Source organism: Harpegnathos saltator, unplaced genomic scaffold, assembly GCF_003227715.2.
Source record: "Harpegnathos saltator strain DR-91 unplaced genomic scaffold, Hsal_v8.6 scaffold456, whole genome shotgun sequence".
Classification (NCBI taxonomy): Eukaryota; Metazoa; Arthropoda; class Insecta; order Hymenoptera; family Formicidae; genus Harpegnathos; species Harpegnathos saltator.
Window position 1 is genome coordinate 4,905 of NW_020230268.1, and position 72,089 is coordinate 76,993.

Below are 72,089 nucleotides of genomic sequence, written 5' to 3' on the forward strand. Positions count from 1 at the left end.
AAAAAAAGAGTATTTACGGGGAATTTTACTGCATTACTTTTTTGAAAAAAATCTGCAGCTGAAGCACATACAATTCTTGTGAAGACTTACGGCAACCATACTCTGTCGGAAACAACATGCAGAGATTGGTTTGGACGCTTTAAAAATAATGATTTTGTTGTTGAAGATAAAGGACGCTCTGGCGCACCGAAAAAGTTTGAAGACGAAGAATTGGAAGCATTACTCGATGAAGACCCATGTCAGACACAAATTGAACTTACAGAATCTACTTACAGAAAATATTAGAAGTTGATCACACAACAGTTGCCAAACGTTTAAAAGCATTAGGAATGATTCAAAAGCAAGGAAATTGGGTGCCGTACGAATTGAAGCCATAAGACGTTGAACGGCGTTTTTTCACGTGTGAGCAGCTGCTCTAACGGCAGAAAAGGAAAGGTTTTTTGCATCGTATCGTGACTGGCAATGAAAAGTGGATACACTACGATAACCCGAAGCGTAGAAAATCGTGGGGTAAGCCCGGCCATGCATCAACATCGACGGCAAAGCCGAATATCCATAGTTCCAAGCTCATGCTCTGTATTTGGTGGGATCAGCTGGGTATAGTATATTATGAGCTCCTTAAACCCAACGAAACCATCACGGGAGATCGCTATCGACTACAATTGATGCGTTTGAGCCGAGCATTGAAGGAAAAACGGCCGCAATATGAGGAGAGACACGACGAAGTAATTTTGCAGCATGACAACGCACGGTCACATGTTGCAAAACCGGTCAAAACCTACTTGGAAACGCTCAAATGGGAAGTCCTACCTCACCCGCCGTATTCACCGGACATTGCTCCTTCCGATTACCACTTGTTCCGATCGATGACTCATGGCCTGGCTGAGCAGCACTTCCATTCTTATGAAGATGCCAAAAAATGGGTCGATTCGTGGATAACCTCAAAAGATGAGTCGTTCTTTCGACATGGTATTCGTATGCTGCCAGAAAGATGGAAGAAAGTAGTAGCTAGCGATGGACAATACTTTCAATGACATGTTCTTTACTAATTTTTTTAAATAAAGCATTCATTTTCACGAAAAAAACAGCGAGAACTTATTCAAGTCTCCAAGTAAATAAATAATATTGGATTGTTCCAGAAGAGACTGTTTTTGCTATTTTTAAAACAAGAGACTATTCGTAATCTATAAAATACGTGTATAATTTAAAAGCTGAGATTTTAACTTGTAATTTAAGAAAGGGTTCATTATATTTAATTAAACTTTTTAGCGTTTATTTATTTTCATTCAAAGATGAACAACCCAGACAGCATACAGATGTCCATTGGACGTCCGTCATATGTTCATTCTTTTTACAAAAGACGTCCATAGGACGTACGTTTGTCACAACTTTGGACATAGGACGTCCGATGGACGTATATCGGACGTCCTACAGGTCCGATGTCCAATAAGGACATCCTTGTTACGTCCAATTTATGTCCACGAACGTAAATCGGACATACGGACATAAATTGGACGTGAAACATACGTACATCCATTGGATGTCCGATACTGTCTGGGGACGAGAAGATGCATTTTAGTGCAATTATATTTTTTTATTTTCACAAACGTAAAAATGCGATACACAAACAGCAAAAAAGATTTCTGATGCGCATAGTGGTACTATGAATGAAAGAATAATGCAAAGATGGTTCAAAAAGTCTCATAATGGAGATTTTAGTCTTATCGATGATACGTTTTGGCAAGTTGTTATCTAACGAGATTGATAACGATAAATCTCCGGTCTAATCGAAAATAATCCACATTATGCCACACAAGAGATTGTTGAAATGTTAGGAATATCGAAATTAGCGTTGAAAATCATCTTAAAACCATTGTATCAACTTGGTATGGTTTCCAAATATGATGTTTGGATTTCGTATAATTTAAGCGAAAGAATGTAGTCAATCGAATTTTGAGTTATGATTTATTACTAAAACGCAATAAGAATAAACCATTTTAAAGTGGATTGTTACTGGGAATGGAAAATAGATTGTTTATAATAATATGATAATGATATGATATGATAAGAAAAACATTAGAATAAATCAAGATTAACCTCGTTAATTTCTCCTAAAGTCGGTTTATACACATGACTTTAAGGAGATCATGTTATGTGTATGGTGGGATTAGAAAGGATTGTTTTATGAGCTTCTGCCGCCTAATTATAGTATTAATTCTGATAAGTATTGTCCATAATTGGATAAGCTGAAAGAAAACATTTAAAAAATGACCAGAACTTGCTAATAGGAAAGGAATAATTCTCCATCAAGACAAGGCAAGGCCATATATATCATTACAGACTCGTTACAGACAAAAATTAAGAGAGATGAATTGGGATGTTTTTATTCATCCATCATATTCATTTGACTTACAAGGAAGGTTAGGGAAACCGGAAATTCAAATAATTTTGAAATTTTATGTGACATTAAAGTAGTTCATCCGTAATGCAAAAGTATTTTTTGTTCGTGCGGAATTCCAGTCTGAGAGGGGTAAAACCACCCTTCGAAAAAAAAACCATTTTTATTTTTAGCAAATATTTTTTAAAGTACGAGGTATATGCAAAAATGGTTTATATGAAAGTTGTAATATATTTTATACTCTTTGCAACTATGTATTCAGATTTTACAAAATTGAAAAATTTTTGAAATCTCTTCCTCCCTCTTCATTACTTTCAACAATTTTTAAGTTCTTAGGACAAAAATAGAGCATCGTATATCAAATTCATCTATATATAACGATAGAAACTAGAGGCGATTACATATTTTTTAGAAATAGAAATAATTACATAGAGCTATAGGCATAGAGCTATAAGCGTAGGTAGGCGCTTTTGAATTACGCGTATACTCGTCTTGTTATTCTAATGACATTGCGATGTATTATATAAGATATAAACAAAAGCAGAGATTAATTAGCTTATGTAAAATAGTAACGTGTGTGCCAAGAGATAGGGATGCTGCGAATAAAGACATATCATTCTCTATATGCTGATAAAAGTTTACTTTGCACGTGAGATAATAACCTTCGTAGGATTCGAAAGATACTCTTAAAAAAAATATTACTTTAATATTATTTACTTATCTGTTCTAGATGTAGTATGCTATATGAACACTAATAATCAATGACATTAGATAATTCATACGTACTATAACTTTTGAAACAACGATAGAACGGTAAATTAAGGATAGATATGAAACAACGTATGAATGCTGAAGAACGTAAAATCCGTTTTAATTGTGAGACTAGATGCAATAAAGTAAGAAGAATTGCCGTCTCCGAAATCGGGAAGACAGTGCAAACTATGAGCAAGCTTATTATCATACATCATCCAAGTTGCAAAGATTAATCAATATTAAATGTTGCGCGTCAATAATTAACATTGTTACGCTGACGATTAGATTTTCGTATTGCCTTGAAAAAAATATAAATAAAATCATTTGATATATACAGTCTGTTCCACGAAAGCGTACGGGCTATTTCTGTTCCACAAGAGCGTACGGCTCCGCATTTTATTAATAGATGGCGCACAGATGTTAAGTTCAATTTTTCCTATTCTTTAAATAGTTCGGAAGAATGCTTTGAGGTAATATGGGTAGTGTGACTTGTTTTGTCTGTAACACAACAGAATAAACACAATGAGTGCTGCGTATGCAAGTCGTTTTGAAGCAGTGTTTCTTTGCATACATCCGAAAGGACCGAAAATGTCATATGCAGCTACCGGCCGCTACATGAAAAAGTCAGAGGGGTTTGTTAGAAAGTGGGTGAAACATTATAACAAAAGAAAAAGTGTTGACGACCTGCCGAAACGTGGCACCCAGCGCTCAACGATGAAAAAGGACGACAAAGCTATCATCAAGATATTTGAGAAGATCAAGATATTTGAGAAAAATCCTGGAACTCGATAACAAAGGAAATTGGACAACTTACTAAGTAAACGCATTTTAGTTTATTGAATTTATTAATAGATTCAAATCAAATTTTTAACAATTTTGTATTTTTTTAGGAGAAACAGCCCGTACGCTCTTGTAGAACAGACTATATATATAAATTTTATTAAAGATATTTTTGACACTATCATGGTGTTAGATTTTACAATTAATTTCCGAACTAAAAATAATATGTTGAAATTGCAATGATTGCTGCATAATTATTTCTCATCGCTCAGCTTCCAACATTTATTTAAATATATGTGATTTAAAAATGGATAAGTGTACCGAGAAAATCGACAGAGTTTCGTATACTTCTTGAATTTTATTCCGAAAGCTATTCAAACGTAACGTAAAGAAGTGAAAAAAATTAAGCACACATATGTTACTATGTCCTTATCCATAGCATCCCTATCTCTTGACATACACATTACTTTTTACATAAGTAAATTAATCTCTGCTCTTATTTATATCTTATATAATATATCGCAATGTCATTAGAATTAAGTTCTTCTCATCTCGCAATATGGGAAAATATCAACTCGATAACAAGACAGTGTAATTCAAAAGCGCCTACCTGCGCTTGTAGCTCTATGCCTAGAGCTCGATGTAATTATCTCTGTCTCTAAAAAATGTAATCGCCTCCAGTTTCTACCGTTATATATGGATGAATTTGAAATACGATGCTCTTTATTTTTGTCCTAACAACTTAAAAATTTTTGAAAGTAATGAGGAGAGGGGAAGAGATTTAAAAAATTTGTCAATTTTGCAAAATCTGAATACACAGTTGCAAAGAGAAAGTATGAAATATACTATAACTTTCATATAAACCATTTTGCATTATGCCTCGTACTTTAAAAGATATATGCTAAAAATAAAAATGGTTTTTTTTCGAAGAGTGGTTTCACCCCCCTCAGACTGGAATTCCACACGAACAAAAAATAGTTTTGCATTACGAATAAACTACTTTACTTCCACACAAAGTTTCAGAATTTTTTGATTTTCCGGGTTCCCTAACCTTTCTTGTTAGCATCAGATTTCCATTATTTTGTTCTCTGCAAAATTCACTTAATGGAAAAAATTTTGACTCTCTAGAGGCCTGCAAAATGTATATTTCAAGATCTTTTACTGAATAAGGTGACAAATTCTGGGAAGATGATTTTATGAAGCTGCCTATAAGATGGCAAATAGTCATGGATCAAAATAGTCAATGCATTATTTAATAAACTTTTCTATATTAAAAAAACTTATTTCTGTTTCTTACCGGAAATTTTAACATTACTTTTTAGCCGACTCAATATATTTTAAGACTGATATTCATAATTATGAAACATTACTTTATGTGTAATTAATTATAATTTACGATTTTTGAATGATAAATTACCGATTTATATTTTCAGACCGTCACTGGGCTATTCGGATCAGTCTCTCTTATTGTACAAAATAAGTACAGGCTGATGAATATTCAGATATTTATAAAATTATAATTTCTTATCAAATAATGACATGGTATTACGAATTATGATCTAAATTTTGGCTCGGGAATCTTGTTATTTCCAATGAGTTCACTAAATATTCGTTAAAAATCAGAAACGTCCAAATAATTTCATACATCTGAGAATAGATAATGTATCATTTTCGCTACTCGATATCTTGCGTCCTTGTATTTTAGTATCTTGATTCACGGATGCACTGTTGTGATATTGACACTAATGTTAATGTTAGATACGATCAGATATGAATGAATACGATTGATGATGCCGATTTAATATTCCAAGAGCCGATGAAATATTTCAGTCACGTCCAATGTGTAAGCAATGCGTCAATATGTATTGCTATAGATAATACTATACATACTATACTATAATACTAAACATATACATATTTATCACATATTTATCACATGTATTATGTATCGTAATGTATACGCGCTCGCCAACTAAAAGCGCAATGACTCGATCACAGAAAGTTCGCAACATATGACAGTACCAAAACAATCGACAAAAAAGGGTAGTCACTTGCCGCCTATCATTTTCTTTACAAATAAATAGGGTTGGGAAAGTTACTTCGTAAAAGTATCTAGTTACAGTTTCTTTCACTGAAAAAGTAGTTATATTAGGTGTACAAATGAATAATCCAAATTATTCTAAGCAGTTATGAAATCAATTTTAAATTGAATAGATTTTCCCGCTCTTTTGTGATTATGCAATGTTGACATATACCTATTAAAAAGAACATATAGTTTGGCGAAAGGCCCAACATAACCTTCAAAAGTATTCAGTTCAGTATAGTCGAAAATGGCAACAGATAAGGTGTATATCCGACACTGCATTCTTTACGAATTCCAACAAGGAAAAAATGCTGCAAGAGCGTGCGAATCGATTTGTTCCTTTCTCGGCGAAGGTGTTGTATCGTACGATGTGTGCGCATTTTGGTTTAAGCGGTTTAAAAGCGGTAATTTCGGTCTAATCGACAAACAGCGCCCTGGAGGCCCTCCGAAGTGCGATAATGATGATTTGGAACAACCGCTCGCTGAGAATTCGGCACAAACACAAAAAGAGCTTGCAGAACAGTTGGGAGTAACGCAGCAAACGATTTCCAAACGCCTGCATGAGATGGGAAAGATCCAGAAAGAAGGAAAATGTGTTCCGCATGAACTCACTGAAACCAACAAAAATCAACGAGTGGCAGCATGTCTTTCTCTTCTCAATAAGCAGCGTCGAAAGTCTTTCTTGTGGAAAATCGTTACGGGCGAGGAGAAATAGATACTCTATGACAATCCGAAACGCAGAAAGTCATGGATAAATCCCGGCGAATCATCAAAATCGGTCGCAAAACCCAATCACTTCGGAAAGAAGGTTCTTCTCTGCATTTGATGGGATAACAAGGGCATGCTTTATTATAAGTTGTTGGAACTGAGTGAAACAGTTACTGCGGATTGCTACCAACGTCAGTTAATCTGCTTGAGTCAAGAATTGGAACGAAAACGCCCGTATACTGGCAAAGGAGAACGTCCAGTGAAATTGTTGCATGACAACGCCAGGCTACACATTGCTTCCAATACAAAAGACACCATAATGAGTCTTGGCTGGGACGTCTTGCAGCACGGCCGGCGTATTCACCAGAAATTGCTCCATTCGATTATCACTTGTTCCGGTCGATGCAACACACCTTGTCCGATATGCACTTCCAATCAGTGGATGAGATCCGAAAATGGCTTGACGACTTTATCGTGTCCAAAGACGTAACATTTTTCCGAGATGGAATTCATCCGCTGCCTGAAAGATGGCTTAAAGTTATAGAAAGCAACGGCGAATATTGATTGAACAATTTAATTTACTTTCTTTCAAAATAAACCTTGAATGTAGCTGAAAAAATTGGATTATTCATTTGTACACCTGATATAGATATTTTTTCTTGCAGCATCCCGTCTACTTAGACGAAAAATACCATGTACAGGCCACTTGATGACCCCCCGCCGCCTATGGATTCAAAAGGTTCCTACTCAGGTATGTATCTCTTTTGTGTGTCCCATAATTAATGTCTCCAATGTCTCTTAAGACCAAGAAAGTGAAGTTTCATGTCGAAAAGATATGTGACGTTATCCGCTTACCTTTAAAAAGAAAACTATGCAAATTCAACAGGTGCTATATATTATATCAGGCAAAGATCCACGCATGACACGCATGCTAATTATTCTCATACTAATATTCGTTTTTATATAATTTTTATATTACTATCTGTCTCGGGATACAAGTAGAGATTGAAGAGAATACATTTCACAGATATTTTTACGAATAAAAATTACTATCTTTATGTTTTAATAGATATTAGCGTTAATTTTTTGACTGACTGTAGTCGTTTTGTTTCAAGCATATTATACTCCATTTATTAATAACTACGTTCTCCTTGATCGATAGTAACTTCAACATTAGCTAGCGCTTTAACCAATTCACTGGTAATAGCCCATATATATATTCATTTTGAACAATTCTGCCAATTTAAACGAATTTGCACACTCCCAAGATTTTTGGGTCGCTAACTAAGAATCTGGAGTTAAATTTAAGAAATTCAAAATAGCGGATCCAATATGGCGACTTCAAACGGCTAACTTCGATATAATATTATGGATATATATCAAACTCGGTATATGTATGTTTTATCGATCACAAATAACAAATACAGAGTCGAAATAAAAAATTAAAAATGGCGTATCTAATATGGCAGACCAATATTTTTGCTTCTAGTGACTAACGGTATTTCATTATACAGGATATATAAGAAGTACCGGGACGGTAAAATATCACAAAAACTAAATATTTTAGAAAAAAATGTTTCAAATTGAATTGAAAGAATTGGAGGATTTTAAAATATTTATTTACTAACATTATGAGTTTGATCCTGGGTGGCGTCGCCAAGGTTAGGACACGGTACTTAAATTTTTTAAATGGGACCCCCTATTTTTTATTGCATATTCTTATAGCCCTTCTTCAGATCTTTTCAAAGGACTATAACTTTTCTACTTTGAGTAAGCCGTTTCGAAGTTATCAAGCTTCTTATGATAAGATGTCCAGCCAGCGGCTGCAGCAATTTCGTGACTTGTATTTCGGACACATGTAATATTAAAAAGTAATACTAATGTACTAAATTTATAACTGCACTAAAATTCACCTTCGAATCATTTCAAATTAATTGCAATAAATTTGACTTGAAGTAGAATACATTACTTGTACATGATATGCGTTGTTTCATATGGAAAAGATAAATGATTTTTCTTACTGATTTTTCTTTCTTTAATTGAATTATCGATTTTGTTATCTAATTAATACAAATTTCTGTTTATTGGATAAATCTTGTTGTTTCCTAACTTATTCGTTAGACTTTACTTTTTCTTTTAAAGATTAACATTATTCTCAAACGCTTTTGTAAGAATCTTGCCTTAGTTGGCTGGATATTTCTTGGATCTTGCCTTGGTTGGTTAGATATCTTATCATAAAAAGTTCGATAACTTCGAAACGGCTTACTCAAAGTAGAAAAAATTATAGCGCTTTGATGAAGTCTGAAGAAGGGCTACAAGAATATGCAATAAAAAATAAGGTTCCCATTTAAGAAATTCAAAATGATTTTGTTCTGAACTTGGCAACACCACCCAAGGTCAAACTCATAATGTCAGTAAATAGATCTTTTGAAACCCTATAATTTTTATTTGAAACATTTTTTTCTAAAATGCTTAGTTTTTGTAATATTTCACCGTCCCGGTACTTTTTATACACCTTGATATACTTTTACCTTCGTATTAGCTGGTGAAATATCACGACCTCAGAATGCGCCACGTGAAGGCTACGGTAGGATTTTACACTCCATTTTTCTATGCTTTAATTTTTTTAATTTTAACTTTTTGGTTTTCTTATTTTTTGTTCTTTTTTACTTTTTTATTTTTTGTAGCCGTATGGAACAGATATCATACCAGTCTTAAGTGTATACTCAAAATAAAATAAAGTTTGAATGTCTTAAACTAATCCGTTATCTGCGACTAAAAAATCATATTGAATATAATACATTTTCATAATAGAATAACAAAATTAGTCACTTATAGCCGCCATGTTGGATCCGCCATTTTAATTTTTTAAATTTCAACTCTATTTATTATTTATGATCGATAAAATATACATATACCAAGTTTGATATAAATCCATAATATCATATCATAGTTAGCCATTTGAAATCGTCATATTGGATCCGCCATTTTGAATTTTAAAATTTCGACTCCGAATGCATAATCAACGACTCAAAAAACCTTTTGTAGATAAGCTTACATATAAAATATGACATTATTCGCTCTTACCAGTTTTAGCACAAAACGTTTATTTCGACTCACCAGTGAATTGGTGGTTAATCAACATCTTTTGGCTAGTATCCCAATAGTTCTTTATAAAACTTGACATTGCCAAGGAAAAAAATATGTACAACACATACGATTTCGCGATAACACGAATGTTACTCGGCTGACCCAATGGTACGCGCAACTACTTGGGTACATGGCCAAGTATGCTCGATACTATTAACATTTCACGAAAAGCAATGTAAGATCATCATTCCTCAAGCAAACGCGTACGAGCATAAAACCATTGCAACTCGCATGACATGCATATTTTTTACCGCGTGAAGCACGTGGAGTGTCTAATAATTCGATTCTCGTCAGGAATGCGACGTAGTCATGATGTTTCCCAGCGGAGCGAGCGACGAAACCCTAATGTGGCTCTTAGGGCGGCTTCGGGCTGGAACCCCGGGGCTAACAGTTCACGTGCGACACCACACTTCTTCAGACAGTTACGGGTTTTACATTACGGCGCCGTTTAGCGTGTAAGTGTTCGCTATCGTTCGCGCTAATATTTTATATTAGATTTCTCTTTCCTTTTTGTTATATTCTTAATTGTGTTCATTTCTTTCCGTCTTCGACTTAAGATCTGCTTCTGTCCCTTTGTATTGTTGCGTAATGATTGTTTGCATTTTATTTTTGTATTTGTACCTGCATTTTGCTCTTATATAGAATATTACATGAGATCATAATAAATTAGTATTCTGTTCTATATTTTGTTCTATTCTATCTTAATATTCGCGATTACGTGAACTTTGATTATATGTAAAATTAAAGGACGAATAGTTACCCTGATTTCGTTTATCACAGTCTGTTGAAAGCCGCGGAGGAAGTACATTTACCTAAGGCATTACGACAGGAATTTGGCGGTGGATTGAAAGAATTTGTTGGGCCCGAGGCTAACTGTTTTGAAGGTAGCGACGATGAAATCCGATTTTTCACCACGCAGGAGAGGCAATCTTTGGTGCTACATCTACTTCACACGCTGAGGGCCGGCCCGCATGATTTACAAAGTCTGCCGGGTTTTAAGGTGGTTGAAGGCCAAGCGATTATCCCAAAGTGCATTTCGTCCGGTATTATTTCTCAGGTGCGATATATGAGTTGGAGCGCAATGCTTGCTTTAATGCTAATCTTAATGATGGATTTTAATCGCAATCTTAATAATCGATTTTAATGATGGATTCTCCCAGTTAGATATTTTACTTCAGCCGAATTTATAAGTATGCCTTAGAATAGATAGGCAAATATGTCAAAATATTTTTCTCGGTAAAGATTTCAAGCGAACTGAACTTTAAGTTGAAGTTCTACTAGAAACTTTGTCGAGAAAATCGACTTAAACTTGGTTAAAGAGTCCAGCATTAAAATTACGGTTGAGTTTACGTCCGTTCGAGGCTTCTCTCGTCGAAGAAGAGGATTCGTAACCCGATCGATCGCGCTTTCATCAGGTCTTCCCTCTACACGAATTACCTGCGCTAGAAAAACTGCAACGAAGCTGGGTTCGCGCCTTTCTCAGCCCTCAGCCTTTGGACGACATTTGTAAATACTTCGGGGTGAAAATCACTATGTATTTTGCCTGGCTCGGCCACTACACCACCGCTTTGATTGTTCCAGCTGCAGTGGGTGTCATATACTGGGTATGTGTATGCATGTAATCTTTATTTTTTCACGTGTGATCGATCATATTATATTGCGAACACTTTCCATGCTTTTATCAAATTTTTTCTGTTTTAATAGAAGACCAGAAGAAAAACATATTATATATATTAAAACGTAGTAACGAAAGTACGTACTTTACATATTGTTTTATTGATGTATTTGCTTTTGATTTTATTTTATTACTTTCTAAAACCTGATTGTTCTATCTTCATTTATTCAAATGAGAAGCTTCAAGAATTTAAGGAAGAAAATTTTCTCACGAGAAGGAATGATATATAAAAATAATTCAGTGGCATAAGTGAAAGAAGGACGAATTTGGATATATATTAAATGAGTAAGAAAGTTCTGGTCTTCTTTTGCAAAATTCAATCTCCATTTAAAAATAAACAAAAAGATATTAATCAGCAAAATATTCCCCGTTTGTATCGATGACCTTTTGCCATCTTTCGGGCAGCTTGCAAATTCCCTGATGATAGAAACTCACCGGCTTCGAGGCGATCATTAAAGTCATCAATACATTTTCATATCTCTTCAAATGTCACGAAATGTATATTAGCTAAGTGATGCTGCAGCGACTGGAATAGGTGGTAATTGAAAGGCACCATATCTGAGCTATACGTCGCGTGCGGGAGAAGTTCCCAGCCTAACGCTAAGATATGGTCCTGAGTCGCTGAGCAACTCATAATACAACACACCTTTCCAATCCCACTAGATGCAGAACAAAACCTTTTCAGCGTGGATATTGGGCTTCAGCGTCGATGTCAAAAGGTGACCAGGGTCAATCTGTGATTTTTTGCGCTTAAGGTTATCACAAAGAATCTACTTTTCATCGCTTGTAATGATTTTGTGCAGAAAATCTTTTTTTCCGAAACTTTGAAAGCAAAGTGAGTGCGGTGTCACGCCGTCGATTTTTGTTATCTTCGGACAATTCATGTGGAACCCATCTGCCTTCCTTCTGAATCTTTCTCATTGTATGTAAATATACGGAAATGGTTTGCCGCGTAACGCCAAGCTGCTCTGCAAACTCCTTTTCAGTTTGCGCAGAGTTTATATCCAGCAATGCTTGCAGTTTATCCGTTTCAATCTTTTAAAGGCGTTCAGCACGCGGTTCATCTTTGAGACTGAAATCTCCTTGGCGAAATTTTTAATATCACCTTTTACATGTAGAATTACTTGCAACGGTCTCACCATATGCAGCACAAATCATTTTAGTAACTTCAGTAGCATTTTTCTTCAGTATGTAACGTTCAAATGTAACGCAAAGTGAATAGAAAATCGAATATGCTCTTTTGTTATTGCCATCGTAAACACTATTGATTTTTGAAATTATGTGCCAATATGTCAAACATCAAACTGCATGGCATTTTAGAAAGCCAAATGCCAACGCTTTAAAACAGTAGAAAGGCGAGAGTGTTCCGTACGGCACGAGCTGCCATGCGGAAAGTCGGCTAGCGGTTCGGCGCTGCGGGGCGGGCGGCCTAGCTCCCGGAGCGTTCTCGCAAGCGGCGAGGAACGCCGGTTTTTCGCGAGCGAGCGGGACTCCCGCCGGTGCACAGTAGGTCAAATGAGTCTTTTTGTGGACAAAAATCGCTAGACGGTGTAATTCTTAACCGATTTCCATGCTTTTTTTTTAATTTACTCGCGATGAATTGCTCTATAATCGTATCGAGCCCGATTTTTAATTTAGGCCCTCTATTCAAAATGGCGGACGCGCAAATTTGTCAAATGTATAAAACCTGTAAAATATCGAAGATTTTTGGATCGGACAAAGTTTATACGGGCTTTTAAGGCCTCTGAGATACATATGTAAGATCGAAATTCTCAGTTTTTGCCAGTGGAGAGAATCTGCAGTGGGCTGATATATTTTATACCTGCCTGATATCCCCACATTATCAATGTATTCTACTAATGAGTTTGCGTATATGTATTGCATATATATATATATATATATATATAATATATATATATATATATGTAACATATATTGCTGGATTATTTATGAATTCCATAGTTTAACGTAAAATCCTGATATAGGTGACAGCATATCGAGTCAGTACTCAGATGAAAATAACGGATTAAAGTCAATCGTGTGAACTGGCTGTATTAATGATGGTAATACTTATCTCCTTTTTTTTGGGTGTTATCCTTAGATTACTAATTACCAGATCTGATGATATTAGAAGATACTGCATAATATCTCCATTAATAGTTCGTCGCGACTGCATTCTGCTATGTTGGGCACGATTTTCCTAAAAATCTTATTGCTTGCTTCTTGCGCTTCTCCCAAGAAGTAGCCAATGAAAAATAATACAAAATTATAAAAAATAAAACTCCAAAATATTATTTAATTACAAAAAAGGCAAAAATATACTAAGATTTTAGCACATGACGAAATCGTCAGAATAAGAGGAGATAAGTATTACCATCATTAATATAGCCAGTTCACACGATTGACTTTAATCCATTACTTTCATCTGAGTATTGACTTGATATGCTGTCACCTATATCAGGATTTTACGTTAAACTATGGAATTCATAAATAATCCAGCAATATATGTTACATATATATATATATTATATATATATATATGCAATACATATGCGCAAACTCATTAGTAGAATACATTGATAATGTGAGGATATCAGGCAAATATAAAATATATCGACCCACTGCAGAATCTCTCCACTGGCAAAAACTGAGAATTTCAATCTTACATATGTATCTCAGAGGCCTTAAAAGCCCGTATAAACTTTGTCCGATCCAAAAATCTTCGATATTTTACAGGTTTTATACATTTGACAAATTTGCGCGTCTGCCATTTTGAATAGAGGGCCTAATTTAAAAATCGGGCTCGATACGATTGTAGAATAATTCATCGCGAATAAATTAAAAAAAAAGCATGGAAATCGGTTAAGAATTACGCCGTCTAGCGATTTTTGTCCACGAAAAGACCCATTTGACCTACTGTGCGGCGCCCCGCGCCTGACTAGTAGCTCCGATCGTGGCCGCTATGCGGCGCAGCCCGTGATTCCACTGCCCGCAGGCAAGATTCGGCCGCCCGGCTATATAACCGAGCGCGCGCCGTACCGTGCTTCGCCTTGTCTTTAGCCCTATCAGTTGCTCGACCATTCTCAGTGGCAATCTATTCTACTTTTTAGTGCGAGCTGTCGCGCGTGTACTGCTGATTACCGACGCGCTTTCTAAGGCTTTTAGGGGTCGTTCTTACTTCTCAGATTCGAATCAGCGCTCTATACACTCTGCTGAGTGAAGGCGCCCGCCGATACAACCCTGCTGGGTTGAGGCTAATGGTTCGAATCTCTCGTCGGTGGGATCTCGGGCTCACGGCGTTGCCGTGATTCAGGAGCGGCTCGGCCGCCTCCTAGGAGCTGCGAGCTCCTCTTTCTTCCAAACGTCCGGAAGGGCAAGGGGACCTTGGCAATACTAGGAGTGACTTTGGTCGCCTTCTCTAGCGCTTCGAGCTCCTTTCTTCCAAGTGTCCATAGAGAGAGGAACACTTGGTTTTCTCGCAGGAGCGGCTGGTCGGCTCTGCGTGCTAGAGTTCAGCGCTCTTTTTCACGCGTCCTCGGAACCATGGCTGGCTGTAGGCCGTTACGTCCGGAAGGGCAGGCCTTCCGAAACGACGAAGGTCGTTTCGTTACACGTACTTTGACGTGCTTCCGGGTGCCTCTCCCCGTTGATGTCACTGACGTGTATATCTTGCGTGGGACTTTGCGCTGGCGAACATTTTCGCTTTGTACATAGCTGCGTTTATTTTCTTCTGCGTCGTTCTTCTGCGTTATTCCACTTGCGTTTCTATTACGTCCGTTACGTTGTACATTGCGCGTCACTTTGCGTCGTCACGTGCGCGTCCTTCCTCTCTCTCACTTTCACCGCCGTCCCTGGGCACGGGGCTGTTGGTACGCGGTGTTGCGCGTTTCTGCAAGGCCTGTGCCAACCTTAAGGCACCCCTCAGACGTCACCAGGACGATCGGTCGGTCGTCCAATTGTTCGAGCGACACAGTCGCAGGCAGACATCGCTCTGCGATCCGAAAATCACCAGCCAGCTCTCCGGAGCTATTCTATGTTCGGTCGTGCTCCGAACAGAGAGAATAAGTAAAATTTAAATTGTGGTTTCGATTGTGTTGAGATCTAAAGCCCAGAACTTTTTTGCTCACCTAATATATAGAATAAACTGATTCTCTCTTAGTCGACAGAATCATCTCCTATTCGGAGGTACAGAAAAATTTAAACAACTGTTGAATTAACCGTTCAGGTCGGCATCATCGGTAGGAACCAAGCGGTGGAGGATGTGGCGTATGTCCTGTTTTCGGTATTCAACGTAATCTGGGCTACAGTATACTTGGAAACGTGGAAAAGGAGAGGCGCGGAATTGGCGTACAGGTGGGGCACTTTGGATCAGAGGGACGATTTATTGGTCGAGCCAAGACCTCTCTTTACAGTAAGAATTTTTACGATACTTTTTACGACACGCCTTAATGCTCCAATGTTGGCATGGTAACATAGCATTGTACTGCTACTGTGATATGATGAGTATAATTATGCTTTTGCTTTATATTACCGTAATAACTGAGGATGTGTGAAGAGCTTACAACTGTTAGGTGTACAAATTAATTCTCAGCCTTTTTTGTCGATCAACTTTGACATTTATTTATAAAAACATAAATACGAACTCAATCTTCAAAGTAATCTCCTTTGTTTTCTATACATTTTTGCCATCTCTCAGGCAATTGTCGGATTTCGGAAATCGGAAAAATTGTCGGAGATCGGAAAAATGATGGTGGTTTTAATTCAATGAATTCATCGAGGCTTTCTTCGACCTGTTCAACTGATTTGAATTGAGAATCAGTTAGGTGGTGCTGTAAGGATTGAAGTAGATGGTAATCCGAAGGGACCAAGTATGGAGAATACGCCGCATCAGGAAGAATTTCCTAGTCTAAATTTGAAATGGTTTCCAGAGTCTTTTTTGCTATGTAGGACCGGGCATTATCCTGTAGCAGTATCATCGTCCTTCTTCCACCGCCAATAAACGGTCTTTTTTCTTCAAGTACGTCATTCACGCGGATCATCTGTTGTTGGTAGAACTCAGAAATGACGGCCTGACAAGGTTGAAGCATCTCATAATGGATCACGCTCTTCTAATCCCACTGTTGTTTTTGGAATGACATCGCGTCTACAACTGATTTTTCAGGTTATGTTCACAGTAGGATTAAATATTATACCTCATCTTAAAGCTAAAAGATGGCACTTTAAAATAACTATATAGCAGGAAAAAATTCTAATTTGAATAGGTTCTGTAATCGATGAAAGGAGCCGAGAATTAATTTGTACGCCTATTAATAATAATCGAGGATGAAAGACTTTTAACGAATGAGAATCTATTCGTATCAGAAATGTTCGAAGAGCGATTGACATGATCACGGTGCTACTGTGTTCAGGGAACTCTAGAGATTTCACCGGTGACGGGTAGACTGGAACCGACATACCCCAGGTGGAGGAGGAACATGTTTCGATATTTCGTCAGCGTGCCTATCATCGCGATTTGCTTACTCTTCGTCTTCATCGTTATGATTCTAAGCTTCCAAATACAGGTATGATGAATCGCGTGAGATCGATTTGCAAAGCGTTTACGCCGTGTAGCCAAGGACTATTTAAGAAATATGCTACATTGGATAATTATTGGCTAATTATTTCGAATGCAATTCGTGCTTTGATTAACAATCATACGATTCACTGTGCAGCTTTCTGAAAGATCTCTTCCTTAGAAGCAGAAGAAAATACAAAAAAGAGATATAAAATTCATACCGATAGTTATTATTTTGTGCAAACGAATTACAGGACTGGTGGGACGCACATCTCGAATCTGGAGGCTACGGGTTCTGGCTTAGTTATGTGCCAAAGGTGTTACTCGCGGTGGTGATCGCATTGATGGATGAAGCGTACTTCAAAGTTGCGGTGTGGTTGAATGATTTGGGTATGTATATCGATGAACAAAAATTTGATCTTCTATGCAACTTTAATATTACCATTCTCTTTCTTTCTCGCTCTCTCTTTTCTCTTTCTCCCTTTCTCTCCCCTTCACTCTCTCTTACTCTCTCTCTCTCTTTCTCTCTCTCTCTCTCTCTCTCTCTCTCTCTCTCTCTCTCTCTCTCTTTCTCTCTCCCCCCTCTTTCTCTTTCTTTCTGCCTGCCTCTCTTTTCTATCTCTCCTTCATTTATCTGTCTCTTTCAACAAAATCATTTCTTTGTGCGATTCGAAATACAAGTGATTCGCCATTTGCCGACTTCTTCGCATCGGTTTGTGTATTTCACGGTACATTATGCACGTCTAGTTCGAGAGCCTAGCATATACTTTCGATAACTTTTCCTACGGCTTAGCTTTTTCTAGATATTAATTGAAGGACTATATGTATATAAGGAGAACGTTATACTTTCTACATAAGGAACTTCCTTACTAAGCGAATGTTGTTCTGTTGTTTGTGTGACTAAACCCGTGAGATACCATAGATACCGTTTTTACTTTATTTACATCTCGGTGAGCGTTTATGGTGCGGTAGATAGTATTTGTGATTTTTGTGTGTTGGACGCAGAAAACTATCGACTAGACACCGAGTACGAGAATCATCTGATCTACAAGGTGGCACTGGTAATGAGAAATCATAATTTTCAACAAATAGAGTATCAATGTTATATTAGACGTTGTACATACGTCCTCCTCTAATTGACAATAAATAATACCGAATTGAAGTAAAGCCCCTGCGAAAATGGAAGTTACAAAAATTTCCTTATTATTATGAAAACAGCGTTCTTATGTCACATTGCCGTTCTTATGTCGATTAAAAAAATATTACCTGTTAGAAACTGTCAAAAATTATGTCGTCACCGTAATTTGCGATTTTACAATTTGAAAAAAACCACTCATATATTTAGAGGCGGACGCTTGAAGAAAGAAATATAATATAGATTTTGCGTTCTTTGTTTTAACGTGAAAGTGCCTGCTCTGGCTGTCTCTGTCGCTGCATGAACATTCTATTCGAGAGGAAAACATTTGCTTATGGTTAATGACTTCATATGTCAGTACGCTTCTACGTGTACTCGGTACATACGTTCTATGTTAACGAGATTACGATTTACAGATATAATTTACAACGGCCATCTTATATTTCAGTTTCAGTTTGTAAACTCCTTCCTATCGCTGTTTTACATCGCCTTTTACCTCCAAGATCAAGAGAGACTCAAGGAGGTGAGAATTTAATTATTAAAAAAAGAAAAGAAAATGATGAAATATATGTGAAACACAGGTGAAGAGAAGTTGGCTCGATTTGTAGCTTACTATCGAATTGTGCCTCGATATTTCGCTATTTGCACCATGAAATGCCACACAACTGAGAGAGAAAATTAATGTTTCATATACTGTGCTCCAGAAGTCAAAAGATCGCGAGAGAACAGTCAAATGCATTGGTATAATCTGCGCCTGTCTGCACTTTTTCGTTTCAGCAACTGGCGGCACTGCTCATAGCTCGTCAGGTGATCGGTAACCTAAAGGAATCCGCGGTGCCGTACCTGATCGAACAGTTGCGTCTGGCGCGACTGAGTTTTGAGCTGTTCGGGGCCCTGAGTCCTAGCGAGGCGAGACCAGCACCCGGTCAAGAGAGCGAAGAGACGCAGTGCGCTAAAGACAACGAGGAGAAGGAGGAACGATCCACCGACAGCGGCAAGTCGAAGCAACCCCGAAACGTCAGCCAAGCAGAACTGGAGAGTTCCCTCTACAGAGTAGGGCATCCCACTAATTCTCTACTTAGTGACGTTGCGTTCAAGGTTCGGTCTAGATTTAGCCAATTATTTTTTGTTCCCTTCGAGAGCACATTTTGTCTCAACACATACCATACGCACACCATGGACGCGCATATCACTTCGAAGCACTCACAATTGAACGCAACATGTACATACACGTGCTCAAAGATATCTATGTTAAGTCGAATCATCAATAAGTTCACTCCTTTCTCTTCCTACTACCCCCTTTCTTCGATCTTCTTCCTTGTCGAGACGCTTTCGAAAATTTACGAGCTGGGTTACGAGTGAATTGGACACTCGCTCCATAAATCGATTTATTTTATGTCTTGCCTCTCAGGTATATTTTCGTTTGATTACGCTCTTTCAGCACGATGGCTTAGCCAAATTGATAGTAATGTTAACGTTGTATTGTGTTTCTTCGTCGTTTCTTTTTTGCAGAATTTTAATCATTTTTTCCCGTTTTACACCGATCCCATCGACGATGTGCAGGTATCAACCAAAAAGGTAACGTTATACTCATCCTCCTATCGTTAAATATCGATCTTTTCCATCACGAGTAATTGCGATACGTTTTACACGGATATTGGATATTTACACGAAAATAGTAATGTAATAATAAAGATATTATTGCCATGTTCTGTTAAGAAAAAGTATTTTATTAAATATCTCTTTGGACTATAAACAATAATAAATTAGCATTATTGTGAAAAAGAGAGAGAATTTAGATTTCTCATGCGTGTTACATAAAAAAAAATCCTTATGAACACAGCAAATAAAGTGACCGAAAGGAACGTATATAAATTTCATGGCTTATCATGCGTTATTTGTCCTAATATATTTTTCGATCCGTATTTCGCTGAAATTTTTAATTTTTTGAATGTTTGGCACAATTTATATCCCAGATGAAATACGAAACATAGCATATCAATCATCCAAAGATATGTCAAGCACTGAACACATAGGCAATTTTGTGTTCGCATCGTGTTAGTCTGACATGTTTTCATTATATAGTTGATAATAACATTAAGCTGATATTTTTTATTATCTAGTTCGCTGCAACTATTATTAGGTTGGTATATCTTCAGTAAACAGAATTGACACAGATTACGAACTTTGATGAGTATTAAATTAAATAACAAATAGAATGTACAAGTCCAAATTATTTCAAAATTTTTGTTTCCAAAAATACGAATAAAATATCCTATGTTACCTGTCGAACAAACTAAACAAACAATGTTTTACTTGCAGTATGACGGGGCGTTTTCGGAGCATCTGGAAATGTTATCGCAATTGGGCTACGTTTGTCTCTTTTCGTCGGCGTTTCCATTAGCTGCGATGGCAGCTTTACTTGGAAATTTGCTCGAATTACGCGGTGACGCGTTTAAACTGTGCTTTGTGCTTCAACGACCTTTTGGGCGTAGGGTCTCGAATATAGGAACTTGGCAAGTAAGTGGAAAAATCAAATCGACTTTCGTTGTACTGAAAGGTATGAACGATAAATTCAATTGTCCATTCTTTGATAGAATGCTATGGAAACGATGGGCCTGGTCGCTATTTTAGTGAATTGTGCACTGATCGGATTGAGTGGGCAGGTACAACGAATGTTCCCAGAGATGTCAGCAACACAAACAATCTTATTAATTGTGGCACTAGAGCACATAATGTTCGCTATCCGATTTGTTATTATTTGTGCAATTCCCGACATACCTCACTGGGTCGCTACTGAAATGGCAAAAGTGGAGTTTTTAAGGCGCGAAGCAGTTCGAAGATTGTCCTCGACACCGTCACCGGAGCAACAACCAGCAACAGTAATAGGTACATCATTTATTTTTATAGCGTTTTGAAATTCGCTAGCGAATAATAAATTTTTTAGACAATAAATAAAAGTATAAATCTGGTTTTTCTTTAGTGAAAATTTAATGAAATATTTAAGTTAAATTTTAAATTAGAACTCTACTTACTATTTATTTGTACTCTTGAAACTTGGTAATGGTTCAGTATATTCTAAAATGTTTAATGTTGACAAATTTTGCAACTATCAAATACAAATATACAATGTTATTTCTCACAGTTTTTGTCTTGATAGAAAACGACATTAGAGTATCCTATTTTCATCTTTCTCAATTTATATATATATTCTTTCAATTATTAATCTTTGCTTCTCTCCCCCCCCTCTCTCTCTCTCTCTTTCTCTCTCTCTCTCTCCCTCTCCCTCTCTCTCCCTCTTTCTCCCTCTCTCTCCCTCTCTCTCCCTCTCTCTCCCTCTCTCTCCCTCTCTCTCCCTCTCTCTCCCCCCCTCTCTCTCACTCTTTCTCTCTCTCTTTCTTTCATCTTTCCTTCTCACTATCTTGGCCTTTAATAAATACGAAGATTCACCGTACATATGACAGTCCGCTTCACAAACGTGCAGTGGTTTTTAATAATTTTACTTAATCCGTCGATTACATTCTACCTCCTACCAGCTATTAATTTCGCTCGAACTCAGGGAGATTCGTGGTGAGTCCAGCAGACGGAGAGAGCGAAGAGCAGCATTTGCTCGCGGACCGCATCGGCTACGCGACCACATCAAGTCAAGTGGATACTCCGACCTTGGCTTCAACTAGTCACACACCCAGTGGTCCGACAACGCCTAGCGCATCAGTACCAAGGATCGCGGAAACACCACCGACGGCTGAAACGCCCGGCGGTAGCGGCGGAAGCAGTAGCGAAACTAGCAGCCCATTCCTACCCGAGAACAATCCCAATGTGACTACCCGAGACATCCGTAACTCTCCAAGGTGCTCCATACCCGGTGGTGAACGAGGTTCGATTTCGTTTTCTTCTAATTGTCGATAATTATGTATACCAAGGAAATTCATGATAGAAAGATCTTTCCTTTTTACTGCAGATTTTACTGTATTTTGAATATATTGCAATTTCGATTAAAATAAAGGGCACGTATTTTTTATAAGCATTTTTTTTAATGATTAAAAAAATAATTTACATAAAGAAGTATACTCAAATTTAATACAAAATGTCTACACATTACAACTTCGTAGTAGTTAATTCTTTTTAAAAGAGTTTTCTAAAAAGATATAAGTTAACTGTAATGTTTAAAACATGGCTGATATAATTAAAGTGGTACAAAAATTTCAAGACCCAAAAAGTGAAATTTCATGATTTTGGGATAAAAATAATCCAATTTAAAAATATTTCAATATTAGATCGTATATTTAGGTCAAAATAAAATATTTAGATTTTTTAATATTTCGATCTAAAAGTGTGATCACGTGACTTATATAAACTTATTGCTTTCAATGTGATCAACGCTTTGAGGTAAAAAATTGAAATAAAATGTATATTTTGCTATTTAAAAATAGCTCCATTTATTAAATTATTTCTTTGTATAATACAACATCGACATCGCCATGAATCCACAAATATGTAATATAATAGCGATTTGGAATTATTTATGGATTCAGAATGATACAGTAGATAAAATGTGATACTCATTTTGCGAGGAATGTCGGTGCATCTTCGTAATAAATTAGTAGCGGATATTAGCGATACTGGTGGATTCGTGACGATATCAATATTATATTATGCAAAAGAAATAATTTAATAAATAAAGCTATTTTTAAATATCAAAATATGCGTTTTATTTCAATTTTTTTTACATCGAAGCATTGATCGTATTGAAAACAATGCATTTACATAAGTCATGTGCTCGCACTTTTGGCAACCTAAATATACTATGTAGCATTAAAATTTTTCAAGTTGAATCATTTTTAGCTTCAAATCATGAAATTCTATTTTTGGACTTTGAGCTCTTTCGGACCTATTTTAACCATGTAGCTGTTTTAAACTTCAAATGTATTTTATTTTAGTAATCCAACATCTTATTTTGGCAACCTAAATATAGGTAGAAAAATTTCGACATATTTTCTGTATAGAGACTGAATTCAAGAATTAAAATAGTTGCATTAGTACATAAAGATGCGTCTTCATACAAAAAACATTATAACAGTATAGCAAAAGAAGCAATCTGATACCATGAAAATTGTGGCATATGCAAATATTGTGTCGGCAACAGGACGCAATTAATCAGCAATACAAACAAACTAATATTTTGCTGCAAAATATAGAATAACAAATATGTATTTCTTATAGCAACCATATTATAAACATGTTATGCTGTTTCAATGGCATCATAAAAAATACATTGAATGCATGCATGTGATTGCCGATAAGTTTGTCTATCTGAGTTTATCTAGATGTCTAAATCTTATTTAGATGTCTAAAGATAATAATGTGAGAATATTGTTAAGCACGGTATGTTGTGTCGCCCGCCATTTGATAACCAGTCAGCTGATGCTGAGCAGACGATATGATGGACCGTGCCATCGAAAAATAAAAAAAAAATATCTTTTTAAAGGTTATTATTAGGGGCTTGCATGTATTCTGATCATTTTTTCACTTTAAAAAGGCATTTATTGAAAAAAATCGGTACAATATATTTCAATCAAAATATTTTCCATCATTTTCTACAACTTTTTCCCATCTTTCTGGCAACATGGCGATACCGTGTTGAAAGAACGATGTTGGTTCGGCAGCATTCGGATATCACGTCGGAAGAACTCTTCATCTTTTGAGGCTATCCACGAATCGACCCAATTTTTAGTATCTTCATATGATGTAAAGCGCTGCTTAGAGAGGCCATGTGCCATCGACCGGAACAAGTGATAATCGGAAGGGGCAATGTTTGGTGAATACGGCGGGTGGGGTAGGACTTCCCAATTAAGTGTTTCCAAATAAGTTTTGACCGATTTTGCAACATGTAGCCGAACGTTGTCATGTAGGAGAATAATTTTGTCGTGTCTGGAGTAGTAATGAGCGCGTTTTTCCTTGAGTGCTCGGCTCAATCTCATTAATTGTGTTCGGTAGAGAGCTCCAGTAATGGTTTCGCTCGGTTTGAGCAACTCATAATACACGACACCAAGCTGATCCCACCAAATACACAGCACGAGTTTTTTTCCATGAATATTCGGTTTGGCTGTCGATGTTGAAGCATGGCCAGGTGGTCCCCATGAATTTCTCTTCTTTGGGTTATCGTAGTGGATCCATTTTTCATCATCAGTGACTATACGATGCAAAAAACCCTTTCTTTTATGCCTGGCAAGCAACATTTCACACGTGCAAAATCGGCGTTCAACGTCTCTCGGCTTCAGTTCATATGGAACCCAATTTTCTTGTTTTTGAATCATTCCCAACGATTTTAAACAATGTGAAATTGTTTGTTGAGTCACTTCTAATGTAAGCGCAAGTTCTTCTTGCGTTTGGCACGAATCTTCCTCCAATAATGCTTCCAATTCCGTGTCTTCGTACACTTTCGGCCTTCCACTACGTTCTTTGTCTTCCACGTCAAACTCACCGTTTTTAAACTTTTGAAATCACTCACGACAACTTCTCTCATTTAAAGCAGTCTCACCATATGCTTCTACAAGCAATCGATGCGCCTCAGTTGCAGATTTCTTCAAGTTAAAGCAGTAAATCAAAAGTTCCCGCAAATGACGCTTATTCGGCACAAAACTTGACATTTTCGCACAAAAAAATTATGTGATGCTGATACGGAGTCACTAATACTTCAAGGTTATGTTGTTACCAGATGTCCAAACTTACGATATTACGTTTTACATCTGACAATTTCAACATAACCTTCTGGTGGGGCCATCTTTTGTCAAACGGCGGAAACTTATTTGTACTTCTAATAAAACTTACCTTTTTAAACAAAAAGGTAAAAAAAGGCGCCAAATACAAGCACAACACGTATTGTGTTATTTTTAAAAATTTCAAATCCAAATTATTTTTTTTAAGATATACAGGATGTCTCAGAACTTTGGGACATGGGCTTCGTAGGGATATAGAGCTAAGTGAGAGAAACAAAAAAGCCATAATGGACCTCTGCCATAATGTGAAAATAGTAATAGTTTTTTAATTATAACAGCGCAAAGTTAGGCGTTTTCCACGCCCAGCGCGGCCTATAGACGCTCCGCGACAAGCTATGCGCATAGGGGCTAAGCGATAACGCGGCTCGCGCTGATCGTCGCGCGGCATCAAAGCACCAAGACGCCATCGCGACAGTCAGCGCAAGATGCGTTATCGCTCAGCCCCTACGCACACAGTTTGCCGCGAAGCGTCTATAGGCCGCGATGGGCGTGGAAAACATCAAACTTTACGTGGTTATTACTAAAAAACTATTACGATTTTCACATTATGGTACAGGACTTTTTTGTTCTTCTCACTTAGCTCTGTGTCCCTACGGAGCCCATGTCCCAAAGTTCTGAGACACTCTATATATCTCAAAAGAAAAATAATTTGACAAGTTTTACTTGTAAAAATTTATGTTATGTACGTAATATATATCTTAAAAAAAGGAAATAATTTGAATTTGAGATTTCTAAAAATATTAAGTATATGTTACGTCCTGAAGGAGAAACGTAACTTTTCCGTTCGCAGGAAAGGCGAACCTCGTTCGTATACGCGTGCCAGGGAACGGGTCAGGAACCCGACGGGCCTCTTTACTCGGTCATTGACATACGACGAGCGGTCCGTTTTTCTGTCAGGGATGCGAATCCCTTTACCGGGGATAGGACCATGAGTCAACTATTGGAAGGTGGGGTGATTTTGAAATTAATTGATTGAAAATAGACTACGTATTAACAAATTTATCAAAATAAAAATAACAACAAAATGATACAACGGCGCTATTGAGGAATTGACGATTTTCAGCTACGCGAATGATTGTATGTGTATGTGTGTATGTGTGTGTGTGAAGTAGAAGAAGAAAGGAATAGACAAAAGAAGAGAAAAAAAAGGGGAAGGAATACGAATAGAATGTTAATCGGGTGAGGGGGAGCGTGAATGGTCAGGTGAATTTAGGGGAGTGTTCAGAGATAGTTCAGAAAAAGAAACAGGAGAATAGGATATTGAAGGGGTAGAAGGAGTGGACGCGCGAGTAAGAGAAGAGGAAGGAGCAGGGGATAAACGTTGAGAGAGTAGGAAAGGGGGTAGGAGTGTCGGGTCTGGGTCATAATCTATTTCTAAGGAAATATTAATAATAGATCGAAGATATTGAAGTAGGTGTTCAAATTCGTAGGGGTCTCTTATCCCGTATACCGTCTCGAAAAGGTGGAGGACTCGATGGATGGATACCACAGAATAATAATAATGGCCCATTAAATCCGGATTTCAAAAAGGGTGGAATTAATAAAACTGGCGGTAAGGAAAGTAGAACATAAAGAAAACAAACTTATTGCTGATTCCGGGTGTTTCACGCAAGAAAGAGAATAACTGAAAATGGTCTGTGTGGGTGTGCCGCTTCCGGATGTCCAATTTTGCTGACAGATGATTATGTGATTGCGGAAGGTTGGCGAGACAAAGAGTGGTATTCGTGGAAAACACTGCGCACTTGCCACAACTGAGTCACACTTTATCAAAATCTGAATATCTGAATCTGAATGTCTGAATCTGAATACTTGGATGTTTGAATCTGAATGCTCGAATACTCAAAATCTGAATATCTGAATGTACGAAATTTGGATATTTGAAACTTGGATATCTGAATATCTGAATCTGAATGCCTGCGGAGGCGTATGTCGCGGTTTTTATACTGATGATCGGAGGCAAGACCCACCAGGATGGGTAGAGAGATGGCCCTTGGAGAAGGGGTGAGGCCCTAAGAAGAGCCTAATGATGTCAAAGATTTAATTAGTAAATTTTTTATATTGGTCCTGGTTGACTTTAGTGGGAAAAAGTCTTAGCCATTAGAAGTTAAGAGTGAAGTTAAAAGACCTCGTGGGAGGAGACAGTTAGTTCTAGAAGACATGAATATACAGGGTTTTTCAATTGGTGCGGGTCGAATCTGGCAGCCTGTGGCGGCCATGTTGTTTTGGCGGCGTCTGTCTAACCTGTTGTTTATTATTCAGTCACTGATGCCAAATCACCATGACAAGTTACACGATTGAGCAGCACGTCCAAATGATAAAACTTTATTATCAAAATGAGTGTTCGTTAGTGCGAACGTTGCGCGCGTTGCGCCCATTTTATGGCAGACACGGTAGCCCTTCAAAGTCGACTCTCCAACGTTTGGTGGCCAAATTCGAGACGACCGGTTCGGTAAACGATCAGCCAACACCCATACGTCAAAGGAACGCCAGATCGGCCGAGAACATCGCCGCTGTAAGTGAAAGTGTGCAGGAGAACCCGAGGCAGTCAATTCCTCGCTGTGCACAAGAACTCGGCCTTTCGTAGACTTCAACTTGGCGAATTTTGCGTCGGGACTTGGGCCTGCACCCGTACAAGATCCAACTGGCCCAGGAGCTCAAAGTTAATAACCATAGACAACGCCGTTTGTTCGCTGACTGGAATTCGGAGCATTTGGAAGAGGACTCCAATTTTGGCCGAAAAATCATCTTTAGCGACGAGGCGCATTTTTGGATGAATGGCTATGTTAACAAGCATAATTGCCATATATGGCACGACGCCAACCCACACGAGGTTCAACAGGTAGCAATGCATCCACAAAAAGTTACTGTTTGGTGCGGATTTTGAGCCGGCGGCGTCATTGGTCCGTACTTTTTCGAAAATGACGTTGGTGAGGCCATCACCGTCAATGGCGAGCGCTGCAGAACGATGATAACTAATTTCTTTTGGCACAAATTGAACGATATGAACATGGACGACATGTGGTTCCAGCAGGACGGCGCTACGTGCCACAAAGCGGACGCCACGATGGACATTCTGCATGAACGATTTGAGGGTATGGTTATCTCTCGCAGAGGTGACGTGAATTGGCCACCAAGATCGTGCGATTTGACCCTGCTAGACTTTTTCTTGTGGGGTTTTCTGAAGTCGCAGGTCTATGCCAATAAGCCGCAATCGACCAATGCCCTTAAAGTCAACATAACCCAGGCCATCGCTCAAATTCAGCCGGATCTATGCGGCAGAATCATTGAAAATTGGACCACTCGGATCTGTGCCACCGTGAGAAGCTGCGGCGGACATTTCAACGATGTTATATTCCACACATAATGGCATACATGGGCCTTTCAAATAAGAAAAGAATTTCGTTAATACCTCACACACAGCTTGTTTTACTCCATTGCAACATCGACCCGCCCTTATTGAAAAACCCTTTAGATGGGATAAGGGGTGAAGCGTGGATGTCTCATAGTTTTGGATGGATATGTTATAATTGGCCGAATGGATTAGACATGACAAATGTGATGGTGGTGGATTCTTGTCGGGTAGAGAGATGTGTACAAGTGGCCAGCTGGAAAAGTCAAGATGCCGAAAATCAAAGGCTGAGATCAGATTTTACGACTAAGCTTTGTTGTTAGACTGCATATGGTTTTAGATTAGAGAGATGTAGGTTTCAAAGTTTTCAAGCAGGAGTGTTTCGAGTTGCTTTGTTCTACAGGAAATCTGTTAGCACAGAGTTTCAAATTTTATAGCTAGGCCGACGACACACTTGGCGAACACTACCCAGATATAAACTCTGAACGAAGACGTGTAGATTTTTACAACAGAGCACTGTTTTCTGTTATGAAATTTTCCTGAATCGCCTTTCATTTGGCGCGACGGCTGTTCGCCAGATGTGTCTGTTTCCTATATCCATTATTATATTAGGAGAATAGAAGTTCGATAGGAGAGACTCGTACGGCACCCAATTTCCTTGTTTCTGAATCATTCCCATATCTTTGAGGCGTTTTGAAATTGCTTGTTGAGTCACTCCCAATGATCGTGCCAATTCTTTTTGACTTTGACACGAGTTTTCATTAAGTAATGCCTTCAATTTTGCATCTTCGAAAACCTTCTCTCTTCCATCGCTATGCCGGTCTTCGACGTGAAAATCACCGTTCTTGAAGCGGTGAAACCACTCACGGCACGTTCTTTCACTAATAGCGGCCTCACCATAAGTATTTGAGAGCATTCAATGAGCCTCAGCCGCAAATTTCTTCATATTGAAGCAGAAAATTAAAACCTCCCGCAAATGACGAGAATTTGGCTCGTAAACTGACATTTTCAATCGAGAATATCTTTATGATGCAGACACAAATCGACTAATGATTCTATGGGGTTATGTTGACAGATGCCCAAGTTTATTGCATGACGTCTATGATCTATCTATTTCGACCACTACTTACCGCTAAAGCCATCTATAGGAAAACGGCGGAAGCAAAGTTGTACACCTAATACACAGTCTGTCCCAAATATTAGGTGTAGTAAAAAGAAATCCATTATTTTTCCAATAGATGGCTTTAGTTATCTGTACCTCGCGTTGTATAAGTCCGATCGGGTTCCACTAGATGGCGTTAGAAAGATGAGATTTCGTACTAAAAAAACTTTTTTGACAGTTTTGTGATTAGTTGACTCAGTTTTGTTTGAGCGCGCGTCAAAGATGGACACTAGCAAAGAGAAAATACGCTATATTTTACAGTTTTTCTTCGATAAAGACGAAAACGCAAGCCAGGCGGCTGTAAATGTGAATAGTGTTTATGGTCCTGATACTGTAACAGCCAATCACGCGCAATTTTGTTTTCGTCGATTCCGTTCCGGTAATTTCGATGTCAAAGATGCACCACGCACTGGAAGGCCAATTGTCGAAAATATCGATAAAATCATGGACATTGTCGAGTCCGACCGTCATGTAAGCACTGTTTCGATTGCCCAAGAGCTAAAGATTGCACAAAAAACCGTTTGGAACCATTTGAATAAGGCTGGATACAAAAAGAAGCTCGATGTATGGGTGCCACACGAGTTAACGAAAAAAAACCTCATGGACCGAATTTCCATCTGCGAATCGCTGCTGAATCGCAACAAAATCGACCCATTTCTGAAGCGGTTGGTCACTGGTGATGAAAAGTGGATAACTTGCGACAACGTCAAGCGAAAACGGTCGTGGTCGAATCGCGATGAGCCGGCGGAAACGGTGGCCAAGCCAGGATTGACGGCCAGGAAGGTTTTGCTGTGTATTTGGTGGGATTGGCAGGGAATTATCTACTATGAGCTGCTCCCCTACGGCAAAACTCTTAACTCGGAACTGTACTGTCAACAATTGGACCGTCTGAAGGAAGCAGTCGCCCAGAAGCGGCCAGCTTTGGTCAATAAGAGAGGAATTGTGTTCCATCAGGACAACGCCAGGCCACACTGTGACTCGATAGTGACTCGCCAGAAGCTCCGGGAGCTTGGTTGGGAGGTTCTTATGCATCCACTTTATAGTCCGGACCTGGCACCAAGTGATTACCATCTGTTCCTGTCCATGGCGAACAATTTTGCTGGTGAAAAATTCTCTTTAAGAGAGGCTTGTGAAAATCGACTGTCTCAATTTTTTGCCAATAGGAACGAGGGCTTCTATGAGAGAGGCATAATGAAATTACCTTCAAAATGGCAACAAGTTATCGAACAAAACGGCGCATATTTGACCTAAATCGGATCATTCTAACTATGGTAATTAAAACCTTCAATTTCATGCAAAAATAATGGATTTCTTTTTACTACACCTGATATATACCTTAAAAAAATAATTTGAATTTGAAATTTCTAAAAATAACATAATACGTGTTGCGCTTGTACTTGGCTCCTTTTTTTAAGAAGATAAGTTTTATAAATTCTACATGTAAAAGCTTATGTTACGTACATTTTTTTGTCGTTAGGTTTTTCTTGACTAATAATAACTTTTAAAAAGATATTTTTTTATTGATTTTTCGATGGCACGATCCATCATATCGTCTGCTCAGCATCAATTGACCGGTAATCAAATTTTTATAACACAATATAATTTTTACTTATTAAAACTTATGTTAGGTACATATATATCTCAAAAGAAAAATAATTTGATAAGTTTTACTTGGAAAAACTTATGTTATGTACATAATATATATCTTAAAAGAAGAAAATAATTTGAATTTGAGATTTCTAAAAATATTAAGTATACAATAATAAAGTATACAGGGTGTCTCGGGAAGAAAGGTCAATATTTGGTGGGGGTAGAGTGAGGTAATATAAGGCAAAAATGTTATATAAACATAGTGTCGTTTATTACTGGTTTCCGAGATACAGCTATGTTAAATTACACGTCGGAATTGTCTAATATGAGTTGAAGTCTACTGCAATTACATTATAATACATTTATCATAATAAATTTTCGAATATTTCGCCCCGTACTTCCATACATTTGTCACATCTTGTGAGAACGTGGCGAGTTGCGCGCCGGAGGGCATCTTCACGGCCCCTAATTTGGTCAACAGCGGCTGTTACACGTGCAATAAGTTCATCCCGTATATTCATTTTAGTTTTATGCACCTCGTATTCTAACCAACCCCACAAGCAGAAATCCAGGGGAATTAGGTCGGGTGATCTTGGTGGCCACTGCACTATTCCACCGCGACCGATCCAGCGATGTGGAAATACTGCATTTAAGTGTTCTCTCACAAGATGTGTATTATGAGGAGGTGCTCCGTCGTGCTGAAAATACATTGTTCTTCGTGTAGCCAGGGAAATATTTTCTAGTTGTTGTGGAAGCGTATTTTATAAAAGTTGAGGTAACTCTACTCTGTCATACGATTTTGTTAAATAACGGGACCAATCAGCATTCCATCAATCATGCCATACCATACGTTGATGGAGAAACGAACTTGGAAATTCTGTACAATAATGGCGTTAGGGTTATCTTGCGACTAACGATAGATGTTACGCGTATTATTTATGCCATTACGCGCAAATGTTGCCTCGTCAGTGAAAAGTATGACGGGAATCAGTTGACGATGATTCTGTAGCCACTGATAAAACTGTAGATATGTGGCTCCATCTCCTTCATGGAGATTTTGTATTCGTTGCGGATGAAATCGGTACAGATGTTAGTCATACAGTATCCGCCAGACACGTCCAAGGAACACCAATACGTGCAGAAACCCTTCTTGCACTAGTCGTAGGGCTCCTTTGTACACTCACGGTAATCGATTCTGTCCCTTGGAAATTTTCACAAACTGAGAAGTGACTACGTTTCTACAGTACTCACAGTCCATGCACGATGTTGTAAACTGTAAGCCGTAAGAACTGGCTAATTATAGCCGATTATTTTTATAATAATTGACTGTGATTCGCCAATTCTTACGGCTTACAACTTACGATACGTATTGTAGACCAGGCCTCAATCCTCCATAAGCGAGCGTAAGTTTTAGTTATTTTATTAATCGTGCATGGACTGTGTGTAGTGTAGAAACGTAGTCACTTCTCAGTTTGTGAAAATTTCCAAGAGACAGAATCGATTACCATGGGTGTACCATTTGAATTACATTTTCTTCTTCCTCAACATTTCTCTCAACTCTACGTTCAGATGTGATGTGAGCACTGGGAAGTGTACCATTTTCACGTAAGCTGTTAAATACGTTTGAGAGTACTCTTCGGTGTGGAATGCGGCGCATCGGAAAACGGCGATGATATTCTTTAACGGTTGCGAGAGCACTGCCATCACAATACCCATAAACATAAACCATATCTGCGTACTCTACATTAGAAAACACATGCGGCATGTTTGCAGTGTGTTACAAACAGCAGGACCGATCACCAGGTGTGTTTCGCTATCCTTTCCAACTGATACACAGCCTGCAGCGCCCCGTTACGGTAAAGAATAAAATCCCAATAACGCGCCAACTTAAAATTCCGACGTGCAATTTAATATAGCTGTATCTCGGAAACCAGTAATAAATAACACCATGTTTATATAATATTTTTGCCTTACATTACCTAATTCTATACCCCCACGAAATATGGACCTTTCCTCCCGGGACACTTTTGTATATGTTAGGTTTCTCAGTTGGCGCTACTGTTTTAATATATTACTTCTTTCGTACAGTAGAATAGTGTTGTAGAGTTTTATTATAGTTATAAGTTTTACTTGTAAAAACTTATGTTATGTACATATATATACCTTAAAAAAAGTAATTTGAATTTGAAATTTCTAAAAATAACATAATACGTGTTGGGCTTGGCGCCTTTATTTACCTTTTTCTTTAAGAAGATATGTTTTATAAATTTTACATGTAAAAGTTTATGTTACGTACATTTTTTGTCGTTAGGTTTTTCTTGATTAATAATAACCTTTGAAAAGATATTTTTTTATTGATTTTTCGATGGCACGGTCCATCATATCGTCTGCTCAGCATCAGCTGACTGGTTATCAAATGGCGGGCGACACAACATACCGTGCTTAACAATATTCTCACATTATTATCTTTAGACATTTCCTCTCTCACTCTCCCTCTCACTCTCTCATCTCCTCTCCCCACTTCTCCCTCCCTGCCCCATCCCTCCATCTCCTCTCTCCCTCTCCTCCATCCCTCCCCCTCTTTCCCCTCCCCCTCTCTCTCATTCTTCCTTCTCTCTCTCTCTCTCTCTCTCTCTCTCTCTCTCTCTCTCTCTCTCTCTCTCTCTCTCTCTCTCTCTCTCTCTCTCTCTCTCTCTCTCTCTCTCTCGCTCGCTCGCACATTTTCTCCTACACTTTATTCTCTTACGCTTTATTCTAGCATATCTCTCGCTTACTCGCTCGCATTCGCTGCTGTCTGCTTCTTCAACGCTCTCATAGTGCCTCTGGTGTCGGAAAAACGAGATGCAGGCATATCCCCACTCCTGTGTCCGAAATTTTCCGTGATTCGGACTTTATCTTAAAATCTACTTATCTTAAACTCCACTTAGAGACAACGTACACAAAAATCACAAGAACATTTGCTTCCTATATATTAAGGCCGAATCGATTGGGATTAAAAAAACCTCGATCGGTTCAGCCATTGCTGAGATATGAATATCTCACCTCGTTCGAACTCGCAGTTTCGCGTAATATAGGCACAGTGTGCCTCTTGATTTGAATGTTTTTAAATTGAATAATGTTTTTGCTCCAAATCATGAAATTATATTTTTGGATGTTTGCAACCTTCTGGGCCCATTTTAACCATGTCAGTTACGTTTTATACTTGAAAGATCTTGCCTTTTTGGAAAGCTCTTGATGAAAACTACTGGAAAAGTTTCAATATGTAGATATTTTTTATCGAATTTGAGTACATATTCCTTTACTTTAAGGAAAGACATTACCCTTAAAGATAAAAAAATTGATCTATAATATTTTCAAACGTTGATAATTGAAGGTTAGATAAAATAAGATATTTATGATTTTATGACCTGACTTTTTATTGTTTCATAATGGAAATGGTATAGAAGTTGTTAAAAATATCAATTTTCTTAAATCTAATAAATAATTACAGTTATTAGTGCAGACTATGTGCTTTTGCTTGGTGAATATAATTCTGCTCGCTAGGAAAATGTGGAATAAAAAGTAAAAACAGATTTATTTTTTTTACAAAAAGAATTTGCAAAAAGAATTTTCTTTTAATGTTATTTGCAGAAATATAAATTGTCATTTTCGATATACTAAAATGTTGTCATTTTTTTCCTAAAATTCTTTTTTTTCGTAAATCTACTTCTGACATATTATACATAATTGTTTTAAAAATACATACAATAAATTTCATGAAAATATCGATAAAGCTGATTTAAATTTAAATTTAAATTTTAAATCTTAAACTTTAAGTTTTAAAGTCGATTTTATATCCACAGTTTCGTGAAACGTAGCGTTCAAGAAATCACATTTAAAGTTAGTAATATTAAAATCGGTATTAAATTTAGTTGTTGCCGTTTTTTTAATTGAAAAACGCTTTTATTTTAATAAGAAAATAAATTAATATATTAGATATGTTTTTATATGTTAGGTATGTGAATTAATTAGGTATGTGAATTAATTCGGTCCGTTTTTTCTTCCAAGAAAAGACTTTAGTATGAAAAAACATGAAAAAGTATATTAATCAAAGTATTTGCCATCGCTTGCTATTATTCTTTCCCATCTATCTGGCAGTTGTTGCATTCTGTGACGGAAAAACGACTCGTCCTTCGAAGCGATCCATTCATTGAGCCATTTCTCTATTTCTTCATAATTGTTGAAGTGCTGGTCCGAAAGCCCGTGTGCCATCGATCTGAACAAGTGATAATCGAATGGAGCAATGTCTGGTGAATACGGCGGGTGAGATAAAACCCAGCCAAGTGCTTCCAAAGTGGCCTTCATAATCTTTCCAACATGTGGCCGAGCGTTATCGTGCTGGAAGATCACTTTGTCGTGTCTCTTTGCATATTCCGGCCGCTTATTCTTCAATGCGTTGTTTAAGCGGATCAATTGTTGTTGATAAAGTTCGGCAGTGATGGTTTGGCTCTGTTTTAATAATTCATGATACACTACACCCTTCTGGTCGCACCATATACAGAGCATTACTTTCTTGCCGTGAATATTTCGCTTTGGTATCGGTGTGGATGGTTTTCCTGGGTCGCTGGATTTCCTTCGTTTGGGATTATCGAAATATATCCACTTTTCGTCTCCAGTCACAATACGATGCAAAAAACCTTTTCTTTTTTGCCTGGCAAGCAAGATTTCAGACATGGCTTTTCGCCTCTCGATGTCTCTTTCTTTCAGTTCTTTCGTATGGCACCCATCTTCCTTCTTTGTAAATCTTTCCCATGGCTGCCAAACGCACAGAAATTGTTGATCGATCAACATTCAACAATTGCACAAGCTCATGTTACGATTGACACAGATCTTTATCGATTAGCGCCTGCAATTCCTCGTCCTCGAACTTCTTCGGCTGACCTGGACGAGGTTTATCATCGACACTCTCAATCATCACTTTTGAAACGTCGAAACCATTCTCTGTATAATTTATCGGTGGGAGCACTTTTACCATAAGCTTCTAAGTTGGATTCCGCGACGAACGGACTGTCTTTCGAAACAAACCATTCATCCACCCATTTTAAGACTACTTTTTAATTAAAGAAGTGTGTATCGGCGAGCGGGTGTTGCGTGATCGTGATTAATCGGAAAAGGTAGTAAACCGATTCGGGGCCAAGTCTGGAAAATAGGCTGGATGCGAGGAGGGGGAAAGCTTCCCATTCAAACTCCAACAATGTTTCTTTTATGGTTCTTGCAACATGAGGTCGCAAAATGCATGTTATCATGCAAAAGAATTACTTTACGTCGATTATTAGTTACCGATGGCCTTTTTCGCATCAATTTATCCTTCAATCGATGCAATTGTTATTGATAGCGGTTAGTCGTGACTGTTCCGTTTAGTTGCTGAATTTTATTGATAAATATCTAATTTTCAAAGGATAATCAGCTCAGCTTTCAAAACTTATCATTTTTTGCAGCTGTAACTATCTATCGTGAGCGGTGGAAACTAAGTTTATCATCTAATATAAACTTCTTGTATACTTTTGTATACAAGAAATATTGTTTTTCTTTCCTACTGTTAGCGACTCAATCTATGTCTGGTAGATAAAGTAAACTTTCTCCTTCATATCTGCTATATCTTTCTGTTGCCGTTGTAGCTCATTTTGTGTGATGATAAAAAATGCTATACACTCTGTACTTTATATTTTTCTTTATTTTAGTTGTTAGAACAAAAACTTATGTATAAACGAAACCAAAGGCGATATGACTTGAACATGTTTATACTTAGAAATTTGCGCTGATTGTTGCCTATCAATCTAATAGTTTGCTCGAATGTCTTACCGCGGGAAAAAATAAATATATACCTGTGCTCGTCATATTTCTTATAAAGGAGTCCCTAAGGCCTGTTTTCGGCACCCTTCAAAATTGGACCAAAATAGCTGGAATCACTTCCTTATACCCTTGGAAGTAATATTTAGTCAATTCCAGCCTAAACGGAAGTATTTAGAGTGTATACTTCAAGTATACATGGTGCATCAGCGTGCCCGTATCAAGCATTTTTTTGGAAAACTAAGCGTTTTTGAGAAAAATGTTTCAGATAAAAGTTGTATGGTTTCAAGGGGGACATAAGACATAAGGGTGTCATTGGTTTGACCTTGGATAGTCATTTGAAGGTCACGTGAATGTCGATTTCAATATTTTATATAGAACCCCCTATTATTATTAGGTGTAGTAAAAAGAAATCCATTATTTTTGCATGAAATTGAAGGCTTTAATTACCATAGTTAGAATGATCCGATTTAGGTCAAATATGCGCCGTTTTGTCCGATAACTTGTTGCCATTTTGAAGGTAATTTCATTATGCCTCTCTCATAGAAGCCCTCGTCCCTATTGGCAAAAAATTGAGACAGTCGATTTTCACAAGCCTCTCTTGAAGCGAATTTTTCACCAGAAAAATTGTTCGCCATGGACAGGAACAGATGGTAATCACTTGGTGCCAGGTCCAGACTATAAGGTGGATGCATAAGAACCTCCCAACCAAGCTCCCGGAGCTTCTGGCGAGTCACTATCGATGTGTGTGGCCTGGCGTTGTTCTGATGGAACACAATTCCTCTCTTATTGGCCAAAGCTGGCCGCTTCTGGGCGACTGCTTCCTTCAGACGGTCCAATTGTTGACAGTACAGTTCCGAGTTAAGAGTTTTGCCATAGGGGAGCAGCTCATAGTAGATAATTCCCTGCCAATCCCACCAAACACACAGCAAAACCTTCCTGGCCGTCAATCCTGGCTTGGCCACCGTTTCCGCCGGCTCATCGCGATTCGACCACGACCGTTTTCGCTTGACGTTGTCGCAAGTGATCCACTTTTCATCACCAGTGACCAACCGCTTCAGAAATGGGTCGATTTTGTTGCGATTCAGCAGCGATTCGCAGATGGAAATTCGGTTCATGAGGTTTTTTTTCGTTAACTCGTGTGGCACCCATACATCGAGCTTCTTTTTGTATTCAGCCTTATTCAAATGGTTCCAAACGGTTTTTTGTGCAATCTTTAGCTCTTGGGCAATCGAAACAGTGCTTACATGACGGTCGGACTCGACAATGTCCATGATTTTATCGATATTTTCGACAATTGGCCTTCCAGTGCGTGGTGCATCTTTGACATCGAAATTACCGGAACGAAATCGACGAAAACAAAATTGCGCGTGATTGGCTGTTACAATATCAGGACCATAAACACTATTCACATTTACAGCCGCCTGGCTTGCGTTTCCGCCTTTATCGAAGAAAAACTGTAAAATATAGCGTATTTTCTCTTTGCTAGTGTCCATCTTTGACGCGCGCTCAAACAAAACTGAGTCAACTAATTACAAAACTGTCAGAAAAGTTTTTTTTAGTACGAAATCTCATCTTTCTAGCGCCATCTAGTGGAACCCCATCGGACTTATACAACGCGAGATACAGATAACTAAAGCCATCTATTGGAAAAATAATGGATTTCTTTTTACTACACCTGATATATCTTATAACTTATCTTACAGCTACATATCTTATAGCTTATCTCGAGAGCTTTCCAAAACACTATCGTAGATCACGTAGAAACACTTATTACAAATACTTCTGAAAGAAATAACTGACATATTTTCTGCCGCAAGGCTAAATATGGAGATTTGAAAAGAACTATTTTAAGAACTGTATGCACCTTTTTGAGCAACTACGATCCCTTAAGCTTTTATAATAATTCAATAGACCAAGTTCTGCTTATGTCCATGGCCTTATATCGGACCCGATTTCACATCTTAATGTCAGAGATATACAAAATACGTGTATGCGCGTACTCAGGGACCTGGTTACGATAAAAATAAAACTAGTTCTTGTTAGAGCTGCTTCTCGAGATTTTCTTATTACGCAAAAAGATATCTTGTTATTTTTAAGTTTTTCTTCTTTACTTTTTCTCCTTCTTTAGTTTTTAATCTTGCATAATTATTCAGATTTGTTCTACAGTGAATTGCAATTTATAATTAGACGTTTCCAATATGGCAGAAAATATTAATGTTCCTGCAAACGACAAACAAATAACGAAACAATAACTATTCTTTTTAGTAGACCATCTATGACACATAAATGTATTATCTGCAAAGCTAAGTCGCCGCTTGTTGTTGTACCTTTCCTGGCTAAACTTTGGGTTTTTGTTAAGCGTGGATTGATAATTGATAAAAAGTGACAGGCAAGGGGACTCACGTAAATCCAACACCTCATTCTACGTAGCTTCTTAAAGGAAGATTACGTTTACGATTTTACTGATCACGTGTGGAGAATCAACAAGAATAAATAATATGATTTCAATCTCGGATCTCCTTAAGTAACGTTTCTACAAATCTATCTGTAAGAAGCATCATAACTCGCAAAGTACTTAATGAAAAATGACTTAGTTATAAGTGTTTTGGGAAGCTCTCGAGATAAGCTACAAGATATGTAAAAATAGGGGGTTCTATATAAAATATTGAAATCGACATTCACGTGACCTTCAAATGACTATCCAAGGTCAAACCAATGATACCCTTATGTCTTATGCCCCCCTTGAAACCATACAACTTTTATCTGAAACATTTTTCTCAAAAACGCTTAGTTTTCCAAAGAAATGCTTGATACGGGCACGCTGATGCACCATGTATACTTGAAGTATACACTCTAAATACTTCCGTTTAGGCTGGAATTGACTAAATATTACTTCCAAGGGTATAAAGAAGTGATTCCAGCCATTTTGGTCCAATTTTGAAGGGTGCCGAAAACAGGCCTTAGGGACCCTCCTCCTTTCGAACAAAACAATTTCTGTTACCAAAATCTCGCTTATAATAAAAAAAAGCAAACATAAGAGCAAAGAAGATTATAACTGTAATAAAAAATACTTATTAGAAATTATTTCTGCGGCTATAATGCGTATGTAAATCTATGCATTCTCTTAGTATTTTGGCTGTCATTCAGACAATTTGTTAGATAAAACAAAATTGAAAATATGCAAGGAAGATTGCTTTATATGATTAGATAAAAAAAGTGACTTTTTTGAAAATTTTAAAAAATCTTTCTACTTTCCCATTTTAAGATAGAAACTTCCTTTAAAGTATATATTTAAGGAAACTCAATAAAAATTTACGATATTTAAGAATTCATTGATTGGACAAACAATATCTTTGCACTGACGATATTTTTTTTTTTTTCAGTAGGAAGACGCTCGAGGGAATGGTTAAACAATGAACCCGAAGCATCCGGTGCGACTGATCAATACAGCCATCATCTAACCATCGGACCACATGGTGGAGTTGACTGGGTACGTCGATTAGGTTTGGAGCCCGGTGGAAGAAAATCTAGCGATTCCGAAATCAGTGGTACCGGTAACATAAGCGTTAGGGAAGAGGAGTTAACGCTGCATAGGTCTACAGACTGTATCGTGTCGAAAGAGCTTGCCTCGTCTTCAGACAGTGATCTTCTCAGGTATAAAAGGAAGATAATCTCTCTCTCTTTATACATACACGATATAATCTCTCTTTATTAAGATAAAGATAATATAAAGGATGAGAAAGGACGAATCTCTCCGCGTCTTCGTATTTTTTTATCCTTACATTCCTACGTTAACAGTTAGTCTTGTGTTCAAAGGTCGGCACCGCCGTGGTCAGTGGCTCATAGGAGCCAAAAGTTCCGCTTCTCGCCGGAGAAGGAGAAAGAGCGTGAGAAGGTGGCGGAGAAGCAGCAGCAACAACAACAGCAGTATCATCATCATCATCATCAACATCATCAACGCACGGAGACGCGGGAGATGCACGATCATCGTGAGCGGCAGTCTTATCTAGCTGAGAAGGAGAAGGATTCGAGCGGTTTATCAGATTCCAGTAAGACGATCTCCAGCCAAGAGGAGGAGAAACCGACGAAGGAGGAGCGCGAGGCGAAGAAGACGCGTGTCAAGCAGAGCCTGATGAAGCGGGCGCGCTCGGTCGCGATCTTCTCGCTGAAGCTGAAGGAACGTCGCGCTAGGGAGGCCGAATTGAAGGCTAAGGAGGCAGAGAGAGAGGCCAGGTGGCAACAACCACAATCCTGTGTTGGCGGCGAGCTCTCATGCATACCTATAGAAAAGCTTATCTCCGTGGACGATATCGCAGCCATGGAAATGCGCCGGATGGATCATTAGCCGCTTGATTAACAACTCGTCTCTCTCTTTCTCTCTCTTTCTCTTGCACTTTTGATTTTTTCTCGCTACGTAGACAGCCGTGTGTTCGCGTATCGCGTACAGTCGGTGCGAATGATGCTTGTGCATCGCGAGAAACCCGATCGTGATCGCGAGCTGAGAACATGACAAACGGACAAAAGAAAAGGCGCACAAATTTTACGAATCGTCATTGACAACATATGTTAGGTAACATTCCGTTGAAACGGTTCCCGTTTTCTCCCAGAGATTCGGGGCGTCTTTGGCGATTATCCCTTCAGCGGTATGATCCAATTTAAGAACAAGCGGGGACAAGATATTCCTGAAGAATATGTATGATTAACGAAGATAACAATTTTCACGATGACTTACTCACGATTTAAAGACTCATGAAACAGTACGCGAGTCGTGCTGTTTTGGAAGTAACGATGCCACGGATCGAGGGTGAAATTCTATTACGATTCAAAAAAGGGAAGAATCTACGAAATGTTACATCGCGAATTTACAATTATTTTGAATAAATATTAATGAAACTATTGTGTTTTCTAAATTTTCTTCAAAGAGCAACATGTCCCACGTAAATTCTAATTTTGCTTCTATTCAATATTCTCACACTAGGCGGCATATTTTCCTAGTGCATAGGTCACTCGCTCGATTTCACCGTAGGTAATTAAGACGTAATTATCCCGCTCGTGCTGTCAGTAATTTTAATTATAACATCGAAGAAAATTATTCTCGGCTGGATATGTAATATGTGCGCATTACTATGCGGTACTCGGACAGCACGACAATCCGATCGCCATGAAGAAAAGAAGTCGGGAAAGTTCATTAGAAAAAATCGCGAAATTTTCCAGGAGAGGCAGTCAAGAAGCTTGTAAAGTATCATTAGGCCGCTGGGATAAGAAACGCCGGCACAGAGAATTCAACGAAAAAAACATGAGAGAGGAGGTGGGATGTTGTTGTTGTTGCTGCGGTAATAAGTTGTTAATTAATTAATACTATAAAACTATAGATGTTAATGGTTTAACGAATTTTTGCTAAATAGATCTCTCACACGAGGTGTAACACGTTGTCGAGACCACCGCCTCCAAAAGCCTCGTGTCCCTGTTAAAGATCGTTCTCCCATCGCAAAGAACGACGACACGCGGAAACCGCACCGTTATTCGTGATAAAAAGTTTGCCACGCGACACATTTCGTCGACGAAGAGTTAGAGAGTCGATTAGAGTGCACACAACACGCACGATGCTCTTCGTCCAGAAATGATTATAAGGAATCTAGAAGCCATTTTTGTATATAGCGAAAAGTGTTACGCAGAGATTGTAAAATCGGTTATCATGGCCTAGCCTCATGTCCCCGTCCGCGGCTGAACTTTAGCGCAGAGTTATTAAGTACATACACACACAAATATTATATATATAGGGTGTTTGATAGCTGATCATGCAGACGAAAATTAGAGATAGATTGGGTGTAGCCGAGAAGAAAAGTCATGTCTAACTATCAATCTATCTCTAACTTTCGTCTGCATGATCAGCTATCAAACACCCTGTATACAGAGTATCCTAAAACAATTTGGATAGAGCTCAGGAAAGAGGAGAAGGTAGAACGGATTAAAGCGAACAAAAAAATCCCATATCGTTTTGCGGTATTTGCAATAATTAGTGAATTATTAATTATAGAAATCTGAGGAGTAAGCGCGCGCCGAGATGGATGATTGAAGAAGCATTGCAGCCAGTCGAGCAAGAGCGCGGCCCAATCGATTCAGTAGCTATTGCCGGCGTGCGGCAACAGGAAAGACAATGCGTCGCTATTTGGCTATGCGCTAATCCTATTTCGTCACTTCTACATGGTGTCTCAGAACTTTGGGACACGGACTCCGTAGGGATATAGAGCTAAGTGAGGGGAACAAAAAAGTCCTGTGCCATAATGTGAAAATCGTAATAGTTTTTTAGTAATAACCGCGTAAAGTTTGGCGTTTTCCACGCCCATCGTGGCCTATAGACGTTCCGCAGCAAGCTGTGTGCGTAGGGGCTGAGCGATAACGCGTCTCGCGCTGACTGTCGCGATGGCGTCTTAGCGCTTTGACGCCATGCGACGGTCAGCGCGAGCTGCGTTATCGTTCAGCCCCTACGCACACAGCTTGCCGCGGAGCGTTTATAGGCCGCGCTGGGCGTTGAAAACGCTAAAGTTTGCGCTGTTATAATTAAAAAACTATTACGATTTTCATATTATGGTAGAGGACTTTTTTGTTTCTCTCATTTAGCTCTATGTCCCTACGGAGCCTGTGTCCCAAAGTTCTGAGATACCCTGTATATCTCGCCGCGCGCTGGTAACAGTTGTTAATCGACTAGGCCGCGTTGTGACCCGAACGGCTGCAGTGTTCGTCTAATACCATCTCGGCATTCATTCGTCAGATTTCTGTAATTAATAAGTCGATAACTATTATGAATATCGCAAAATGGTATGAGATTTGTTTGTCCTTAATCTGTTCTACATCTTCACGAATTCTGTTAAAATTGTTCTGGGACATCCTGTATGTACACAAATATCATACGTACATATACACATGCATACAAACACACACACACACACACGCGCGCGCACGCACGCATGCATATATATATATATATATATACAGGGTGTTTGATAGCTGATCATGCAGACGAAAATTGGAGACAGATTGGGTGTAGCCGAAAAGAAAAGTCATATACCACAATGTCAAATTGCCAATAGTTATCGAGTTATTAATTAAAACATGTGAGCCAACGAGCGCGTAGAGAGCGGAGGGCGACCGCAGTAAGCACATAGACATTTGATACAGGCGGAGTCAGCGAGTGTCGGTTGGCGAGCGCGCGCGGCGAGGGGCAACGTAAACAACAAGAGGCGAACGCGCGCGACGAGGAGCGAGCGAGCGCGAACGACGAGGAGTGAGCGAGCACAAGCGACAAGAGGCGAGCGAGCGCGACGAGGAGCGAGCGAGCGCGAACGACGAGGAGCGAGCGAGCTATAAGGAAAAAGCTATAAAGAAAAAGCTCGCTCGCTCCTCGTCGCGCTCGCTCGCCTCTTGTCGTTTGCGCTCGCTCGCTCCTCGTCGCGCGCGTTCGCCTCTTGTTGTTTACGTTGCCCCTCGCCGCGCGCGCTCGCCAACCGACACTCGCTGACTCCGCCTGTATCAAATGTCTACGTACTTACTGCGACCGCCCTCCGCTCTCTACGCGCTCGTTGGCTCACATGTTTTAATTAATAACTCGATAACTATTGCCAATTTGACATTATGGTACATGACTTTTCTTCTCGGCTACTCCCAATCTATCTCCAACTTTCGTCTGCATCATCAGCTATCAAACACCCTGTATATACACCAACATACACATATATACATACATATACAGGATGTTTGATAGCTGATCATGCAGACGAAAGTTGGAGATAGATTGGGTGTAGCCGAGAAGAAAAGTCATGTACCATAATATCAAATTACCAATACTTATCGAGTTATTAATTAAAACATGTGAGCCAACGAGCGCGTAGAGAGCGGAGGGCGACCGCAGTAAGCACGTAGACATTTCATATGGGCGGAGTCAGCGAGTGACGGTAGGTGAGCGCGCGCGGCGAGGGGCAACGTAAACAACAAGAGGCGAACGCGCGCGACGAGGAGCGAGCGAGCGAGCGCGAACGACGAGGAGTGAGCGAGCGCAAGCGACAAGAGGCGAGTGAGCGCGACGAAGAGCGAGCGAGCGCGAACGACGAGGAGCGAGCGAGCGCGAACGACGAGGAGCGAGCGAGCTATAAGGAAAAAGCTATAATGAAAAAGCTCTCGCTCGCTTCTCGTCGCGCGCGATCGCCTCTTGTCGCTTACGTTGCCCCTCGCCGCGCGCGCTCGCCTACCGTCACTCGCTGACTCCGCCTATATCAAATGTCTACGTGCTTACTGCGGCCGCCCTCCGCTCTCTACGCGCTCGTTGGCTCACATGTTTTAATTAATAACTCGGTAACTATTGCCAATTTGATATTATGGTACATGACTTTTCTTCTCGGCTACACCCAATCTATCTCCATTTTTCGTCTGCATGATCAGCTATCAAACACCTTGTATATACATATATATACATACATACGTACCCATATATATACACACATACATATATGCATGCATGTATGCATATACACATACGACAAAATATACACATCACAAATTTTATTACATTTATCAATATTGTTAGCATTAGTACTTACAATTAGATGCATCCACATTGAGCGCTATTGAACAAGTCGATAATCGCGTTGTATCGTAGAGTGTCCTTTGGGGACTTGCAAAGATTTGAATGCAGTAGACGCGAAATCGATAGATTAGTTGCTTTCGCAAAAGGCAGGTCGAAATAAATTCGGCGGGACGCATCTGTGTTTGTTAGATGTTTTGTATAAAACAGGAAAACTGAGCCAATAAAACATTCTACAAAAGACTGAACTTTTAATTATTATTCTATTTTACGCCTAAAAAATGAAATATTTTATTCGGAAAGTTTCATTCGTGTTTTCGATCATTGAAAAGTATACTATATGACGAAATAGCAGTAGATGTTCAATTTAATGTTCTCACTTCAAATTTTGACAAAAATACACTAATTAACTTGTTATTGTACGTAGAAGAGGACAATAAAAATTAAAGTCGTTAGTCAGTCATGTCAATACTACCAACTTTTAGATTACAATAATTAGAACGATTATATACACAAATCATAGATTGATCATCATCATGAAATCATAGATACACAAATCATATATTAAATAAGATAGATCATTGTGCCAGCTTGTAGGGATTCCCCCTGCGCCAAGATAATTCGGTGGAAGAGATCAATTTTTCTCCCTTACGCACGCTCATTGGTGACCATTTATAATTGCGTATGAGGAAGGGAAAAAATCATCCCCTTGTCCTATTTATCTTGGCGTTGGAAAATCGAAACAATGATCTATTTTTATTTAATATATTGTTACGCTCACTCTCGCACTCGTGCTTGCACTCAGGTAAATGAAAACACTCGCGTAAGAATAACAAGCTTTACTATTTACAGTGCAGCTCACTCAAGCTTTAAACAAGAATAATTCTCTGATCTACAATTCTCGCGTCTGTCTACGGTGACAGCTTGCCGGAGATTCTCTGTCAGCTGTTGTTGTTTTCTTCTTATCGATTTTCCGTCGTCCAGACAATCTTCGTTCAGTTGTCAAAATCAGATGCCTAAAGCTCACGGACAACGGACGCCGCCACAAACCTTGTGGCTCGGACACAACAATATCTAATTTAGATACAAATTATTACGTTACAAATAAACGTTATTTAGAGAGAGGAGAATGTCGTGAGCGTGAAGCGTCAGGTAGCTCAGTGGTTTAGAGCAGTCGCCCGGCAAGCGAAAAACCCGGGTTTGACTCCCGGTCTAGCGATTATCGCGCTCTTGATATTTTTCTCTCTTCGGAACGAAAATAAGATGCAGGTCCTGAACGCACGGCGCACAGTGGACCGAATGAACAGAATCGCGGCCAAAATAGGAAAAATTTTAATTTCATAATTTGTACTCGTACACTATCAATCTACCTTCTAAAAGTATGTAAATGTTTATTTTAATGATATTTTACTATATAATATTGCAACTAAATGAAAATAAATAAGATATCCATTGTATAAGCTACACTGAAAGAAAAAATTGGCTGCTGCAGCCAATTTAGATAGTAAAATATGGCATAGCATTTTAGTTGGCTGCAGCAACCAATTTTCAAAGCTGCTACAAATTGGTTGGAGTAGATACGTGACTTTGTTGCTTCAACTAACGGCCTATTTTGCAGCGATTTGTTAATTGGTTACTGCAGCTAAATAATTTTCGCGAGACGGCCTGTTACTTGGTTGCTCTATCTGACAAACTTCTGCGTGACGGCTATACTGTGCATATTGTTACAACCATTTTAACTGATTACTCAAACCATTTACATAGGAAAAAAAATTATTATAATATATGGATACCTCAAAATATTGCTGCATTAGCTATATTTTTATTATAGAAGCAAATTCTTTTACTATAAAATTAACATGTTATTATATCGATTCCATAGCAAGAAAATTTGCTCCTGCAGTAAAAAACAGTGACTAACGCAACAATATTTTCAGGTGTCCATATATTACAACTATTTTAGCTACCGTACACAAATTTTAGCTACCGTAAATAACTCTTTTCTTCTGTGTGATAATGATTGAAGTGGTCTGTAAAGAAACCAGAAATGAAGGAAATAGTTTATTTGGTTTATGTCTGTATATTTTACAATTTCTTGTCTTTACAATTTCATAATACATACCTTGTAGACATAAAATATTTACCATTATTCATTTTGACTGAAATAACTGGAAAGTGATGAAACAAATCATCAATATTAATACAAGAAATTTGAACACTCATTTCAACATCATATGTATGCACATGCGGATCAAAGCCAATTGTTTTAAAGGTAAAACATATAAGGCAAACTTTAAAATTCTCCGTGCAATATATTCTTTGAATCTCACCAAAGATAGGCAATTCAAAATGATCTATCCCAGGAACAACACATGCACCAATTCTATATCTTGTTCCTTTGTAATTAACCCATGGAACCTCTATGCAAGCTACTTTAAAATCGACAGGAATACATGAATAATCTAAATTTTCATTTTCAGGCAATTCGTCTGAAATGTTCCCTGGTCCCATTTCAAATTTCTGTCTAAATCCGAGTTGACTTACTAATCTATAACACATTTGCAAAAATTCCTTGAACGCTAATGTAGAAGTAATATTTCTTCTGGAATATGTGGCATTCGCGCGAATTTTGTTAAGCCTATTCTTAGATTCTTGTCTCATTGTACTAAACAAAACTAACGGTCCTGACATTACAAGCATCATAGGAAAGTGTAGCATAATATGATGTTTCGGTTTTAATTTATCTTTAAAGAGCTCCTGGTACAATGTATGGTGTTCAAAAATGAGTTGTTCTAACAATATCGATATTTCATTCTGGGTGTTAGTAGCAGCAACAATATCAAATATTTGACGTAAAACAATATAAAACTGCCACAATTTATTACCGCAAGGCACAAAGTCTGTAACTAAAAAACCAAAAGTTAAAAAAAATTTATCATTTCAGTATCTGACATGTTTAAATGCTTGCTTCTCACTTCCTCCTCTGTTACAAGTGGTGGTTTGTTTGAAAATTCATTTATATAATAATCAAAAGTTTTTATTCTTTCATTAAATTCATGAATTCCAAAGTGTTTCTCCTTGAATATTAAGTGATATGACAAATGGCTCATTCCATATCGTAGACAACCTTCTGCCATCTCAGGTAACAAAGGGTCTGAAGCAAAATTTTCATAAACATGAAATCCTTTAACTTCATTCCAAATTGAATATTCATTTAAACCAGAGTTGGATAGACCATCACGGATATCGTCCAAGTACTTTTCTCTCTTTCTTAAATTCTCTTTTCGTACAAAGCAATCTTTTTCACAATCTTTTTTTTCTGTAATACAAAAGCGGCAATAATAAGTGACATTAAAACTCATTGAATAACCTTATATTGTATTGAGTCCAAGATTATCCCCAGTCAATAAACCTAGAGCAAAATATATCTTTTGGTCACCTTGTGGCAAATTTAAGACAATACCACAGTCCTGAAGAAAATTAATTTCATCTATTAATATGCGAAACATGGCTGCATTTTTAAAATGAGCTCTATCAGATGTATGAAACAATAAAGTAACAAAAATTTCATCCAATGTGGGACGATATTCTGGTGGTATACATGGAATAGTAATATAGGTTCCGCCTATCTTTTGAATTGCTTTATGACTCCCTAAAGGATTATTTACTTCAAAGTCGTCATAATAAACAAAAAAAGGGAAAACAATTTTATCAGAAAAATAATCTGTTTTCTTTTTTCTCCACAATTTACCCTGAACGAAGTTAGATAATACAGCTGTTTCCTGCATTAGATCTACCATATAATCATAAACGGTGTCAAATACTCCTGGAAGACTAAAGAATGCTTTCAAAATTATACAAAGAGGTAGGAACTGACCGTATATGGGAACTATGTCTTTAATGATTCGGCCATTAACTCTTTTTTCACTTACAATATTGCCAACAATATATGGCTGAGGTTTAATAAAATGATTTGTTTTCTGCAAAGCTTTCACACGATTATATTCAGAATTAAAATTCGTAAATAATTTAAGAACTGTATCAAATAAATCGAATATATTTGAAGTTATATTCCCAACAAATTCTGCTTCATTACATATAAAACGTATAGCAGGCTTCAGAAGTGATATAACATCAAAGAACAAGGCAGCTGTATCATTTATTACAATTTGAACATATTTTCGAGGCAAAGTTGGATCTGCATACAATTTTGCAATGTAACGTAATAAGCAGTTATGAAGTTTGTCATTGATAGATTCTTTTGAGACCGATATTTCATTAACAAAGTCAGAGAAAATTACGTCTTCATTATGACAGACAGAATCTGACGTTTGTAAGTTAGCTCTATTACTTCTATTACCACGACTTTGAATATGACTTTTAATTTTAGGATTCGCTGGAAATTTATGATAGGATATGAGATGCTTTCGGAATTTTCTCCATGAATTATAGTCTGATAAACATTGGGATACTTGGCACTTATATACAGTAATATCATCAAACTTATGAGCGATACTTAAATGCAACTGTAGAGCATTGACAGAAGTCAAAGTTAAATTACAATTTTTCTCTACACACTTTACCATTTTGATATTTTACTTCTGAACGTTCGAAAATATCTATCACTGAAAGTTCTATGCAAAATAAGATTATTCCTAACTTGTAATTTAAAAAAAATGTTTTTAATTATAAGTTAGGAATTTAAATTAAAATAAAATTATATATTTAAATTATAAGTTAGAATTTTTTAAATTATAAGTTATTTATAACTAGCAAAATTATTGCTAACTTATAATTTAAAGAAATTTAATCATCTGTTAACTGCAAATAATCATTTACCAATGTTGCTACAGATGGTACATGCCCATTAAGTTTTAAATTGATAAATAACTTGCTGAAGGAAAAGCCATGGTTGGCTACTTTGAAAGGGATAGGACGCATGCAAAGCATGATACGCTTTGAAACACACATTGCACGTAAAGAACTTTCTACCTTATATGGAAAATTATCGATATAAACATAAGATTCCGTTATATTTGCTATATTTTCACCAATTATGACAGGGAACGGCTGAAGTTGTTTCTTAGCAGCAAAGAGTTTCTGCCTCATACGTTCTACTTGCACTTCCAAGTCTCGTAAAACCCAAGAAAGAAAACTTGTGAAATTTTGACACATATAATTTTAGAAATATTTTTTTATACTGCTCTTTTCTTTCTCTTACAATATTACATGATATGTGTAAAAGGAGATGTTGAAGTGATTGTCGAACTCTGATATGAAAGTACCTTAATTCAATAGGAAAAACATCATTTTTATATCGTTTTTATTAGCTATTAGATTATACTTTCATTCCTTTTCATATGTAGGTATATTGTTTAAAAGCGTTTTTAATTCTGTGCAACGACCTAAATATTACAAAATAGAGTCTATGTATATGTACATTGTATCGGTAAAGGTTTAAACTTCAACATTCCCAAAGACAGAAACATTTATTTACTTTGATATGTAGCAGGAAACCACCCCTACCTACCCCATCTACAGCACCCAAGTCTGCAGCTGTAGGACGCCACTTTCCAACATTTGTTGGAGAGAAAAGTGTTGGAATTGCTAGCAACACCTTTACAATTTCCTCTGAAAATAAATTGATCTTTCCTACTATTCCTGTACAAAGAAGATAGCAAAATGAAAAGTATTTGAATGTATTTGAATGTAAGTATTTGAATGTATTACCTTCAACAGTTGTGGATTTTATAGTAGTTTTCAAAAGTTTTTTTATTTTTACAGCAATTTTCTCCCAATTAGACAGAAGTTGCATCGAATAATTTGGGTAGAGGTAGTGGAAATCTTGTTCTAACTGGAATTGGGAAAACAATATTATTTAAAAATATTAATTTAAAAATAAAATAATATAATTTTATTTCTAGTAACAATTTACCAAAATATAACCCCAAGGCTGTCGCAAAACACGAAATTCATTAAAGTATTCAGTAATTTCACTAATAAATTGTTTGCCCTTTTTTCGCCTATATTCTGTACTTCTGAGTTTTAGCAGTCTTACAGAGGCAGTCTCTTTCCATTTTACTATAGCCTCATTCTGTGGTTCCAGACACCTTCGTAACCACTGAAAGCTGTCTAACTGCGTTTCTGAACTGCCCGCTCCTATAATTATAATATCATATTTAAACATATTTCCATATATAATAATAACTTATATCTCTTATCGTATATAATTAGCTGTGATCACAATATCAAACTGGAGTAAAAAGTGCTTTAGAATTGTTTAAAAATCAAAATATTATGCTTCTATACCATTAAAGTTATGAAAAATATCTGTGTTTTCCTCTTCTTCTTATAAATTGGTACTATGAAGCTCTGCTCTTCGAAGTTTACATATTAATCTCGTGTACTGATTATATAGCTTTCCTCTAGGCTGTACTGCACGATCAGTTCCAATACACTTCCTTCTCGGAATGTACCAAGTATCCTATTTTAAATAAAATAGACAGTTGCATAAGTAAAGAATACAAAACTATATTAAAAAGCAAATAAAACTAACCACTATTTCCAAAGGAAAAAGTTGTACAATTTGTAAACTAAGTCGTTTGAAATCGTCTGGAGTAATTCTGTAAAAAATATATATCGTTAATTTTGTTCATATTCATAGTTATAATAGTACTTGTAAAATAGTTAAAACAGTCAATTATTGCATTATATTCACCGTTTGTTCGGATCGTCAGCTAACTCTGCTGTTATTATATATTTCGCTAAATCTGTCCTTAGAGCGTTGTCAAAGCCTTGTTTGTTATAAATCCCAAAATAACTTTTTCCATCACTTGTTCGTTCAAGGTAAAGTTTAACATCCTGTGACAAATTTTAATTTGTAATTTTTATTATTTAAAATGATGAAATGCTCTTAATAAAGACTTACATTTAAAATACAAGTATGTTTTCAATTTTCATTAAAAAAATCTTCCTTGCAATGTTTTACTTGCTGCGACTGTAACTCATCAATTTGCATCGACACATCAGTAGAGGATTCCTCATTAACTGATTTTTCTTCAGATACATTTGTAATGAATATATCCTTTACCATAAAACTATCATTATCGGCAACAATGGTATCTATTGTATCAATAATTCTAATTTCCTCTGGAATAATTTTATTGTCATCTAGAATTTCTGCATTTTTAATCTGAAATAAAAAATAAAAATAAAAACGTGAAAGATCGAATGCTCTAAATGAATAATGTAAAACTAATGGAGAACACATACCAGGTGTGTCGGTAATTCCTTTCCGGTTTTTTCGCTAAAGAAAACACGTTATTTATAATGGATAGTTAAAATATATTTATTCAAAGTATTGGCCATTTGATTCTATACATTTTGCCCATCTCTTTATTAGGCAATTTATGGATACCATTCCAGAAGAACTGTTTCTCCTTTGAGCTAAACCATTCATCGAGCCATTTTTTAACTTCTTCGAAATCGGCGAAGTACTGCTCTGCAAGCGCGTGCCCCAAAGGGTGCGAAAGGTGGTAGTCGGATGGAGCCAGGTCTGGAGAGTACGGCGGGTGCAATAAAACTTCCCATCCAAGTGATTTCAACACTTCTTTGACTGGTTTTGCTGTATGAGACGGCGCGTTGTCATGCTGCAAAATCACCTTATCATGTCTTTGAGCGTATTGTGGACGTTTTTCGATCAATGTACAATTCAAATTGATCATTTGTTGTTGGTAGCGATCAGTATTAACTGTTTCTCCAGGTTTCAACAGTTCATAATATACGACATCAATCTGGTCCCACCAGACACAGAGCATGGTCTTGCGACCAAAGCGATTTGGCCTTGCAGTCGATGGGCCCCCTTCGCCAGGTGATAACCATGATTTTTTTCGCTTGGGATTTTCGAAATAAATCCATTTTTCATCACCTGTTACTATTCGATGCAGAAATGACTTCCTTTCATACCTTTCAAGCAGCATTTTACTAACGATTTTTCGATTTTCCAATTGCCTGTCATTCAATTCATGTGGCACCCATCTTCCCATCTTTTGAATCTTTCCCATCGCTTATAATCGTTCACAAATTACTACTCGGCTCACATTCAACTTTTCTGCCAATTGTTTTTGAGTTTGTGTTGGGTCTTCATCCAATAACTCCTGCAATTTCGCATCTTCAAACGTTTTCGGCTTACCAGGACGTTTTTTGTCTTGAACGTTGAAATCACCACATTTGAATTGTCGAAACCACGTTTCACATGTTCTTATGGTTGGAGCATGCTCACCGTAAGTCTCTACCAGCAAACGATAACTTTCAGCGGTTTTTTTCTTTTGATTAAACAAGAAAAGTAATGCGTGCCGCAAATGCACATTTTCAGGCACAAAACTCGACATTTTCAAAAAATTATTAATCTATAACGCTGTTATTTTGGCGGAACGTAACTTGTATAGTTTTGAGGTTAATGTCAGTAGAATAAAATGACATATGTATCAAATCATAACATTGCATACTTATGGTTAGTGACATCTGTTACAAAAACCGGAAAGTAATTACCGACATACCTGGTATTTTACCTTCTGTAATGAAGACCAAATTTTTCCATAAATGAATAAATTTGGCTTGTGGGCCAAATCGAGGAATTAATAAACATATATGTTCCTCATTTAGCTTTAAAAAGCTATCCTTATCTATTTCTTGCTCTAAGAAAGTTTACAGCAAAGAAAAGATTTAAAACAGAATAAAAATGACAATCAGAAACACTCAAAATTATTTAACTCAACATTATTTAAAATGTTCAGTATTTTTTCAGTACCTTGTTCAGTGATTTTATACATACAGACAAAGAAACACAGATAATTTATATTACAAATAATAGAATATATTTAAAAAAAACTATTAAACTTTGATGAAAAATAATATTACCTTTAAATATTGCTTCATAAGATGAAAATTCCCACTTCTTCAATATATCAATAGTCCACTTGTCTGCCATAATGGTAATTGCTAAACGTATAAAAAATATGCAACTTATTTCTTTCATTTATTTCTGCCGGTCATTCGTCACACATTTTCTATCTTTCTTCTTCTTTCTCGTTCACATTTATATTAATTACCAGACATGTTATAAATATGATATTACTTACCGCTCAGCTGCTATCTCGTTTCACCAACAGATCTACCACACGTATTATTTCGTTTCACCAACAGATTCTCTCACCAAAAAAAACAGAATATGAAATCTTTATCTTTGTAAAGATAAAAATGGAGCGAAGCGAAAAACGTGCATACACTAGGTTAGCTAGACGTCCGTTCGACAAGCGTCAATAAAATCCTATCGCAAAAATAAAATACTATCGCCGGCGCGCCGATCGCTGCCTGAACGACAAATTTAAATGGGCCAGGCCATCCAACTGTCTCATTAACCCAGTCGGTAAAGCTATCTCAACTAAGAAGTTGCCTAATGTGACCAACTATTTACTACCTTTGAAAGTTGGTTGCGTTAGCCTATCCGAAATTACAGACTGATATTGCGATTTGCTGTTTCAATAATTAAATCGTTGTAGCAGGAAACTTTTATGCATCCAATAAAAATTGGTCATTACAATAATTTTTTTTTGAGTGTAGAATTCTGCGAAAATCGCGTATAAATACTATGAAAAAACTTATGTTATATATAACCAAGAAATTTTTTTTAAGAAATTCGGAAAAATGTTATTGAAAGTATGGATCATTTCCTATCTTATAGGACGTTTCAATTATTCATGATATCTAGTTCTTCCGTTTTTTTAGAAAAATATTGAAGACAGATTGATGTATGACGATCTAAAATCTATTTTTAGCTGTATAAAAAAAGTACCACTGAGTACCGCTACGAAATTTATAAAGCATGAGCATTGAATATATAAGAACCTTCATGCGAAAGGGGAAAACGCGCTTCTCAGCGCTTTTGAAATTATAGCTCTTTTTATGTGTCTATGTAATGCGGCTGCTGTCTCTGTCATTCTCTACACTCGGTTATTACAACTAACCTAATAAGCATAAATGAGACTAAAATTAAATTTCGTTTTCTTCAACTAATATTTAAATAAATTTTGTTTAGGATATTTAAAACAAATTATGCAATTCAATGTAATTAAATTTTGTTTTATATTGTTTAATCCTCTTTTTGACGTTAATCTTGATTAGCAATAAGAACATAAAACTTATAGTTATTTTTTTCTTCTTTTTTATATTTTTATTTATTTTTTGTTTCTATATATTGTTTGAAAACAAAAAAAGATTTTAAATACGACAATATTTCGCGGTATTATACAAGAACTTATTTAATTAAATTGTGCGAAATGTCAATATGAGTTATGCGATAATTTTGTTGACGAGTGTGTGTGTGTGTGTGCGTGCGTGCGTGCGTGCGTGCGTGCGTGCGTGCGTGCGTGCGTGCGTGCGTGCGTGCGTGCGATATTATATATTTTTTTGGTTTTTATATTTTATATTTTTTTGGTTTTTATATTTTATATTTTTTTTGTTTTTATATTTTATATTTTTTTGTATTTTATATTTTATTTTTTTTTTTTTTTCGTTTTTATATTTTATATTGTTTATGTTTTTATATTTTATATATTGCATTTTATAATATATATGATTATTTTGTATATTTGTATATTTATGTAACTTTTAATTTTCGCCAATTCTTTTTTAATTTTCATCGTGTTCTTCAGATTCATCTGATGACGATATAGACATTGAATCATTCGGATTTTTCGACGTTAATAACAGCAACAAATCTATCCTTTCTTGAGGATAACTACCACTTTTACGTGGTACTTCTTTTCGAAGTGAAGTAATATGTGGATCAGAAGTAAGAAGGAGTTTTTTAAACAGGTCTTCGTTTGTTGCGGTTCTAGAACATTTCCTCGTATTATGTTCCCTTATATATTTACAATCTTTGTTCGTCGCTTCTTCAGAGAAAAGACCGATTGGAAGAAGTCCTGTTGAGACGGTAGCGGGACCGTGGATAAGTAATTTATGTACTGTTGCTGGCATCGGATACCAATCATATAAGTGAACATATAACTTAGCAGTTTCAGAACAATATCTATTAAATTTATCGATATCTATAGCAAAACCGCAAGAAATCACTTTAAGAATAATAGCAAATTTGTTAATAAGTTTCTCATCTATTGCAGTAATTTGACTTGATAGTATAGGGTTTTCAAAAAATCAACGGCTGGTATTACCATCGTTTGTTGTACCCGTTCCTTGTTTCGGAACATCTACTATAAGTCCCATTTTCTTTTTAAACTCAGCTTGAATTGCCTTTTTTCGAATGTTGAATATTTGTTTATCATCTCCACTTGTTACACGCCATTTTTTTATATCTATTCGATATGAAATGTGCAAAAGGCATTCAAAGCGTCTGATCTACGAATGAAGAGGAGATATGCCAAATGTTAAAGTTTCTTTATTTATAGTTCGATTACGAATAAAATCAAGGTCATTCATTTCTTTTGGAGATGCTTTGCAAATAAAACAAATTTGACTTGAACTATTTGTAAGTGCGCTCCAAACTTTACCATCAGCCATTGTTAAAACTAGGTGATATTTAATTTCTATTTTAATAGGATTAATTGTTTTAAAAGAATTCAGCTTATTTATTTGCGCTTCAATATAGTCTCTTTCCCTCCTGATTATATCCTGTGTTTCTTTTAAAAATTGTAAACGTACTGGTCTACAATATCTTACAGAAGAAGGATGAGAATTTTTCCAAAGGATTAATGGTTCTTTTGTTTCCGATACTGTCTGTAATTGCAAAGGAACGATCCATGTACTAACTAGATCACTGTCTTCAACACAATTAAATGAGCACTGTTTGTATTGAGAATGTTCAGAAGACCCATCAAACCCCCACTTAACAATCAACTCAACATTTTCTAATAAAAAAGGGTTGACATTACATAAGACAGGCTTACAAACTTCGATAAGACGAGTAGCAGTATGATCTAGTAACGATTGCAAAGAGACTTCCACGGATTGATCTGATATACTGATGTTATCAGGATAGCAGCGTCTTTTTGCTTCTAAAATTCGATGATAATTTGGATATAAGTCTGCACCTCTTTCTTTTGCTTGTAAACGCATCAATTTATATTGAAATTTTGTCAATTTTCCTTCAACAAAAAATGACAAAACCTCTTCATCCGTATATGAACGTATGTCAACATGTTTCAGTATCTGTTTGCCAGATACGATTTCTGCAACGGAATTTGCTATTTCGCTCTTTCCATCTTGACGAAGTTTTTGGCAACTAGCTAAAATCAATTCTTCAACAGAATGCAATGATATCATTTCAGCACATTTCCTCCATTTTGTACATTCACTAGCATTTACAAAGGATATTTTCGGACGACCAACAGATGAAGAAGATGAACGATTTGAATCATCTATGCGATTATGACTACGCAAAAAACTGATTTAGGAATTTCGAACCTTTTTTCGAGCCAAGTTTTTGATTTTATTATAAAGTCATTAATTCCTTTGCGGTTTTTCAATTTTCTACCGTTTACTTAATGAATAAACAGTTTTATATAATTTTTCAAATCTGCTTGTGCTTCAGGAGAACAATGGACGATATTTAATTTTTGTAAAATATAATCTTGCACATGACGTACCCGTTCTACAGATGAAACTTCTTGCATAACTTCAAAAATTTGCATTCGCGTTAAGAAAACCATTTTGTAGTTATAATTTCTAAAATCTTCTGAAAAAATGCAATTTCTGACCAAATTAATTAATATAACAAAAAGAATTTTTATATCACACGAAACATCAATAAAATATTAAGTAAGATAATATTGAAGATTTACTAAACTATATGTAAATGAAAGATATGATTACATAAATTCTTTGGAACTATTAATATGAACGAAGTAACGAAATTTAAACGAAGTTTCTCATGGGTATCCCACTCATCAGATTTTAAAACAATATTGCTTCCTTACAGATTACTCAACCTGCTAGTAACTTGAAGTGGAGAGGCTAACCGCTAGCACTTTGAGTGCGGAGGTCAGCCGCTAGCGTTTTGAGTGGGGAGGCCGGTCACTATCAATTGTTATGAGTCATGAGCGAGTTGTAAGTAGTTCATAAGTGAACAATGAGATATATTGAATATATAAAAAGTGGCGGATGAGGAGTGAAGATAATAAACAAAAAATCAAAATCCAGAATAACGCTAGAGGAGGATTCAATAGAATTCATATTGAATTGTATGCTTTCTCTGAAATATTTTACATAAAATATACTTAGAAGTCGGTTAGAAGTAAAAATAATATTTATTTTACATTTACATTGTGAATAAGAGGGACAAATTAATTTTGGTCGCGTTTCTGCTCATTCGGCCCAATGTGCGGCGTCCCGTCGCCACCTAGTACGCCTTTCTTCTTTCATGGTACAATATCAAGATACAAATAAACTTTTATATAATACTAGATTGCTAACTTATAGCAGAGAGGAACCTGTGGCGCGATTCTTTAACTTATTATGCAGTCGTTATGTGTTAATAACAACTGCTTTCGGTTTGTTTTATAAGAGATGTCGCTGTAACGATAAATGCGATTCTATAAGAAACTGTCAACGAATTTCATTGTTATTAATATCAAAAAGCATCAATAACTTGTCGCTATGTGTTACTATCATAGCGTGAGGTCCACTACCCCTCGATATGGCATAACGATAGTCTGCGAAACCGCAGAGAAACGCAGAAACCGATCATTATCTCACTCTACTTATGCACCAGTCCGGTAGTACAGCAGTAAATATCGAAATACAGTCGTTGTACATGTACATCAAAACATTTGTGGACGTGAAACATCAAGTAGCATAAACGATATTTTTTCTATTGGATGCAATCGGTGAGTAATATACGTAAGTAATAATTTTTAATATTTTGTTTCACAGAATTAAAGTGTTTCCACGTCTAAATATTATACAACCTAGTATACACGTATTCCTGTCAAAAAAGTGGACACATTCGCCAATATTACAATCAAATTCTTGTTCTTGAAATTTGTCAACGTTTTAACTACTACTTGTGATTTTTCTCAAAATCATTCAATACGTAGAAACATGTGCCTCAATACCTACGTTTTATTACAATATTTGTTAATATCACTTAGCATATGATTTAAGCGTTTTTGTACATATGTTTTTGTACATATGTTAAATTTTGTACATATGTTAAATATTTACTATTATTTATATCAACTAAACTAATTAACAAAATTTCTATCAACTAAATATATAAGAAGAGCATATATTTCAATTAAAATGGGATTATTATTTTCTGTGGAATAGTTGATATTCTAGTACATGTATAACCTTAAATAAAGCATATGTATATAACTTTCAGCAGAAACGGTCATTGAATATTTAGCGTGGAAATTATCATTGCTCCTAGAAAGGATACGTCGATTAAAACGGCGTTTTAGAAAGAAGACAGTTAAGAGACGCGCAAGATCCTTTTGCTCTTCCACGAGAAGAGTTTATAAACTGTTTTACTCCAGAAGTTGCAATGTATGTAATTGATGTGATACGGGCTGATTTATGGAGCGAACGGACTACCGGTTTAAAACCAGAAATAAAGGTAACATAAATATATATATATATATACAGGGTGCACGATTTATCTGAAGACATTGAAATATCTCGAGAACTATGCATTGGATAAAAAAAAGTGGTTAATGAAAGTTTTTAGTCTCGAAGGGGGACATCCAATGATACCAAACTCGACCTCCCACCCCACCCCCTGGGGGTGGGGGTTGGGGGCAACTTTGAAATCTTAAATGGAAACCCCCATTTTTATTGCAGATACGGATTCTACGCCACAAAATACGTAAATTTTGTCCGAAACTTTTTTTTTATTCGTGATAGATGGCGCTGTAATCGCAAAAAATTATATTTTCCGCAATTCTCCAGAAATGATCATTGGATTGAAAAATAAAAAATACCTGTTCAATATTTTTAAAGAACATAATAAAAGTTATTCCCCCCATCCTCTCGAGGTAGGTTGGGTGATAACGTTCAAATCTCAAATGGGGACCCACATTTTTCATTGCAGAATTAGATTGTACGTGAAATTTTTATTGAAACAATTTTTTTTCATTCGTGATAGATAGCGTTGAATTTTTCCGAGAAACTACTTTTAGCGTTACACAAGAACAACGACGAGGACGTAGTAGTTTTATGTTCCCTTCGGGTGCTTTTTTAATGTGAGTCCCCTTGCCTCTCACAGATCGGAGTGCTTTTTTAATGTGAGTACCCTTGCCTCTCACTGTTCAATTAATTAGAGTAAGTGTTCGAAATTTTTACCTTTAACTTCAATATACTTATTGATCCTTTTTTCAAATGACTGTACACAAGATAGAAGCATATCTGCGGGAGTTTCAGCGCAAGCGTTCCTTATACCATGTTTTCACGAGTTGTTGGCACTTGTTGATAAACCTTATCTTTTAGGTAACCCCACAGAAAGAAATCCGGCGATGTCAAATCAGGCGACCTAGCAGGCCAATTAATCGGGCCACCTCTGCCAATCCACCGACCATTGTAATCACGGTCTAATACTTCCCGTGATCATTTCTGGAGAATTGCGGAAAATACAATTTTTTGCGATTATAGCGCCATCTATCACGAATCAAAAAAAAAGTTTCGGACAAAATTTACGTATTTTGTGGCGTAGAATCCGTATCTGCAATAAAAATGGGGGTTTCCACTTAAGATTTCAAAGTTGCCTCCAACCCCCACCCCCTGGGAGCGGGGGTTGGAGGCAACTTTGAAATCTTAAGTGGAAACCCCCATTTTTATTGCAGATACGGATTCTACGCCACAAAATACGTAAATTTTGTCCGAAACTTTTTTTTTGATTCGTGATAGATGGCGCTATAATCGCAAAAAATTGTATTTTCCGCAATTCTCCAGAAATGATCATTGGATTGAGAAATAAAAAATACCTGTTCAATATTTTTAAAGATCATAATAAAAGTTATTCCCCCCCATCCTCTCGGGGTAGGGTGGGTGATAACGTTCAAATCTCAAATGGGGACCCACATTTTTCATTGCAGAATTAGATTGTACGTGAAATTTTTATTGAAACAACTTTTTTCATTCGTGATAGATAGCGTTGAATTTTTCCGAGAAACTAGTTTTAGCGTTACACAAGAACAACGACGAAGACGTAGTTGTTTTATGTTCCCTTCGGGTGCTTTTTTAATGTGAGCCCCTTGCCTCTCACAGATCGGGGTGCTTTTTTAATGTGAGTCCCCTTGCCCCTCACTGTTCAATTAATTAGAGTAAGTGTTCGAAATTTTTACCTTCAACTTCAATATACTTATTGATCCTTTTTTCAAATGACTGTACACAGGATAGAAGCATATCTGCGGGAGTTTCAGCGCAAGCGTTTCTTATGCGTTCTACCATGTTTTCACGAGTTGTTGGCACTTGTTGATAAACCTTATCTTTTAGGTTAGGTTAATAAACCTTATCTTTTTAATAACTTTTATTATGTTCTTTAAAAATATTGAACAGGTATTTTTTATTTTTCAATCCAATGATCATTTCTGGAGAATTGCGGAAAATATAATTTTTTGCGATTAAAGCGCCATCTATCACGAATTTATCAAAAAAAAAGTTTCGGACAAAATTTACGTATTTTGTAGCGTAGAATCCGTATCTGCAATAAAAAATGTGGGCTTCCATTTAAGATTTCAAAGTTTCCCCAACCCCCACCCCCAGGGGGTGGGGTGGGAGGTCGAGTTTGGTATCATTGGATGTCCTCCTTTGAGACTAACAACTTTCATTAACCACTTTTTTTTATCCAATGCATAGTTCTCGAGATATTTCAATGTCTTCAGATAAATCGTGCACCCTGTATATTGTTACGTCCCGTGGAATTTTATTGGATTCAATAGAATTTATTTGATAACGTGGATATGACTATGAGGAAAGCGCCCCTGTACGGAGAACAATACACGGTTTGCGAAACACATCGAACGACATAGAGGAAGACAAATATTGTTTATTAACTTGGATATCGAAAGGCTTACTGTGATCGGATGGCTGGAACGTCACTATTTAGGCGTCCGACGGAACGGGAGAAGAAGCCCTCGTACGTGCCCGCGTTCCTCCCAGCTGAGATGACGGAACGTCGAACGCTCGCGATATCGCACTCCCGGCTTCCGAAAGTCGCGTCTGTCTTTTCTTGTACGAATTAATTAAGAAGATCGTGAAATTGGTTGAAGTCACGAATACACTTGGTTGCAACAATTGTAATGAGAAAAAAACCAGAAAGAAAGAAAAAAGGAGATATACGAGAATATGAGAGACCGTCACGAGATGATAGAACTTGAAGATTCTCTAAGTACAATAGTTAAAGAGAGATTTGTGAGCACGCGTCCGAAACGTGTGACGGCCTCAACGAGAGTGAAGAAGCGGGCGGTTCGCCGACGGGCCGAGGAGTCCTTCTTCTTTGTGTCGGAGCAAGACGCGAGTTACTCGATCTCCGGATGCAACAATGATAAGAACCCCGCCAAAGTGTCGCCTAAACAGTTCGGTTATCTTAGAATGAAAACGTTTACAATTTTATAGTCAACCGCGGGTGGACAATAATGCGGCAATCGCGAATTTAGGTACGACGCTTTACAATGATAGGCCAAGGAAGCGTTCCTGGCGAATTCGGCGCAACAAGTTTAATAATTTTAACGGAGAGTGGCAACCGGGGGTAGTACAATTTTATAATGATAGGTTTTTACTTCTTTACACTACATTTCTAACGCTTTGATCTAATAACCGGATAATATGTAAAGTTTAGCGAGATGTCGGATGAAAGAAACAAGGTGGAGAATTACGACGCGATATGCCTTGTCTTCCATCCGAGATTCCTGAGAGCGAAGCTGGGCCGTGCTGCTGACGCAAAACAGTTATGAGATTCGTAGAATCACAATGCTTATACTGCAGAGTTATAAAGATAACGATTAGAAAAGTTGTTAACGGTTATAACACAACTTTCCCACACTTAGTGCTTATTTTTATTGTTAAGAAGTAAGAGATGGGGAAGCTGCATAGTCTGTCCGCTATGATAAAAATAACTTGGAATAATAGTAAGAAATAATAGCCAAGCCCTCGCACAACCGGGCTATTCTTGAGACCGGGTTATTCTTGAGACTACGTAAGTAATGATAAAGCATACGCGCGCTATGGAAAACGACATGTCAAATTAACATAGAACAGAAGTGCCGAAAAGAAAGAAAACAGAAAAGAGTAACACAATTCATACGTTGAGTCTGGCACATAAAATTTGTCATCCAAAATCGATATATCAAATTAACACACACCGGTGTCGGAAATTTAACACAAGGTTTTCCATATACAAAGGAATAGTAAAAGGCATTAAAGCTAACGCATTAACTTAAAATAAAATGCTAGTCACAATTACAGGTCACCGTTACGAATGTCAACATAATATTATTCTAGTCCATATCGAACGAGGGAGGGAAGAACCAGAAGTTTAGATTGCAAGATGTACCGCTCGATAAAGATAAAAAAAGAAAAAAGAAGAAGGGGGGAAAAATAGGAGCTGAAACGTAACATATACAGGGTGTTTGATAGCTGATCATGCAGACGAAAGTTGGAGATAGATTGGGGAGCCGAAAAGAAAAGTCATGTACCACAATGTCAAATTGCCAATAGTTATCGAGTTATTAATTAAAACATGTGAGCCAACGAGCGCGTAGAGAGCGGAGGGCGGCCGCAGTAAGCACGTAGACATTTGATACAGGCTGAGTCAGCGAGTGGCGATAAGCAAGCGCGCGCGGCGAGGGGCAACGTAAGCGACAAGAGGCGATCGCGCACGACGAGGAGGATTCAAAAATATTATACGACATCGAAAAATAGACACTTCAACGAAAATTTTAAGCGCTTTTAGAGCATTTTATCTCAAATATTGAAATGGGCAGGGAGGTGGCCTTTTTGACAGAAAACGCCCCATATATATTTCATATGCATACGTAAAATAAAATTCAAAAATGTCTATTGAAAAACATACTAAAAAGCAAAATATTGAAGATATACATTTATTGAAATTTAATATCTTCCCAAAACATTAAAAATTTATTAAGATGAAACGCTTATTACAGATGTTAATTGCCATACAATTTTATGCTCAAGGTAGCTTCCAAAGAAGTGTTGGTAATATATTTCAGTTTAATGTTAGCCAACCAACAACAAGTCGTTGCATTCACGCTGTAACTGATGCAATAAATTTACGCTTACTACGTAGATGGATTAAATTTCCAATGACGGAAGAGGATCGGCAGCGAGCACGTACAAAATTTGTAGTTGCTGCACAACCATTTGAGGGTGCTATAGGTGCCATAAATTGCACGTTTATCAATATTTTAGCCCCTCGTGAACACGAAGAGGCTTTTGTTAATCATCACGGCAATCATTCACTGAACATACAAGCTGTAAGTACAAATGCTTATCACTTATATATCCTAACAATGCAGATGCCCAAAAGATGTCTTGGTATTGTTCCAGGGAAGATTTTGAGCTGTCTAAATATTGTAGCAAACCATTGGTTCGAATGTAACGTCATGCATTTATGTTTTCAGATCGTTGACCCGGATATGAAATTGCTTAAGGCAGGATACCACCTTTGACTGCGATTTTGGAGGCGTTATTCATGAATTTTTTTTGCATACAAAGAGTGCGCAGAAACAAAATCGGTTTTAGTCATTCATTAATGTAACTTTAATCTGTAATTACACATTTGTTGAAACTGAAAAAGTCAAAAATAATCTCTTGTAGGTGGCGCCAAAATACATTCCTTTGGAGGAACACCGTTAGACGGCGTGTCAAATTCCGCTCTGTACGTGGCTCCTAGAAAAAAACCAAAGAATGTTCCTATTAACAACAATATTTTTTTAATGCTGAACGTAGAGATTTTACAAAATTTCGATTTTTAAGAAAATGGCGGTCATTTTAACAAAAAGATCTATTTCTTAGTATAAAAAAGTTTATAAAATTGTGTACCAAAAAAAATAACAACGCTACAGCAAAAGTCCTACGTACATCATTAGATTATACTACGGGGAAGAATTGTGCAAAGTTTCAAGTCAATCCGCTGAAAATTGTAAGAGTAATCTGACACGCCGATTTGAAAAACATCGTTTCGAGAAAAACGCATTTAAAGTTTTATATAGATATAACTAGTAAATATTTTCAACTAACCGTCAATCTGCAATGCCTGCGCCATACAATACTCCTTCAGCATCTATATCCTCTTCATTGGTAAGCTTGCGAGCAGAAATATCACTTCTTCTAGCCTCTCGAACAGCTTCAGTCATCGAATCTTCCGCTCTCTAAATGCGATAATTATCGGCTTGTACATAAAAAGTATAGCAACTTTGACTTATAGGCAGGTTCAAAGTTTGCATAATGTCCATAATGCTGTGTAACCCATCGTTAAAATTACATACTGCAATATCAGCAGCAATGTCAACGATTTTTTTGCCACTGGACATAGATTTAGGAGCGAGAGCCCACAGAACAGAATTGAAGCACTCGTTGCTGTTTTGCGTAAACCCACCCAAGCACCGAGATAATAGTTCATCGCGGTTCAATTCTTCATAAATGGGTTTAACAGCATTGAAAACTTCATCTTTCATTGCTGGTTTGTGTTGATAATTGTCGAGTTCGTTGCGAGCTTTAGCCTGTTTCCATGAGCACCAGGAATTTTCGCCATTTGGACATCTATCGTGCTGCGGGTTGTCGTCCGTAGAAATCTTATGATAAAGCGTGGCCCATATTTCTTTCTTCATGTTTACAATTGAATCATGATTTCTGCGTATTGCTAGATCAAAATATAGTGATAGATCGTCAATTAATTTTCCAGTTAGCTTGCCTCTGCCACCAATACCTCATACATTTTTTTTAAATTCCGAAGTCGCGTTCCCATCCTTTTTTGAACGTGGTCGATACATTCTTTTTTCTTAACGTTCAAATTTTCATATGGTTTCAAGTCTAAAATACCTTTATATGTTTTACTGTCTCTATCCCCTATGTAGTGACTATATTTCAAACTATGGAGTTCGTCTGATCGTTGAAACATTTCAATAATTGCGTCAACCTCCATTTTTTCAGCCAATCCCTCGTGATTTTTTTGACAGCTATCTTCGTGTGTCGCAACCCATTCTTCGTATTCTGCCGTTCCTTCTTTTCCTTTCCAGTAATTGCATTGATTACATATTTTCGACTTTACATTAACATCAATGACTTTCCCGGTGCACCATCCTATCAATGACGTAACGCCTAATAATAATAAAGACGAGAATCCCCTCTTCTTCCACGTATCGTCGCCTGAAACTACTATCCCTTCTGTAAGTCCCTTCTGTACTGACAATTCTTTCTCTTTAGTAGCTGCGTTCTTCATTGATTTCTCTCGTACGGCTGCGGTAGCAATAGAAATAGTCGAAACGATTTTGTCATAGAATGACTGGAATACTGGATGTGGTAGACACATGAATGAACAGAATTTTTTAATTCTATTTACACCAACACCGAGCAATCGCATAACAAAAACTATACGACGATTTATATCATATGCATGATTATTTATGACGGGACACGACTTTATATATTTCGGTGAGCATTGTTCACAAAGAATTGCAATTTTGAAACCCAATCTTCGAATACTTGCTTCTTGAAACTTTACAGGAGATTTACACACTTTGCACACTAGAAATTCAGACATTGCTGCAAAAACAGTCACAAAATCGATGAAACGATAACCAATAGTTGCGTCCACATTGATATGATATTTATCTTCACTCTGCTTCAGTTTCTTTGCCGATGTACTGACACTCTCACTTTCTCCTTCTAACACGTATCGATTCTGCAGCTTCTTTTTGCTGTTTCTCGGTTTCGAGGCACGCCTATTTTCTGCTTTTGTCCCTTTTCTCTCCTCTACTTTTGTCTTCCCCATGATGAACAATGCATAAACATTCGAAAGAAACACGTGAAAGACGTTACACAACCAAGCAACACGTGAATGATGTTTACACGACCAATTTGTTACGAACTATATAAAATATAGAAGTATCTATGTTATATTATAGTAAAAATCCTAACTAGCAACATTTACTACTATCACTATTTCACTATTTGAAACTAAAAGGTCTTGTAATGTGGTCGGTAAATTGTATATGAGACAGACAGTGTGCGCGCGCTCGGCAGCCCGAGAAACGCGCCGAGAGCGCTCTGCTCCAAACCGGTTCCAAACACAAGAAAAAGGTTTCGGCCACCTATCTAATGAATGAATTTCGATTCTATACACTTGAAAGAGTACTTTAAGAACAAAAAAAATTTTCAATTTTTTTAAAGTGCAAAGGTGGTATCCTGCCTTAATATAAATCCGAGATTTCCAGGTGCATGAAACGATGCGTACATCTGGAGCTCCAATTCGTCGTGCTATGAAATTTCATTACAACAGAGGCGAATGAAGAAACTGGCTAATCGGTGAGCCTTATTGACCGTAAAAACTTATACTCTTAATTACTTTGCTGAATGAACTAACATATTACAATTTTTATATATATTATAATTTTTATATAAGGTGATGCAGGATATCCATTGGAAGCATGGCTTATGACACCTTTGGCTGATTTTCCCGAAAACACCAGACTGTTACAGTACACAGAGCAACTTTGTAAGGCGAGAAATATTGTTGAACGTTTTTTTGGTGTGTTTAAAGCTTTATGGAGATGCCTTTCATACCAACGAATATTAATGTACACACCAGCATTTACTACCAAAATTGCAAATGCGTGTGGAGTGCTTCGCAATATAAGGATATACCACCGCATATTTGATAATGAATTCCAAGAACTGATAACGGCTAATCACCATGAAAACAGAAATGCTGATCTTATGGATGTCGATGAAGCTGAAGTAGAATAGCTAGGCCTAACCTAAAATAGCTAGTTCTAACCCAATTTCTAAAAATTTTTTGCAAAACCGCTTTTTTTAATTAAATAGTTCTCGTTAATACCCCATTTATTAATACTCCCTCCCTAGAATTTTTTTGCTTCCATGGACTAGATCGTGACCGTGACGTCACTAGAGAAAAACTGTCGGGCTACCGCTAGACTCGAACCCGGGCCCTCGCGGTTGCTATCCAATGTTCCAAAGCTCCTAGACCACCACCTGTTGCTATTAGACGGTTAGTGAAGGCTCTTAGAGTGTGCACGATGATGTCATGAGAGAAAAAACTGTCGGCCCTCTGCTGCTAAAACTCGAGAACCTGGGCCCTCGCGATTACTATCCAATGCTTCAAAGCTCCTGGACCACCATCGCCTGTTGCTAGTAGACGTCTAGTGAAGGTTCTTAGAGTGTGCATCATGACGTCACAAGAGGAAAAATAAGTCGAAACTAGGTCAGACTCAAACCCCAGGCCCTTCGTTTACTGTGCCATATCGAACGTCTATCGAACGTCTATTGAACGTCTCACGAACGTTTATCGAACGTCTCTCGAATGTCTATCGAACATCTATCGAACGTCTATCGAACGTCTATCGAACATCTATCAAATGTCTATCGAACGTCTCTCGAATGTTTGTGCTTATAGTTTCTCCAAACGGTAGAGGATCGATATGGATTTAAATGACGACATTCCACTAACAGCAGTCAGTATTCGCTTGACATTTTGCGAACATGTCGCTAACGCTTACGTTGACTGGCAACAGTAGCGTCCTTACGGTGAGCTATTTTCCCGCTTTTTGAGCGACGATGATTATGAGCTTGGTTTAACGGATTTCGAAACATATAATACGATACTAAATGTAAATTCATCGAATAATAAATTTTACTATGGTGCTAACGACGGAGAAATTACGATTCCTGAAGGATCGTACGAATTGCGCGCCATATACGAATATCTAAAACATGCAATTTCACATTCTCAAAAAACAGTGCGTTCCAAAAATAACCCATATAGAGATGACGATAATGAATATCCTATAATAATTCGTGCCAATAATAATACGATGAGGAGTGAAATAAAATGTGCTTATAGGATAAATTTTAGCAAACCAAACAACATTGGCTCGCTTTTAGAATTCTCATCGAGTCGTGTATTAGAACCGCACCGATGGTACGAATCGGACGCACCGATTAAGATTATCAACGTGAATATCATTCGTATAGAATGCAGCGTTGTCAGTGGTGCGTACAGTAACAGTATGCATGTACATACGATACATGAATTCTCGCCTAAAGTGCCACCAGAATATAAGATATCGGAAACGCCGGCACATGTTATTTACCTTCCAATCATCACACGGAGCATTACAGATTTAACGGTGCGTGTCGTCGATCAAGAAGGACAATCGCTCGATTTTCGTGGAGAAGAGATTACTATTAGATTGCATGTACGACGGCGACGATAATAAACGTAATCTATGAAATGCTTGTGGTGAATCAAGTGGAACAGGAGAAACAAGCGGAAATTATATTTTTTACGAGACGCACGATTAACAGTACAAAATCCCTCGTTCGAAAGAAACTCAGCGCGTTGAACATTGAATTTTTGAAATCTCTGAGATTCATCGTACGAAACGATTAAGAAAGATGATTGACATTTTGAACATTGAAAGTGAACCGGTCTTTGACAACTGTATCGTCAAGATTGAGACACATACGTACAACCCATACGCTAACACAACGTTTGGATATAGCGACGAGATACGAATACCCATACAGCAACAGGATTTATACATATTGCCATGCGAGAGTTACCTCTATGTCGAGGGGAAACAAGTTGCAGTCGATGGTGCGACTATAACGCTGGGATATAATTGCGTTGCATTCATGTTTGATGAGATCCGTTATGAACTGGATGGTGTGGAGATTGATCGTAACAGAAACGTGGGAATAACTTCAATACTCAAAAACTATGTATCGATATCTTCAGACGAAAATGCTATCATGAAAAATACCGCGTGGGATACGACTGACACTATTTCGCCGGACGGGTACTTCAACTTTTGCGTACCACTCAGCGTGTTGCTAGGATTCTGCGAAGACTACAAGCGTATAGTGATTAACACGTTGAGCGCCGCGTCAGCCATCGGTGGCTGACACTGGACTTTCCGTTTAGGCCGCGTCAACCACCGGTGGCTGACACTGAAATTACATTTAGGCTGTGTCTGCCACCGCTGGGTGACACTGACCTTTCACATAGGCCGCGAAAAACAGCTGGCTGACAGCGTATAACATGACATAGAACTATAAAATTTACACTCTTTTATGGAATTGCAGAAAATTTATTCAAAATTTACTTAATTTTGACACATTACAGGATTAGTGGATTTCATTGAAGCACGGTAAACATAAAAACGGTTCTCCTTTACAGGTATTACAAAATGTGACAACTCGCTTAGTTTTTTTCCTGGCCATTTCTCTACTATCTTTTGTAATCTATTCGTAATAGGAACACCGGCCACGAATCCATAATGAAAACAAAACAGACTTGCCGCGTAACGTGTCGAATGAATGAATGCATATAGGCGGGTCATTCTAAACGTAAACACTCTTCTACTGCGATAAGAGGCATTGGCCTTATAATACCAGCGCTTCTAAGTGGCGCGCGTGGCCTGATGGGGACTGCCTTCAAAATCGGCGTGGCGCTCAACGTGTTAACGCGCGTCACGAATTGATTCTATTACGATCGCGCAGCGACAACAACAGTCTATTAGGATCTCCAGCGCTGGATCCTAAGATTGAGCTATTCAAGATACAATGGCGAATGCCTCACGTAATCTTGAACGATATCAATAAACTTTCCATGCTGAAAACTTTGGAGAACGGACAATACTTGAGTATGAGTTTCCGCTCGTGGGATCTGTATGAATTTCCTCTACTGCAAAGCACAACCAAACACCAGTGGACCGTCAAAACTGCTACTAATTTAGAAAAACCTCGATATGTTATCTTTGTGTTGCAGACTGGCCGGAAGAATGTCATGTCAGAAAATATAACTTGTTTCGATGACTGCAAATTGATCAACGCGAAGCTCTATCTGAATTCAGAGTGTTATCCGTATGATGACATGAATTTGGACTTTGCAAAAAATAAATACGCAATACTTACGATATGTATAGACGTTTTCGTAAATCGTATTATGGATGCGACAGTGCTGAGGTATGGTTAACAACTACCGACTTTCTGCGGCTAGGTTCTTTCGTAATCAGATTGACTCCCCCTCGTACCCCCGAGAGGAGGATGTCATGCAGATAGGGACCCCCTGTATCTCTGCAGAGACACCAGCGCTGGAGGTCACCATGGCCGAAACCTCCCCCGGGGAGACTGAGACGTCTTTGCCGTCAGAAGTCTCCCAGGAGGAGGGGGTGGATGCAGACCGCCCGGAGGAGGCGTGTAAGGCTTAGCCTTCACGACACTGCGGGTCCTACAGGCCAACCTCGGCCACGGCGCCCGAGCTCAGGAACTCTGCATGCGGAGGTCTGAG

At 37.5% G+C, this 72,089-nt stretch overlaps 1 protein-coding gene, 1 long non-coding RNA gene and 1 pseudogene across 6 annotated transcripts; 1 reads left to right on the forward strand and 2 right to left on the reverse strand.

The window, feature by feature from the left end:
- The first annotated feature begins 7,367 nt into the window (after positions 1 to 7,367).
- Positions 7,368 to 42,582, forward strand: wwk (anoctamin 8 white walker). Of its 5 annotated transcripts, none has more exons than XM_025301875.1 (16): positions 7,368 to 7,473; positions 10,167 to 10,327; positions 10,653 to 10,929; positions 11,288 to 11,476; positions 15,773 to 15,958; positions 16,956 to 17,108; positions 17,356 to 17,491; positions 18,107 to 18,162; positions 18,685 to 18,759; positions 19,014 to 19,334; positions 19,800 to 19,814; positions 20,559 to 20,756; positions 20,834 to 21,125; positions 21,796 to 22,113; positions 40,332 to 40,602; positions 40,765 to 42,582. In XM_025301875.1, exons 1-16 carry the CDS (start codon positions 7,432 to 7,434, stop codon positions 41,291 to 41,293), a joined length of 3,219 nt encoding a protein of 1,072 aa, XP_025157660.1. In that variant the 5' UTR covers positions 7,368 to 7,431; the 3' UTR covers positions 41,294 to 42,582. The 5 variants fall into 5 exon arrangements, with proteins under 5 accessions (XP_025157660.1, XP_025157662.1, XP_025157663.1 ...); XM_025301877.1 differs by having other exon boundaries at positions 21,817 to 22,113; XM_025301878.1 differs by having other exon boundaries at positions 19,014 to 19,289.
- Positions 42,583 to 47,754: 5,172 nt separating this feature from the next.
- Positions 47,755 to 49,568, reverse strand: LOC112589286 (uncharacterized; annotated as a pseudogene).
- A 1,909-nt stretch (positions 49,569 to 51,477) lies between these two features.
- Positions 51,478 to 52,386, reverse strand: LOC112589290 (uncharacterized). The gene is made up of 4 exons (XR_003113428.1): positions 52,245 to 52,386; positions 52,083 to 52,149; positions 51,836 to 52,010; positions 51,478 to 51,685 (listed from the first exon to the last, which is right to left on the reverse strand). It is a non-coding gene; the product is annotated as an uncharacterized LOC112589290 (long non-coding RNA).
- Between the last annotated feature and the right edge of the window lie 19,703 nt (positions 52,387 to 72,089).

Coding starts and splice junctions, on each gene's coding strand:
- wwk (XM_025301875.1), top strand. CDS start 7,432: ATGACCCCCCGCCGCCTATGGATTCAAAAGGTTCCTACTCAG. Junction 10,930..11,287: donor CGTCCGGTATTATTTCTCAG/GTGCGATATATG, acceptor CGCTTTCATCAG/GTCTTCCCTCTACACGAATT. Junction 17,492..18,106: donor GGTGTGGTTGAATGATTTGG/GTATGTATATCG, acceptor TGTTGGACGCAG/AAAACTATCGACTAGACACC.